Below are 72,089 nucleotides of genomic sequence, written 5' to 3' on the forward strand. Positions count from 1 at the left end.
AGAGTGCAGATAATCAGGGGCCTTCCCGAATGTTGGAGTGGTAGGTTCTGTGGCCTTCAGGTCTTTAGCCTCTCCCCATCTGGAGGGGTTTCTCTTTGGGAGAGCCCCTCACCAAGTCCTCGGTGTACTGGCTTTGGCTGGTCCCTAAGGAGTGGGGGCCTGTGTAGACCATGGTGTACTTTGCCACTGTCAGGAGTCTTGAACAGAGGCAGAGGGTGCAGGTAATCAAGGGGATGTTCTGTGGCCTTTGGGTCTTTTGCCTCTCCCTATCCAGAGGGCTCTCACTTCGGGAGAGCCCCTCACCAAGTTCTTGGTGAACTGGCTTTGGCTGGTCCCTAACTAGTGAGGTCCACCTGGCTTCAACCTAGGCAGACCAAGGTGTACATTACCTCTGTCAAGTCTTGTGTTTGGGAGGTTCAGGATTAGAGGCTCTTTCTCTTCGAAGGATTGGACATTTTGTATCCTCCATGCACTTTTTCGTGCGCTGTAATTTCAGTTCACTTGTTTTGTTGGGGATTTGGATAAAGCACCACACTGAGGAGCTTCAAAAGAAAAAAATCTCTTACAAGTTCCCTCTACAGCAATAGTACCTGATCCTGAAACCCGACCTTGAGGTTCCAGGGTCAAAAGCCTAAGGAGGTCATGGGTCAGTTCCTACCACCACAGAATGGATATCTGTTTGACATGTCTTTTCAGCTGTGACCTTTAGTGCCGGCTCACACTAATACGACTTGTCAGGCGACTTGGTCAGCCTGGCAAGTTGCGGTCCGTCGTATCCCATAGTGTAGTACAGGACCGGTTCTAATAGGAGTCCTGTACTACTTCGGGGCGACCTGGAGCGACTTTCATAGACATTCATTTTATTAAGTCCGTGCAAGTCGCGCCGAAGTCGCGGTGCACGGGACTTCACAGGTCGCCCCTGAAGTCGTGCCGCTTCAGTGTGAACCGTCACTTAAAGGGGATGACCACTGGATAGACCTCATGGGGTCATTGTAGGACAAGTCCCCACCCACTGGAACTGGTTTTCTTTCTTCAAATTTCCCAATACAACACACCAAGGAGTGTTCAGAGAGGAGAACTTATTTAAATATATTAAAAAAAATCAGTAGTATTTATTAAATTCAAACAATCAAAGGCTGTAAAAGTTAGACAGGATCTCTGGTGACTAATGACAATCCTCCATTTGGGGTTTCGGCGACGCCTCAAGGGGAAGTCTTCTAGACATGGAAGCCCCATAAAAAGGAAAGCTAAAGAGCACTTCAATGGAATGTTCCCAGCAACAAATACAGGGGTGTCTTTTTAACGAGTGTGTCTTAATTTCTCTACCTAAAGCAGTATTAAACTCAAAACCCAAAATGTAATATATTGCAACCTACCAATAATTAGATGTGGTGGCTGCATTCGTTTTCCCTTTTTTTAAGGACTTTCCCCCTCTGTTTTCACCCGGTGATCTGGCTAGTAACCCACCTCCTGTAAAAGAGTGCCCCCACTCTGGATAAAGTAGCACACGGGGGCACCTCTGGGGGGAGGGGAGTGTTAGAAGTACTAGCAGATTTAAATACACTAACAAACTGAAGCTGCACTCTAGCTCACACTTCAGTTACAGCAGTTTTTTTTTTTTCCTTTTGGGATAAAAGTTTTACATACATAATTAAAAACTGATCATTGTAATCTGTCCCTAACTCCTAAGGAGAGGAAGTCAATACCCCATTAGTGAAGACTGTATGAGTGGGCGGCGACTGTCGGAGGACGTAAGAGAAAGAAGAAAGAAAGCCTATAAGAGGAAACTAATCTAAAAATTGGTAAGCTGCAATATAATAAATGTTAGCTTTTGGGTTTTGAGGTTCTTCTTCTTAAAGGATATGGCCACTTAAAGGCTAAGTTCACCTTTTTTTCTAAATTTCAGCTTCCCTTTGAACCAGCATACCTCTGTTGCAGAAAAGAAAAAGCTTTATCTATACCCTATATAAAAAGGAAGAAGTAGGGAAGTGGGTGGAAATAAAAAAAAAAAAAAAAGAAGAGGTGGCATAGTGATGAAGGAGGAGATGTGGTCCACAGAAGTAAAACAAGCCCTGTTCTGTGATGCAGTAAAGCAGTGCATGATGGGATATGAAGTTTTCTGGATGGTTACAGGAAGTGATGGGCTCAGATGGATTTTTTTAACATTTTGAACCGAGAGATGAAGATTAAACAGTGATTAAGTATAGGTATAGTGATGAAGGAGGTGTGGTCCACAGAAGTAAAACAAGCCCTATTCTGTGATGCAGTAAGGCAGTGCATGATGGGATATGAAGTTTCTGGATGGTTACAGGAAGTGATGGGCTCAGGTGCATTTTTAAAAAAAATTTTAACCAAGTGAAGATTGAAAGCTTGGATGGACTTTGTGAGAGATCAGCACTTTTGGAATGGCTTGGGCCGAAGACATTAGAAAATGCTTCTATTTATTATGAAGTAAGGCAGTGCATGATGGGATATGAGGTTTCCTGGATGGTTACAGGAAGTGATGGGCTCAGGTGCATTTTTTTTAACATTTTGAACCGAGATATGAAGATTGAAAAGTGATGAAGTATAGGTATAGTGATGAAGGAGGAGATGTGGTCCACAGAAGTAAAACAAGCCCTGTTCTGTGATGCAGTAAGGCAGTGCATGATGGGATATGACATTTCCTGGATGGTTACAGGAAGTGATGGGCTCGGGTGCATTTGTTTTTTTTTAAAATGTGAACCAAGTAAAGATTGAAAGCTGCCATGGACTTTGTTGAGGGATCAGCACTTTGGGATGGCTTGGGCCGAAAAGACATTAGAAAAGGCTTCATTTTAATTATGAAATTAGGCAGTGCATGATGGGATATGAAGTTTTCTGGATGGTTAACATGATGCTGCAAGAAGTAATGGGCTCAAATGCATTTTTTTAACACTTTGAACCGAGAGATGAAGATTGAATAGTGATGAAGTATAGGTATAGAGATGAAGGAGGTGTGGTCCACAGAAGTAAAACAAGCCCTATTCTGTGATGCAGTAAGGCAGTGCATGATGGGATATGACGTTTCCTGGATGGTTACAGGAAGTGATGGGCTCAGATGCATTTTTTAAAAAAATTTGAACCAAGCGAAGATTGAAAGCTTCCATGGTCTTTGTTGAGGGATCAGCACTTTGGGATGGCTTGGGCCGAAAAGACATTAGAAAAGGCTTCATTTTATTATGAAATAAGGCAGTGCATGATGGGATATGAACTTTCCTGGATGGTCACATGATGCTACAGGAAGTGATGGGCTCAGATGGATTTTTTTAACATTTTGAACCGAGAGATGAAGATTGAACAGTGATTAAGTATAGGTATAGTGACGAAGGAGGAGATGTGGTCCACAGAAGTAAAACAAGCCCTATTCTGTGATGCAGTAAGGCAGTGCATGATGGGATATGACGTTTTCTGGATGGTTACAGGAAGTCATGGGCTCAGATGGATTTTTTTAACATTTTGAACCGACAGATGAAAATTGAACAGTGATTAACTATAGGTATAGTGATGAAGGAGGAGATGTGGTCCACAGAAGTAAGGCAGTGCATGATGGGATATGACGTTTCATTGATGGTCACATGATGCTACAGGAAGAGAGATGCATTTTTTTAAATTTTGACCAGAGAGGTGCAGATTTAACGCTACCATAGACTTGGTAGGTAAGAGATAAGCACGTTGGGATGGCTTGGGCCAAAAAGACATTAGAAAAGGCTTCTATTATGAAACATTACATTGAACCCGGATAGGTGAACTTGGCCTTTAATATGGGTTGCCTTATTGGGTATGCCCAAACAATAACAAAAACGGTGTTGGACCTAAAAATAATGTTGACCAGTGGAGAAACAAATTGGTCCAAGCTACCACGTGCAACTGGGCACAATACAAGGGGTGCTCCCTATTTTCTATATATCTTTCCATATACACAGGTAGAGAAGAGGTTGAGGTTCTTCTATATGTCTCTGTGAGACTGCTATCTGTTGCACAGTACCAGATGGTTTCCATGTCTTGTATTAAAGTGGCCAATCCTTTTAAGAGAGGAAATTATGGGAAACTAAAATCTTTTCAAAGATGGGGGAAGCCATCTTTAGCCTGGAGAACTTCATGCCTACTGAAAACCCATATTCTGTTAAGACAAAGTCCATAGTAAAAGTGGGTGCCTACCTAAAGTTTGGGTCCACCTAAAGGAGATACTTACTTGGCTATGTCCAAAAATGTTCCATGCTGTCCCCTCCACCCCTACTGGAGCCCAGCCCATTATCCGGTTGCCCACCAGATATTGGTAAGATGCACCATCCAGGGCAGTGGTCTCCAAATTGTGGCCCGCGGGCCAGATGTGGCTCTTTGTTTGCCTTTATCCAGCCTTTTTGGGCACTGTTCTTCCCACTTATACCAATGACGGGCCCCAATCACTGACACCACCAGTGGAGCATAATTTCTCCCACTGACACAAATGATGGGGTACTATTCCTTGCACTGCCATTAGCAATGGAACAGCATTCCTTCCACTGGCATCAAAGATGGGGCACTATTCCACCAGCACCAATGGAGGGGCACAATTCCACCCACTAACACCAACGATGGGGCACTCTTCCTCCCACTGATACCAATGATGGGGCACTATTCCTCCCACTGATACCAATGATGGGGCACTATTCCACTGAAACCAATGGAGGAGCACTATTCCACCAGCACCAATGGAGGGGCACTATTCCACCCAATGACACCAATTCCACCCACTGACACCAATGATGGGGCACTATCCCTCCCACTGATACCAATGATGGGGCACTGTTTATCCCACTGATGGGTCACTATTCCTCCCACTGACATCAATGATGGGGAACTATTCTTCCCACTGACACCAAAGATGGGGCACTATTCCTCCTACTGATACCAATGATGGGGCACTATTCCACCCACTGATACCAATGATGGGGAACTGTTCCACCCTTTGACACCAATAATGGGGCACTGTTCCTCCCACTGACACCAATAATGGGGCACTGTTTCTCCCACTGATGGGCCACTATTCCTCCCACTGATACCAATGATGGGGCACTATTCTTCCCACTGACACCAATGATGGGGCATTATTCCTCCCACTGATACCAAAGATGGGGCACCATTCCTCCCACTGATACCAAAGATGGGGCACCATTCCTCCCACTAACACCAATGATAGGGTACTACTTCTCGTCCTTTTTACTGTAGGCACTATGTAATTTATTTTACTCCTACTGACCAGGAAGCCCAAGGGATTGTTAACTCCCACTGACCACAGTCCGGAGGACGGTAAATTGACCCTTTGTTTAGAAAGTTTGGAGACCCCTGAGCTATGGTGTTGGTAAATGAAACAGAGGCTAGACTCTAGGATTTCTGCCTGGCACCTCTATAAGCAAAGACTCCTCCCCCTCCCAATCTGTACGCAAGAGGAACCACTCTCCTACAGGGATCTAGAACATAAAAGAGGACAGTCCTTTTTATTGGGAAAATCTGTGCCCTCAGAGGATGAATGAATGATGAATTAGGTCTATTCGGTGATGGCAATGGTGGACAAAACGCAGTCGGGCGCCCTGTTTACGTTATAGTTTTCCGGTGGGTCTGTACGTGCTTGAACAGGGCATCTTTCCTCAGGAAGCACTTTCCGCACTCTGAGCAGGTGTAGGCTTTCTCCCCCCCATGTATCTGTTCATGCTTTATAAGGTTGGAGGCCCCACTGAAGCATTTCCCACAGACCGAGCATGAGTAGGGTTTCTCGCCTGTGTGAATGCGCCGGTGGATAACCATGTGTGAGTTGGTGATGAAGCCTTTGCCACAGTCAGGGCAGGTGTATGGCTTTTCGCCTGCGTGAATACGGCGGTGTATGTCCAGGTGGGATTTGCTGGGGAAGCACTTGCCGCACTCTGGGCAGCCATAAGGCTTATCGCCCGTGTGGGTCCTCTGGTGGCGGTCAAGGTGGGACTGGCTGACAAAGTCCTTCCCGCAGTCTTGGCAAGTGTAGGTCTTTTCCCCGGTGTGGCTTCTCAGATGGACGAGAAGCTGGGGCCCGCTAATGAATGATTCCCCACACTCCGGGCAGGTGTTGGGCTTCTCCCCAGTGTGGATCCTCTGGTGGTAGATCAGGTTGGCCTGGCTCTTCAGCTCCTTGCCACACACTAAGCATGTGAACGGTGTGTCCTTGGTGTGGACGCTCTGGTGGGCACGGAGGCTGGAGCTGGTAGGAAAGCCCCTACCGCACTCTGGGCAAGGGAATGGGCGCTCCCCCGTATGGCTCCGTTCATGGACGGTCAGGTGGGACTTCTTGACGAAACACTTCCCACACTGGTCACAGGCGAATGGTTTGTCACCCGTGTGGCGCTTCTTGTGCTCTCGCAGGCTGGGCTTGCTGGAAAAGTACTTCCCACACTCCGAACACGGGTGCGGCTTTTCCCTCGTGTGGACCCGCTGGTGCTTAATTAGGGTTGAGTTGCTGGCAAAGGCCTTCCCACACTGCTTGCAAGCAAAGCGCTTCTCTGCCGTGTGAGCCCTCTGGTGCTTCACAAACTTCCGGCTGTTGCAGAAGCTCTTTCCACAGATGGGGCAGATGACAGTCATTTCCTCTGTGGCGCACCCCCCAGACCTCTTCAGCCTGCCTGCAACGTGATTTGCTCCCCGTGGAATGCGCTCAATGGTTCCGCTTCTGGTAATATTTGCTCGCTCGTTTAAAAGGGACTCATCCTTAATCTGAACTAATAAAATTTGTGATTGATCTATGGCATTGTCAGACAATTGTCCCTCGTCTGTTGGCTGGGGCTCTGACGTAGCTTTTGTGCGGTGCCTCGAAGTGGTAATGTCTGAGGGTGAGGAGTCTTCCTCGCTGGAGGAAGGGTCTTCCTTTATGATGATTGACAGACTTTCTGAATCATCCATGGATAGGGAATGTTCACTGTCAGAGAGCAGCTCATCACTTGAAAGAGGTTCCTGTTTGATGAAAGCTGATATATCATGCTCACCATCCATAGTGAAGGAAAGGTCACTTTGTGGGAAATGCTCTTCACTTGAGGTTGATTCTTCCTTCACAATATCCGGAGCTTTTTTCTTCTCATCAGTAGAGGCCAAAAGGTCACTTGGTGAAGGATGACCACACGTGAGGGTTTCTTTCCTAACTTTTGCAGGTCTGTTTTGAAAGTTGTCCATGCATTGAGACCTCTCAGGCCGTGAGAGCTGCTTACCACCCACATGTGTAAACGGAGGTTGCTTATGACCTGTGGATGTAGACATACCGGGGTGCCTACTCTCTCATAGAGGTGGAAGCACCGGAATTTGGGATCTCCGTCTTCCCACAAGAGTTCCCTCGATAAATCTGTGGAGGAGAAACAATTTAAAGTTCAGTTATCCAACTGTCAGGATCAGCCACTCTTCCCCACCATGCTTTCCAAATCTACAAATTTCAAAACTTATATTATTGGAACAGACTAACATATAACCTGCTTCAAGCATTACCAGACTTGCTTTGGTACCCACCAGCAACCCGGCTATATCGTTATCTTCAGTAACTGCATTTATTATAGCTGTTCATATCTGCCCCACAAGGCCTCCTCTGTTTTCCAGCCTCAATTTTCAATGGGTCTGACTTTGATCTCTCCTGCTTAGACTATGGAGGAATCAGTGGGAGGCAAATCTCTAAACAGCTACAACCAATGATGGGCTCAACATATTCACCCAAGAGAAACATAGTGAAAATTATGTCTTTTTTAAAGTAAAATTAAATCACAACAATCCGAATCCTACTGGATATCGAGTAAAATCTCAGTATTAGCGGATGATACTAAACTAAGCATGCCAATATCTTCTGGGCAGGATGTGGAAACCTTACAAGCGGACCTGAACAAAATAACGGGGTGGGCAACTACATGGCAGATGAGGTTTAATGTTGAAAAATGTACCTGGGTGCCAGAAACCAAGCTACTCACTAGGGGGGGGGGGGACCTCTGGATGAGTCCAGGATGGAAAAGGACCTGGGGGTACTGGTAGACAAAAGGCTTGGCAGTGGCATGCAATGCCAAGCCGCTGCAAGCAAAGCCAACAGAATACTGGGATGTATAAAAAAGGGGATTCACTGCAGAACTAAAGAGATTATTTTCCCTCTCTACAAGACTCTGGTCCGGCCACATCTGGAGTATGCTGTCCAGTTCTGGGCACCGGTCCTCAGGAAGGATGTGCTGGAACTGGAGAAAGTCCAGAGAAGGGCAACAAAAATAATTAGGGGAATGAAGGACATCAGCTATGAGGAAAGACTACAAGCACTGAACCTATTCACTCTGGAGAAGAGACGCTTGAGGGGGGATATGATATCAATGTACAAATACTGTACTGGCAACCCTAGCATATGGAAAAACCTATTCAGAGAAAGGAGATACAACAAGACACGTGGCCACTCACTAAAACTAGAGGAAAGGCGGTTTAACCTTAAAATACGCAGGGGGTTCTTCACTGTCAGAGCAGTAAGGATGTGGAATTCTCTTCCGCAAACAGTGGTATCAGCAGGGAGCATCGATAGTTTCAAAAAACTATTCGATGGGCACCTTAAAGACCACAACATACAGGGGTATACAATGTACAACATACAGGGGTATACAATGTACAACATACAGGGGTATACAATGTACGGTTAACAGCAAACACACACACACATCATAGGTTGAACTGGATGGACTGATGTCTTTTTTCAACCTCACTAACTATGTAACTATGAGTTCAGGTTTAGATTTTGTCTATCGAGGTGAGATTACAGAATACTGTAGACCAAGGTTTCTTAACCACGGTTCCATGAAACCCTAGGGTTCCTCCAGAGGCTGCTAGGGGTTCCTTGAGCAATTAGTAATTTCTGTCTCTCAGACAAGTAAGAAAGGCCCCACTGGTGACACCAACAGTCTTTTTAGCAATCTGTTAGGGGGTAATTTGTCCCAACGACCACAAGCGTAAAGAGCATTCTTCCCACCGACCATCACACTAGTATGTCATGAGCTGTAGATATAGTCATTTTTAGCAGGGGTTCCCTAAGACAAGAAAGCTATTTCGAGGGTTCCTCTGTGTTGAAAAGACTGAGGAGAAGCAGCTGTAGACTTAGATGGTCATTCTCCTCCTGCATAATCTAAGACCTCCCTGCTGTATGTTCTCCATGTTTTACAGAGTCTCTAAATGCTCCTCAACCGATCATAGGAACTGAGCACCTGGACCTCTGGTCTACGATTACTCATGCCACATTTTTAAAAATGTATAGTCTAGTTAACTGTTTTTGTAAGTGTAGCCCCTTCAGATGCCTCCATTTGGACTTGGTTTATGATTTTGGTTCAAAATGTATGCTTCCAATACCATATTACTTGGTCTTCTGTGGAAGAAAATCTATCATCATCCAATAATGGAAATTGGAAACACTCGGAAAATAATTTCAACCCTACAGAACGAAGGCATGGAAGTTAGAACCTATCACCATAAGGAAGGCATGGAAGTTAGAACCTATCACCATAAGGGAGGCATGGAAGTTAGAACCTATCACCATAAGGAAGGCATGGAAGTTAGAACCTATCACCATAAGGAAGGCATGGGAGTTAGAACCTTTTACCATAAGGAAGGCACGGGAGTTAGAACCTATCACCATAAGGAAGGCACGGGAGTTAGAACCTATCACCATAAGGAAGGCACGGAAGTTAGAACCTATCACCATAAGGAAGGCACGGAAGTTAGAACCTATAACCATAAGGAAGGCACGGGAGTTAGAACCTATCACCATAAGGAAGGCACGGAAGTTAGAACCTATCACCATAAGGAAGGCACGGAAGTTAGAACCTATCACCATAAGGAAGGCACGGAAGTTAGAACCTATCACCATAAGGAAGGCACGGAAGTTAGAACCTATCACCATAACGAAGGCACGGAAGTTAGAACCTATCACCATAACGAAGGCACGGAAGTTAGAACCTATCACCATAACGAAGGCACGGAAGTTAGAACCTATCACCATAACGAAGGCACGGAAGTTAGAACCTATCACCATAACGAAGGCACGGAAGTTAGAACCTATCACCATAACGAAGGCACGGAAGTTAGAACCTATCACCATAACGAAGGCACGGAAGTTAGAACCTATCACCATAACGAAGGCACAGAAGTTAGAACCTATCACCATAACGAAGGCACGGAAGTTAGAACCTATCACCATAACGAAGGCACGGAAGTTAGAACCTATCACCATAACGAAGGCATGGAAGTTAGAACCTATCACCATAACTGTCCTGCCCCAACCAAGTTCCATATAAACCGTGGATCAATGTGCATGTTGCTGCCAACCATGAACCTAGAGACATTTGTGGAATCTAGTCATAACATTCTCAAAATGAAGGCCTTCAAGAACCTTTGTCCCTTCACCCATCCAAGGTAAAGAGATAATCTTTGTAACCCATACCTACCAATACTTACCATCCCTGTGCTCCCTTGTAGGCTTGTTCTCTGGCCAGAGAGTGAAAAACTCTTGGTTTATGCTTACAAATATCTACTGACCTTCCTGTGCCCCCACGTGACATTGCCCAGGCCTGGTGATTGGCTGATCAGGCACCAAGCACTGCATCGTACGGGGAAGGGGAGGTCACACGCTCCTCTATGTAGAGTACTTCTCATTGTTTCAGCAGTCAAGGGGTTGACTGAAGGGCTATTGATGGAGCCTTTTACAGGTGACAGATGTACATTAAAATACATAATGCTCCATGCCCTTTCTCACCTCTGGCACCCTTTGAGATCAAACCTCATCCTTCCTCCAGGTATGAGCCCCCTGGTATCCAGAATCAGTGTTGGGTAGGCTCACCGATAACATTTAGTAGCTCTTCCCCGCTGAAAGAGTGACCAGAACATTTCTCTCACGTTGAGATACTCTAAGGATATGTCTATCAAGAAGACTGACCGGAGTTCCTCCATGACTCCAAGAAGAAGAAGAAGCTCCATCTACCACACAATCCAGAAGTCACATCTCAGCTTTATGTTTTACTAATAGAGATAAGAGTGATGTCATGTGACCTCCCAGAATCCTCCTCTCCTCTCCGGTCAGGTCTGTGTTTTATTAATAGAGATAAGAGTGATGTCATGTGACCTCCCAGAATCCTCCTCACCTCTCCAGTCAGCTCTGTGTTTTATTAATAGAGATAAGAGTAATGTCATGTGATCTCCCAGAATCCTCCTCTCCTCTCCGGTCAGCTCTGTGTTTTATTAAAGCGGAGTTCCACCCAAAATTTATACTTACCTCCATCTTCTCGCTCCCGGTCACCTGAAAAACAAATGGAAAATCGCAATTTTTTTTTTTCACTTACCTTTTAGAGAAAATATACTTACCTTACTTCTTTCTTCCTCCCCTCGGCGGCCACGGCGATTCGTCACTTCCTGGCTTTTGCAATGATTCCTGGGAGCTGAACGTCATCGCTCCCAGGGATCATTGCGCCTGCACCGGCCCCGACGTCAGTTCCGGGGCGTGCGCGTCATTCCCTTCTAAGCAGCTTCTGGGCATGCCCAGAAGCTGTGGAGGGATGACGCGCGCGACCCGGAAGTGACGTCGGGGCCGGTGCAGTGCATCGTGGGACCGAAGAAGGAGGAAGAGGACCGAAGAGGACACGGAAGAGGATCGCGCTGGCTTCAAGCTGCCCACACCTGAGATGGCAGCGCTGGAGAAGACAATTTCAAGGTAAGTATTTCTCCTGAAAGGTAAGTGCAACCCGGGACAGATCAGAGGCTAGCCATTGTGGAATGTGCTAGCCCTGACTGTCCCGGGGGTATTTTTATAAAAAAATGTATAACTAGGGTGGAACTCCGCTTTAATAGAGATAAGAGTGATGTCATGTGACCTCCCAGAATCCTCCTCACCTCTCCGGTCAGGTCTGTGTTTTATTAATAGAGATAAGAGTGATGTCATGTGACCTCCCAGAATCCTCCTCACCTCTCCGGTCAGGTCTGTGTTTTATTAATAGAGATAAGAGTGATGTCATGTGACCCCCCCAGAATCCTCCTCTCCTCTCCGGTCAGCTCTGTGTTTTATTAATAGAGATAAGAGTGATGTCATGTGACCTCCCAGAATCCTCCTCACCTCTCTGGTCAGCTCTGTGTTTTATTAATAGAGATAATAGTGATGTCATGTGATCTCCCAGAATCCTCCTCACCTCTCCGGTCAGCTCTGTGTTTTATTAATAGAGATAAGAGTGATGTCATGTGATCTCCCAGAATCCTCCTCTCCTCTCCGGTCAGCTCTGTGTTTTATTAATAGAGATAAGAGTGATGTCATGTGACCTCCCAGAATCCTCCTCACCTCTCCGGTCAGGTCTGTGTTTTATTAATAGAGATAAGAGTGATGTCATGTGACCTCACAGAATCCTCCTCACCTCTCCGGTCAGCTCTATGTTTTATTAATAGAGATAAGAGTGATGTCATGTGATCTCCCAGAATCCTCCTCACCTCTCCGGTCAGCTCTGTGTTTTATTAATAGAGATAAGAGTGATGTCATGTGACCTCCCAGAATCCTCCTCACCTCTCTGGTCAGCTCTGTGTTTTATTAATAGAGATAATAGTGATGTCATGTGATCTCCCAGAATCCTCCTCACCTCTCCGGTCAGCTCTGTGTTTTATTAATAGAGATAAGAGTGATGTCATGTGATCTCCCAGAATCCTCCTCTCCTCTCCGGTCAGCTCTGTGTTTTATTAATAGAGATAAGAGTGATGTCATGTGACCTCCCAGAATCCTCCTCACCTCTCCGGTCAGGTCTGTGTTTTATTAATAGAGATAAGAGTGATGTCATGTGACCTCACAGAATCCTCCTCACCTCTCCGGTCAGCTCTATGTTTTATTAATAGAGATAAGAGTGATGTCATGTGATCTCCCAGAATCCTCCTCACCTCTCCGGTCAGCTCTGTGTTTTATTAATAGAGATAAGAGTGATGTCATGTGACCTCCCAGAATCCTCCTCACCTCTCCGGTCAGGTCTGTGTTTTATTAATAGAGATAAGAGTGATGTCATGTGACCTCCCAGAATCCTCCTCACCTCGTCAGGTCTTTGACCTATCACGGTTGGAGCTGACCACCCGGGCGGTTTGCGTTCGTGGTGGAAATTTACAAACGTATAAAGAAAAGCGCGCCGCAGCTCACTGCGTTATTTAGTCTCTGGAAGATCCAGGGTTATTTCAATGGTGGACAATGCACATGATCTGAGAGGGAAAGTTACGATGCCTCTCGATGGTGAAATCTTACGAACACCAGAACTGCCCCGCCAGGCTCCTCGCATAGACGGTCGCATTTCTCATTTTAAACTTGGGTACGTCTCTGCTCCAGCGTCCTTCCGTCAGCACATAGTCTGGGAGGGTGTCAATCTGCGGTCACATTCGGCAATTTCAGATACCATTTCCCCGTCGTAGCAAGTTAGTCGCGACCCAACCCCAACGACAGCCTGAGGAAACCCTTTTGCCCCCAAAGGACCACCCCTCATCCCCATCATATAGGACAGAAAACTCACCTACTGGCTCAACTGGCTGTGCACCCTTTATTTCCCTCCCCCGGGGGCGGCTCCCAGCACACACGCTGCCGCAGCGGCCGATTTTCTGCCACTTCCGGATTTATGCCCTTGACCAACATGGCCACCGCGGGAGCGGAAGTGAGTAGAGCGGCTTCCGGCGTGTGGAACGCAAACCGGAAGTGTGGCTGTCGGAAGGATTCCCGAGGTGAGGAGGTGCGATCACGTGACAGGCAGCGTCTCATGAATATTCAGGAGGCTCCACATTTCTGGGAGGGTCTGCTAATAAATAACATCCTGCTTCATTATTCAGGAGGTGGGAGGAGTTAGACAAAGGGATACCACCCCCCATCCCTTTAAACCAGGACACACATCACACAACCACTTCTGGACTGGAAGATTTACCCCCCTTTATGACCAGTAATAATAGTTCATTAATAAATAATTAAAAAAATGTAAAAAAAAAAAAATCTAATTTCTTCATCAATTTAGGCCAATTTATATCCTGCTATATCTGCTAAATACTAAAAAAAAAAAAAAAAAAAAATTAAAAATCAAAATTTTTCATCCTTTTGTATTTTGTATTCTTTTTTTATATTTTATATAATTTTTGTATTTTTGTGTTTTGTAAAAAAAAAAAAAAAAAAATTAAAAATCAAAATTGTTTATCCTTTTGTATTTTGTATTTTTTATTATATTTTATATAATTTTTGTATTTTGTAAAAAAATAAATAAATTTAAAAATCAAAATTTTTCATCCTTTCGTATTTTGTATTTTTTCGTAAAAAAAAAAATTTTAAAATTCAAAATTTTTCATCCTTTTGTATTTTGTATTTTTTTATTATATTTTATATAATTTTTGTATTTTTGTATTTTGTAAAAAAAAAAAAAAAAATTAAAAATCAAAATTTTTCATCCTTTTGTATTTTGTATTTTTTTATTATATTTTATATAATTTTTGTATTTTTGTATTTTGTAAAAAAAAAACAAAAAAAAATTAAAAATCAAAATTTTTCATCCTTTCATATTTTGTATTTTTTCGTAAAAAAAAAAAAAAAATGTTAAAAATCAAAATTTTTCATCCTTTTGTATTTTGTATTTTTTTATTATATTTTATATAATTTTTGTATTTTTGTATTTTGTAAAAAAATAAATATATTTAAAAATCAAAATTTTTCATCCTTTTATATTTTGTAATTTTTTTATATTTTATATTTTTTTGTATTTTATTTGTATTTCGTACAATTTGTATTCTGCTACATAGTTTTGGTAAAAGAAAAATCCCAATAAGCGTATATTGATTGGTTTGCGCAAAAGTTACAAACTAGGGGAAAGATTTTTATGTCATTTTTATTTATTTATTTTTTTACTAGTGATGGCGGCAATCAGCAATTTTCAGCGGGACTGCGTTACTTTAACGGTCAATTGCGCGGTCGTGCGACGCTGTACCCAAATAAAATTGATGTCCTTTTTTCCCCCACAAATAGAGATTTCTTTTGGTGGTATTTGATCACCTCTGCAATATTTTTTTTGTGCACTATAAACAAAAAAAGAGCGACAATTCTGAAAAAAAAAAAAATTCACTTTCTGCTATATAACATTCCAAAAAAAAAAATGTTAACATCAAAATTTTTCATCCTTTTGTATTCTGTATTTTTTTATATATTTTTTTTTGTATTTTAATTGTATTTTGTACAATTTGTATTCTGCTATATAGTTTTGGTAAAATAAAAAATCCCAATAAGCGTATATTGATTGGTTTGTGCAAAAGTTACAAACTAGGGGAAAGATTTGTCATTTTTATTTATTTATTTTTTGCTAGTAATGGCGGGAATCAGCAATTTTTAGCAGCACTGCGTTACTTTAACGGTCAATTGCGCGGTCGTGCGACGCTGTACTCAAATTAAATTGATGTCCTTCCCCCCCCCCCCCCTACAAATAGAGATTTTTTTGGTGGTATTTGATCACCTCTGCGATATTTTTTTTTGTGCACTATAAATGATAAAAAGAACGACAATTCTGGAAAAAAAAAAAAAAATTTGAAATTTGAATCTCAGAATTCTGACTTTAAAACTCAGAATTCTGTTGTTTAATCTCAGAATTTTGTTTAATAAATTTTAGCATGGTCCAAACTTGTAATCTCAGAATTCTGACTTTGAAACTCAGAATTCTGTAAAAAAAAAAAAAAAAAAACATTTTTTTTTCAAATTCAGAAATCTTTTACATTTTTTTATGATGGCCCCAGGGCTCTTCCATAATATAACATTCCAAAAAAATAAAAAAAAATAAATTAAAAATCAAAAATTTTCATCCTTTTGTATTCTGTATTTTTTTTAATATTTTTTGTATTTTAATTGTATTTTGTACAATTTGTATTCTGCTACATAGTTTTGGCAAAAAAAAAAAAAAAATCCCAAAATTTTTATGATGGCCCCCGGGCTCTTCCATAATATAACATTCCAAAAAATAAAAATTAAAATTAAAAATCATAATTTTTAATCCTTTTGTATTTTTTTTAATATTTTATATATTTTTTATATTTTAATTGTATTTTGTACAGTTTGTATTCTGCTACATAGTTTTGGCAAAAAAAAAAAATCCCAACATTTTTATGATGGCCCCAGGGCTCTTCCAATATATATCATTCCAAAAAAATGTAAAAAAAAATTAAAAATCATAATTTTTAATCCTTTTGTATTTTTTTTTTATATTTTATATTTTTTTGTATTTTAATTGTATTTTGTGCAATTTGTATTCTGCTACATAGTTTTGGCAAAAAAAAAAAAAAATTCCCAAAATTTTTAGGATGGCCCCAGGGCTCTTCCATAATATAACATTCCAAAAAAATTAAAATTAAAAATCATAATTTTTAATCCTTTTGTATTTTTTTTAATATTCTATATTTTTTTTATATTTTAATTGTATTTTGTACAGTTTGTATTCTGCTACATAGTTTTGGCAAAAAAAAAAAATCCCAAAATTTTTATGATGGCCCCAGGGCTCTTCCATAATATAACATTCCAAAAAAATAAAAAAAATATTAAAAATCATAATTTTTAATCCTTTTGTATTTTTTTTATATTTTATATTTTTTTGTATTTTAATTGTATTTTGTACAATTTGTATTCTGCTACATAGTTTTGGCAAAAAAAAAAAAATCCCCAAATTTTTATGATGGCCCCAGGGCTCTTCCATAATATAACATTCCAAAAAAATAAAAATTAAAATTAAAAATCATAATTTTCAATCCTTTTGTATTTTTTTTAATATTTTATATTTTTTTGTATTTTAATTGTATTTTGTACAATTTGTATTCTGCTACATAGTTTTGGCAAAAAAAAAAAATCCCAAAATTTTTATGATGGCCCCAGGGCTCTTCCATTATATAACATTCCAAAAAAATGTAAAAAAAAAATTAAAAATCATAATTTTTAATCCTTTTGTATTTTTTTTTATATTTTATATTTTTTTTGTATTTTAATTGTATTTTGTACAATTTGTATTCTGCTACATAGTTTTGGTAAAAAAAAAAAAAAATCCCAATAAGCGTATTTTGATTGGTTTGCCCAAAAGTTATCACATCTACTAACTAGGGGAAAAGATTTATGTCATTTTTATTTATTTATTTATTTTTTTAATTTTTATTGGAATTTTAATTTAACAATTTCAACAATAACATTTACAATTATTTGTTACTTCTGATTCAGTGCTTGGTACATGTAACAACAGTTAAGAAAATTAAGAAAATTATGAGAATTACAGGAGTACCAGGTAACAGTTAAATGAGAAAAAACAATTAAAAGATATATATATAAAAAATATGTATAATATATATATAAAAAAAGAAAAAAAATATATATATACATATATATAAAAATATGTAATTTTTATTTATTTATTTTTACTAGTTATGGCGGCGATCTGCGATTTTTAGCAGGACTGCGACATTGCGGCGGACAGATCGGACCCCTAACTGACCTTTTTGACACTTTTGGGGGGACCAGTGACATTACTACAGTAATCAGTGCTAAAAATATGCACTGTTACTGTACTAATGACACTGGCAGGGAAGGGGTTAACACTGTGGGTGATCAAAGGGGTTACTTCTCTTTTAATTGAAGATGGTAATAACTGTCAGTTCCGGTGGTGACCACAAGATGGCAGGATGAACCAAACAAGCGTGTGGAACGCAAACGAGCAAAAGGAAGTGGAACGCAGAGGCAGGAAGTGAGGTTTCACCCTGGGACAGGAAGTTCCGGGTGAGACAGGAAGTAAAGCAGAAGACATATTTGTTACTGGCGGCAGGTAATGTTATTTAATATAGCTTCTCATTTCACATCTGTAGCTGCTTATTTCACAGGTGGAGCAGACCCTGGTTCTCTGGGACCGAGAGACCCAATGCAGGAGGAGGTGGGGAACATGGGGGTCAGCTGGCAGGTCACATGAAACAGCCAGGGCAGAATTTGGGCTGCTGAAACCTTTTAATCTGGGTGTCAGGGTATCACAGAGTTTTCCAGCTTTTCCTATTTTCCAGCGATGGCTTCTAAGCACATTCCTGTAAATGTCAAAGAGTCCTGATTGTCAGGACTAATTAAACGTTCGTTGAAACGCCTTCTTTAATGAAGGCTGACTCCTAGAACAAAAGAAAGCTATGATGCACGTCCAACGAGTGATCATTTTTAAAATATTACCGTAGATGTAACTGGGTTGAAAAAAAAAAAAAGAAGACCGTTATTACGTTCCCTTTAAATGATTGCTCCTCCCCAAAAATCTAATTTCAGTTATGGGAGGAGCATGGGGGTACAGGTGATGTCTGGTTAGCTGAGCCATCTCCTATCACGAATTCCAAGTTTTTCTTAACAGCAAGATCTCCCTGACAGTGTTCTTCTCCTCCTGGTGGTTTGGGTGTCCCTCCTCGTACATTCCAAATAATAAGAGAGAATGAGTTAAAAATCCAGAGAGGATGATGGAAGTCCCTCATTAAGGGTGCAGACAGGGTTCAGATCCCAAGAAACGCAGAGATCCCACCAATAGAGTCCCCAAGTGATAGAAGAAACTCAAGGTTTACCTATCTAGCATTCACCTGTACCTCCGAACCCAAAGCATTGGTGCTTTCTTGAACAAGGTGGACCTCAACCTCCATGAGGAAACATCTGGGAAGTAGTTGGGCAGCATAGTATCCCACCGATGTGATGGAAAGTGGGACCATGACATGGTTTAGGTCAGGGTTTCTCAACCAGGGTTCCTCCTCGTACATTCTCAATAATAAAAGAGAATGAGTTACAAATCCAGAGAGGATGATGGAAGTCCCTCTTTATGGGTGCAGACAGGGTTCGGAATCCCAAGAAACGCAGAGATCCCACCAATAGAGTCCCCAAGTGATAGAAGAAACTCAAGGTTTACCTATCTAGCACTCACCTGGACCTCCGAACCCAAAGCATTGGTGCTCTCTTGAACAAGGTGGACCTCAACCTCCATGGGGAAACATCTGGGAAGTAGTTGAGACACCATAGTATCCCACTGATGAGAAGGAAAATGGGATTATGACATGGTTTAGGTCAGGGGTTTCTCAACCACGGTTCCTCCAGAGGTTGCTAGGGGTTTCTTGATATAAGTTTCCACTGACACTATTATTCTTTTTAGCTCTCTGTAAGGGGGTATTTCTTCCCAATGACCACCAGTGTAAGGAGCATTCTTCCCACTGACCATCACACTAATGTATCATGAATTGTAGGTATAGTAATTTTTGTCAGGGGTTCCCTGATGTCAGAAAGTTATTTCAAGGGTTCCTCTGTGTTGAAAAGGTTGAGAAAGGCTGGTTTAGGTCAGTGGTCCTCAACCCTGGTCCTCAGGGCCCACTAACAGGCCAGGTTTGCAAGATAACTGAAATACATCCCAGGTGATATAATTTGCTGCTCAGTGATTGCAGTACTCTAGTCTGCATCTCCCCAAGGTAATACTTAAAATCTGGCCTGTTAGTGGGCCCTGAGGACCGGAGTTGAGGACCACTGGTTTAGGGGATTAGGCCTCTTTCACACTTGTACAACCTGAAAGTTGCGGGACTTTGCCATGCGACTTTGACGCGCTTTGAAGCAATGCTTGTGTAATCTTGAGGTCTGTGGACCTCAAGTGGCATCAAAGTCAGACCAAAGTAGTGTGAGGGTAGGGATCGACTGATATCGGTTTTTCGTTGCCGATACCAATATTTTGACCATTGCATATCGGTATAAGCCAATATGGGCCGATATTTTGAACATATAAAATTTTGCAAAATAAACACAATTTACGAAACAAATCTGTTACTGAACCCTTTGGTGGGTGGCTGGCTGGCACCCTGTGGTGGGTTGCTGGCTGGCTGGCACCCTGGGGTGGGTGGCTGGCTGGCACCCTGTGGTGAGTGGCTGGTTGGCACCCTTTGGTGGGTGGCCGGCTGGCACCCTGTGGTGGGTGACTGGCTGGCACCCTGTGGTGAGTGGCTGGTTGGCACCCTTTGGTGGGTGGCTGGCTGGCACCCTGTGGGGTGGGTGGCTGGCTGGCACCCTATGTGGGTGGGTGGCTGGCTGGCACCCTGTGGTGAGTGGCTGGTTGGCACCCTTTGGTGGGTGGCCGGCTGGCACCCTGTGTGGTGTGTGGCTGGCTGGCACCATGTGGTGGGTGGCTGGCTGGCACCTTGTGGTGAGTGGCTGGTTGGCACCCTTTGGTGGGTGGGTGGCTGGCTGGCACCCTGTGTGGTGGGTGGCTGGCTGGCACCCTATGTGGTGGGTGGCTGGCTGGTACAGGGCCTGTGGCTGGCTAGCTGGTACAGGCAGGGCCTGTGGCTGGCTAGTTGGTACAGGCAGGGCCTGTTGCTGACTGGCTGGTACAGGCCTGTGGGTGGCTGGCACCGGGCAGCTGTGGGTGGTTGTTGTGGCTGCGGCGGCTGTGTTAAACACACTGTGTGCACTGTACACTTACTGTCTGAGACTCCCCGACTCAAGACGAGGCTGAGGGAGGTGGCTTAAGAAGGAAGAAGCTGTCCCAGTACGTGGAGGCGCGTGGCGCAACATTCGCAATGACATCACTATAATATCGGCAATATCAGTAACCTCAGGGGCCGATTCCGATATATCAGGGAAAGTGCATAGCAGCCCTTGATATATCGGCTCGATCCCTGGTGCAGGGACTACTTTGAAGTCACACAAATGTGAACAGTACTCATTGAAGATCATGGGGTACGACTTGCCATGCGACTTTGCAGTCCTAAGTCACAGGACAAGTTGCACAAGTGTGAAAGGTGCCTTAGGTTGAAAGCATCTCATTTCAAGAAAACTTGATCTCCCGAAGATTGACCTACCCCCAACCCTTAGGTATTGCCATGAGCTTTGAGTAACAGCTTAAGAGCTAAGCGAGGTCCCGCCACAGGGTTTCAAGACTAGCTACCTTGTTGTCAGAGGCCGATTTGATTTGGCTGAGTGCCAAGCACCCCTGAAGGTGAGAACAGGGAGTCCTAGGCTCAGAAGAAGCACGGGTGACGTATAGGTAGATCTGCTGGAAGCTGCTTGCAGCACAGCGGAATTGGATAGCTGTCACCAGGTCTGTCAGGACAAGTGGCAGGACCTCTGCAGCCTCAGGTGTGTAGCGGAACCAGGGTAGCAACCACAGGCAAGGTGGCACCCGAGGAAGAAGCAGGAATAGGCTGGCAGGACCAGACTTAAGAGGCATAGTCAGGATAGGAACCAGGGTAGCAACCACAGGCAAGGTGGCACCCGAGGAAGAAGCAGGAATAGGCTGGCAGGACCAGACTTAAGAGGCATAGTCAGGATAGGAACCAGGGTAGCAAACACAGGCAAGGTGGCACCCGAGGAAGAAGCAGGAATAGGCTGGCAGGACCAGACTTAAGAGGCATAGTCAGAATAGGAACCAGGGTAGCGACCACAGGCAAGGTGGCACCCGAGGAAGAAGCAGGAATAGGCTGGCAGGACCAGACTTAAGAGGCATAGTCAGGATATGAACCAGGGTAACGACCACAGGCAAGGTGGCACCCGAGGAAGAAGCAGGAATAGGCTGGCAGGACCAGACTTAAGAGGCATAATTAGGATAGGATAGGAACCAGGGTAGCGACCACAGGCAAGGTGGCATCCGAGGAAGAAGCAGGAATAGGCTAGCAGGCCCTAGACTTAAGAGGATAGTCAGGATAGGAACCAGGGTAGCGACCACAGGCAAGGTGGCACCCAAGGAAGAAGCAGGAATAGGCTAGCAGGCCCAGACTTAAGAGGCATAGTCAGGATAGGAACCAGGGTAGCGACCACAGGCAAGGTGGCACCCAAGGAAGAAGCAGGAATAGGCTAGCAGGCCCAGATTTAAGAGGCATAGTCAGGATAGGAACCAGGGTAGCGACCACAGGCAAGGTGGCACCCAAGGAAGAAGCAGGAATAGGCTGGCAGGACCAGACTTAAGAGGCATAGTCAGGATAGGAACCAGGGTAGTGACCACAGGCAAGGTGGCACCCAAGGAAGAAGCAGGAATAGACTAGCAGGACCAGACTTAAGAGGCATAGTCAGGATAGGAGCCAGAGTCATACACAAGAAGGCAAGACAGGGAGTATGCAGAACGGTAGTCAGAAGCAAGCCAGGGTCATACATGAAGAAGCAGAGTTCTCAGATCAAGCTAGGGTCAAAATCAGGAATCAGAGAAGTCCAGAGGCAAGCCGGGTCGGTAACAGGTAGTCCAAAGAATACAGAAAACAGAGGAGCAAGGATTACTGGTAGCTGAAGATCATCCAGCAAAGTCTAAGTGCAGCCACTGACCTTATATAGGGCGTTTAGCACCAGTTCTGGCCGAAGGTGTGCATGAACGTGCACCAGCGCAAACGTTCGTTTGCTTGCGCACACTTCTGCGCAAATGAGCACGACCATGTAACGTATTGGCAACTATGCCAGGTCTTTGCCTAAGCACCTGCACATCTTCATTCTTCTGTCTCCTTTAGAGCACATGCTCATGTTTATTCTAAATATCACCGTGACACTTGGATAAGGTGAGGAATCCAGTCTGAGAACATCTCTAAATACGTTTGCCACCCCGATGGATCAAAGTACCACTTAAGGCCATTTAGGCATCTTATGTATATGTCTCCTTTAGCTGAAACAAGCAAACTGACAACAGTTTGAAGGGTTTATTTCTCCCAAATGGTCTGGGAACACCTCGGAATTCTCCAGAAAGAGCTGAAGTCCAATGGAAGCCTACCCCACCCATCTGCTAAAACAATAACGAAGTTCTGCCATTGACCATGAAAAAAAAGTAAATCGATATTCCTGTTTTACTACTTAGCAGAAAACATAGCATATACGGTATATGTGTACCAATATGGCTGCATCCATGTAAATAGAGCTTTTCAATTTGTGACCAAAATTAAGACGAGGATCCTTGAGAAAAGAACACAGGAGCTTTGGAGGAAAAATATGGATTACGAGGTTTACAAATGATATACGTCCTAATATTTTGTTTTCTAATAAAAATTTGTTTCCATTGTTTTTTTTTTCTTAGATAGATCTCTACAGATCACTTGACCCAATCAGTAACAATGGATGAAGACTGGGGTCACATGACCGAGAAAATTTTAAACTTAACCCTAGAAATCATCTACCTGCTGACCGGAGAGGTGAGGAGGTTTCTGGGAGGTCACATGACATCACTCTTATTTCTATTAATAAAACACAGACCTGACCGGAGAGGTGAGGAGGATTCTGGGAGGTCACATGACATCACGCTTATCTCTATTAATAAAACATAGACCTGACAGAGAGGTGAGGAGGATTCTGGGAGTTCACATGACATCACTCTTATCTCTATTAATAAAACACAGACCCGACCGGAGAGGTGAGGAGGATTCTGGGAGGTCACATGACATCACTCTTATCTCTATTAATAAAACACAGACCCGACCGGAGAGGTGAGGAGGATTCTGGGAGGTCACATGACATCACTCTTATCTCTATTAATAAAACACAGACCTGACCGGAGAGGTGAGGAGGATTCTGGGAAGTCACATGACATCACGCTTATCTCTATTAATAAAACACAGAGCTGACCAGAGAGGTGAGGAGGATTCTGGGAGGTCACATGACATCACTCTTATTTCTAATAATAAAACATAGACCTGACAGAGAGGTGAGGAGGATTCTGGGAGGTCACATGACATCACTCTTATCTCTATTAATAAAACACAGAGCTGACCGGGGAGGTGAGGAGGATTCTGGGAGGTCACATGACATCACTCTTATCTCTAATAATAAAACAGACCTGAGCAGAGAGGATTTTGGGAGATCACATGACATCGCTCTTATCTCTATTAATAAAATACAGACCTTACTGGAGAGGTGAGGAGGATTCTGGGAGGTCACATGACATCACTTTTGCTTCTATTAATAAAACACAGACCCAAGCAGAGAGGTGTGGCTTCTGGGAGATCACATGACATCACTCTTATCTCTATTAATAAAACACAGAGCTTACCGGAGAGGTGAGGAGGATTCTGGTGACAGTTTATGTATTATGCTAATTTTTTACCAGGATTATGAGGTAGTGAAGAAGGCCGCTCGGAAACATATAACACACAGAGAAGGTCAGCATTTGTCTAAAGGATTTAACAGAAGCCGCACCCCAACCATATCTCTGCCTTCATCCATGATACCTGAAAAAAACAACAACAAGAAGATTCTGGAAGTCACCAACAAGATCATTGAGCTGCTGACAGGAGAGGTGAGTGGTGTCCCGGGAATTCTGGGACATTATCCAGTAACAGACAAGGGATGTGTCTGGATGGTGACTGTATCATTGTGTGTGTCAGGTTCCTATAAGGTGTCAGGATGTCACTGTCTATTTCTCCATGGAGGAGTGGGAGTATATAGAAGGACACAAGGATCTCTACAAGGACGCCATGATGGAGAACCGGCCGCCCCTCACATCACCGGGTAAGAGGAGACTTTATTGTATAGGAGACACTTAGATCCCCCTAGATACAATGTATTCAGTCAGTGTGTGTTTTTCTTACACAGAGAAGAACCTCGACAAAAAGCTTGAGAGAGTCCCCAGCAATTTGACGTGCCAGCCACCCCACTCATCACCAGGTAAGAGGAGACTTCATTATAAAGGAGACACCTATTACTGGGTACAGAATGAAACTTAGGCCTCACCTTTAGTAACATGGGATGCATTTAAAGCTTTTATTAGAGGTGCATAATATATTCATATTTCCGCACTTAAGCAGTATTCAGCTGCCTCTTTGGAGAGAGGCTGGAGGCTAAAGCAGCTCGGTTGGTTCGAGACGTTCGAGACGTGTCGGGTACTCCTATTACTTCTCCTGGTCAGATTAGTGCCTGGTTTATGCAATACCATAGGGACCTTTATGCCTCCCACGTGCAGTATGGGGCCCTTGAGTTAGAGGCTTTTTTCGACACCATCTCCTTTTCCACCATAGAGCCCTACGTACGGAACACCTTGACTCTGCTATTTCACTGGAAGAGGTTCAGGAAGCTGTAGGGCGGTTGCAGGGTGGGAAGACTCCCAGGTCCGATGGACTAACCACCGAGGTTTATTCTCTGCATGCTGAACTCTTAACTCCCAGGCTTACCAACCTGTATTCTGTGTATTTCTCTGAACTCTCTCCCGGATTCTTTGGCAGAGGAGATTATTGTGTTGGTGACTAAACCTCTAGTGTGCTGTCAGGTTAGTGCAGGTAAATTTATTTGTGTGACTCATGGTAAGCTGAGTCTGAATCTGGGTCAGGGTTTACTGCAGATCTGGCTGGATCACTCACAGAGGCAGATCTGTGGTGCCTTCCCTTGGTTCTGGAAGTTTGAAGAAACTTCTAGAAGTTAGTGGGCAGAAGCCAGGAGGGTTGATCTGCATATTAAGGGGAACTTGGCCATTCCCCCAGCAAAGGGTCTGGCAGAGTGGATGAAGGGGTACCGAAAAACGGAACGGTGGGCCTCTTGGTCCACACTCACTTATTGACCTTTTTAAGATTTTTAAGATGATGATTCTTCCAAAACATACATGCTTTTTGGAACTGCCGATTTGGAACTCTTTCTTCCGGGAGATTGACTGCTGTATTACTTAGTTTATATGGCATGGGTCCCCTCCCAAATTAGCAAAACCTCTTCTGCAGGTTCCGTCACATTGTGGGGGTCTAGCTCTGCCAAACTTCCAGGTATCTATCCGGCGACCATTCTAGTTACTGCCCGCTGGTGTTATTTTGGATCCCGGTCAAATGCGTTGGTCTGCCTGGAGGCTACCTTTCTGGGCTTCCTGCCGGAATTTCTTAACTTGGTGTATAGAGGCCCTAGGGCCTATGCTGTACTTTCTGTCCCTACAAAAACGACTCTTATGGTATGGGGGGCAGCTAGGCGCAGGTTCCTTCCAATGAATAATGGTCCCCTGTACAGCCCCTATGGGGTAATCCTAACCTCACCCCTATGGGCTAAGCCAGCTCTCTCTCTTGACCTTTCCCCAACTCTCATGGAAATTTGATCTACCAGGTTGGATGCTCTTTCCATACCTTCAATTACGTCACACTGCCAGATCACAGATTTGTCAGATACTGGTCCTCCAAACCGACCTGATTGAAGAATTGCTTTCTCAGCCAGATTTATGCAAACTTCTTTCTGCTCTCTCTGCTGCTCTTTTATGCAGGTGGAGCGATTATGGGAACTCTGGAAGCGGTTGTTCCAGCTCTGGAGCGAGCGGATGAGGAGGATTGTTTGGAAGTTTGCCCTAAATTGGTGTTTTCCTCCAGGGACAAGCTGAAACAGACATTTCTTCATAGGGTCTATTATACCCCAGTACGGCTAGCATAGGATTTTTCCAGGGCGTACCCCTATCTGCTCACTCCATCAGGGCACCTATATGCACATGTTGTGGGAATGTCCTGTGGTGCATAGATTTTGGGTAGATGTCTTTGACCCGATTAATGTTCGTGTTCGATTAATGTTCGTGTGTGTAATTTTGCCGCAGCACCCCAGGGTGCCGCAGCACCCTGGTTGAAAAACCCTGAGTTAACCTTGAAATACGACAAGGTCTGGCTCCCTCGGACTGACCAGCAGTCTTGAGTTTTTGCTCTTTGCCCCTTTATTCTTAACCCTTTTCTTGTGTTGATCTTCCCTATCTTGCTTAATTTTAACCTCTCACATCCCCCCCCTTTTTTTCATTTTCCCTGTTCCCCTCCTGGCTTAATTCTTTTATTTGTGATATGATATTGGGGTTAAAGGCCTCTTCCTTCAGGGGCTTTACGCCACTGGGTTTGTTGGGATTTTAAACATTTCCTGAGGTTGTACCGATAGCCTTTCCACATGCTTGAATGTGCTGGATGTTTCAGTTATGCATCATTTATGTGCTGACCTGTACCATGTCAACTTGTTGTTTCTTGTTTTTGGTATGTTTTATACCCTTCTGTTGTCCTTTTTTACTTATTAAATTCAGCTTGATAAGATAAAGTAGACACCTAGATCTCCCTAGATTCAATGTATTCAGTCAGTGTGTGTGTTTCCTACACAGAGAAGGACACCGACAAAAAGCTTCAGAGAGTACCCAGCAATTTGGCGGGCCAGCCGTCCCACACATCACCAGGTAAGATGAGACTTTATTATAAAGGAGACACCTACACTCACTGGCTACTTTATTAGGTACAGGCTTGCTAAAACAAATTGCTAATCAGCTAATCATATGGCAGCAACTCAATGCATTTAGGCATCTAGATGCGGGGAGGACAACTTGCTGAAGTTCCCCATCAGAATGGGGAAGAAAGGAGATTTAAGTGACTTAACTTTGCATGGTTGTTAGTGCCAACTCATATGGGCTGGTATGAGTATTTCAAAAACTGCTAATCTACTGGGATTTTCTCGCACAACCATCTCTCGGGTTTACACAGAATGGTCTGAAAAAGAGAAAATATCCAGGGAGCGGCAGTTGTGTGGAGGAAAATCCTTTGTTCTAGATCAGGGATATGCAAACTGTGGCCCTCCAGCTGTTGCAAAACTACAAATCCCATCATGCCTCTGCCTCTGGGTGTCATGCTTGTGGCTGCCAGTCTTGCTATGCCTCATGGGACTTATAGTTCTGCAACATCTGGAGGGCCACAGTTTGCATATCCCTGTTCTAGATGATAGAAAAGCAACAGTAACTCACGTAAGCACTCGTTACAACCAAGGTATGCAGAATACCATCTTTGAACGCACAACACATCCAACCTTGAAGCTACAGCAGCAGAAGACCACACAGGGTGCCACCACTGTCAGCTAAGAAAAGGAAAACGAGGCTACAGTTCACACAGGCTCACCAAAATTTGACAATAGAAGATTGGAAAAACGTTGCCTGGTCTGATGAGTCTCGATTTCATATGGTAGCGTCAGAATTTGGTGTAAACAACACGAAAGCATGGATCCATCCTGCCTTGTATCAACGGTTTAGGCTGGTGGTGGTGGTGTGCTTGGTGCACTTTGGGCCCCTTAGTACCAATTGAGCAACATTTAAATGCCAAATACCTGAGTATTGTTGGCAATGTCCATTCCTTTATGGCTACAGTGCCCCCATCTTCTGATTGGCTCCTTCCAGCAGGGTAATGCACAATTTCACAAAGCTCAAATCTTCTCACCACTGGTTTCTTCACCATGACAATGAGGTCACTGTACTCCAATGGCCTCCACACTCACCACATCTCAATCCAATAGAGCACCTTTGGGATGTGGTGGAACGGGAGATTGGCATCATGGATGTGCAGCCGACAAATCTGCAGCAACTAACGTGATGCTATCATGTCAATATGGAGCAAAATCTCTTAGCAATGTTTCCAACACCTTGCTAAAATCTATGCTACGAAGGATGAAGGCAAAAGGCGGTCCAATCTGGTACTAGCAAGGTGTACCTAATAAAGTCGCCAGTGAATGCAGATCCCTCTAGTAACAATGTATTTAGTCAGTGTGTGTGTTTCCTACACAGAGAAAAAAATTCAGAGAGTCCCCAGCATTGTAGCAAGCCAGCCGCTACTCACATCACCAGGTAAGAGGAGACTTTATTATAAAGGAGACACCTAGATCCCCCTAGAAACAATGTATTTAGTCAGTGTGTGTTTGCTACACAGAGAAGAACACCACCAAAAAGCTTCATAAAGTTCCCAACAATTTGGCGAGCCAGCCGGGTAAGAGGAGACTTTATTATAAAAGAGACACCTAGATCCCCTTAGAAACATTGCATTTAGTCAGTGTGTGTGTGTGTTTCCTACACAGAGAAGAACACCAATAAAAGGCTTCAGAGAGTCCCCAGCAATTTGGCGAGCCAGCCGGCCCTCATATCACCAGGTAAGAGGGGAGTTTATCATAAAGGATAGAGCAGTACAGAGGGTCCACCTAGATCCCCCATCATCTTATACAAACATTGAAACAATGTGTTCAGTCGGTGTGTGTGTGTTTCCTTCACAGAGAAGAACACCGACAAAAACCTTCAAAGAGCCCCCAGCAATTTGGCGAGCCAGCCGGCCCTCACATCTCCGGGTAAGATGAGACTTTATTTTAAAGGAGAGAGCAGTACGGAGGATCCACCTAGATCCCCATCATCTGATAAACACATAGAAACAATGTATTCAACAGTGTGTGTTTCCTACACAGAGAAGAACACCGACAAAAAGCTTCATAGATTCCCCAGCAATTTGGCGAGCCAGCCGCCCCACTCATCACCAGGTAAGAGGAGACTTTATCATAAAGAGTAGAGCAGTAGAGAGGGACCACCTAGATCCCCCATCATCTGATAAACACATAGAAACCATGTATTCAATCAGTGTGTGTGTTTCCTACACAGAGAAGAACACAGACAAAAAACTTCAAAGAGCCTTTAGCAATTTGGCGAGCCAGCCGGCCTTCACATCACTAGGTAAGAGGAGACTCTTTTATAAAGGATAGGGCAGTATGGAGGGTCAACCTAGATCCCCCCATCATCTGATAAACACATAGAAACAATGTATTTAGTCAGTGTTTGTGTTTCCTACACAGAGAAGAACACAGACAAAAAACTTCAAAGAGCCTTTAGCAATTTAGCGAGCCAACGGGCCTTCACATCACTGGGTAAGAGGAGACTTTATTGTAGAGGAGAGAGCAGTGCGGAGGGTCAACCTAGGTCCCCCATCATCTGATAAACACATAGAAACAATGTATTTAGTCAGTGTTTGTGTTTCCTACACAGAGAAGAACACAAACAAAAAACTTCCAAGAGCCCTCAGCAATTTGGCGAGCCAGCCGGCCTTCACATCACTGGGTAAGAGGAGACTCTTTTATAAAGGATAGGGCAGTATGGAGGGTCAACCTAGGTCCCCCATCATCTGATAAACACATAGAAACAATGTATTTAGTCAGTGGGTGTGTTTCCTACACAGAGAAGAACACAAACAAAAAACTTCAAAGAGCCCTCAGCAATTTGGCGAGCCAGCCGGCCTTCACATCACCGGGTAAGAGGAGACTTTATTGTAAAGGAGAGAGCAGTACGGAGGCTCCACCCAGATCCCCCATCATCTGATAAACACATAGAAACAATGTATTCAGTGTGTGTGTGTTTCCTACAGATGGATCCAGTAATAGGAACCCACCAGAGAGATGTGCCCGTCCCCGTCCTCTGTATTTCCAGGATTCCTCAAAGGACGACCTCAGTCCCAGTCCAATATATTCCCAAGACTCCTTACAGGAAGATCGTAGCTCCAGTCCTCTGTGCTCGCAGGATTCCACACAGGAAGACCACAACACCCCGAACCATTTTTCGGTAGGTGGGACTGATGGCTTCATTAAATAGTAAATCTACACACTGTAGAGTAGATTATTGATGTTTATTGATGTTTATAAAATCCTATTCTCCTGCTGTGCCCGGAAAGACATTAACTGTTGGCTTTTGTGTGTCACCTAGCTTGAAAACCTGGGAAATATTAAAGTTGAAGAGATAGACGAAGAAGAAGAGATGCTTATAAGAAATTATTGGCGACATAAGGCAGAGCAAGGTCCCGTAGAGATTGGAGCAGGTGGGTAATGGAGAGCTTAGGTAGCCATGTAGTACAAATATGTTTTGTTGTATGTTGTGGTTGTCCCATCCTTGTGGTCCCAACCATAGCCGGCTGTTTACTTTCTACATTTTTATTAATCTGCCCCTTGCTATCACCCCAAAAATGTTCGGACATTGGGAATTCTTTATTTTACATGTTTTTAGTCATTGACAAAGAAATGATCAGTCTATAGTTTTAATGGTCGGTTTATTTTAACATCGAGAGACAGAAAAACAACAAAAATATCCAAAAAAACGCATTTTTAAAAGTTATAAATTGATTTGCATTTAATGAGTGAAAAAAGTATTTGACCCCTTCACAAAACACGACTTAGTACTTGGTGGCAAAACCCTTGTTGGCAATCACAATTGACAATATAAAATTAAAATAAATTATTAAAAATACATTTTTTTGATCTTTTGCTATAAACAAAATAAATTGTTTACTTCCGCCCTGGACCGGAAGTGACGCCATGACGTCGCTCTGGTCGCTAGGTCCTCCAAGGCCATAGAGTGGATCATAGGCGGCAAATTTAACCATTTTTACAGCATACCTGTTTAGAGTTACAGGGGAGGTTTGCAGCGATACCTCACGTGTGATAGGGATAGGGGCGCTTACATTTTTTTTTTTTTTTTATCTTTTGCTTTTAAAGGTAGAGATTTGGGGGGGGGTTTTTTACCCCAGATCTCTCCATAAAGAGGACCTGTCATCCTTATTTCTATTACAAGGGATGTTTACATTTCTTGTAATAGGAAAAAAAATGATAAGAAAAAAAAAAAAATGAAAGGGACAACGTAAAAATAAAATAAATAGAAAAAAATTAAAGGGACAGTGTAAAAATAAAATAAATAGAAAAAAATGAAAGGGACAGTATAAAAAAAATAAAAAAAATTATAAATAAAATAAATAGAAAAAAAATTATAAATAAAATAAATAGAAAAAAATGAAAGGGACAGTATAAAAAAAATAAAAAAATTTAAAGCGACGTGTTTGCACGCAGAAGCGAACTCGAAAGTAGGTCGCGTCTGCATATGTAAACGATGTTCAAACCACACACGTGAGGTATTGCTGCCAACATTGGAACAAGAGCAATGATTCTAGTGCTGGACCACCTGTGTAACTCTAAACAAGTAACCCGTAAACCTGTAAAAATGTTTAAAGCGTCGCCTATGGAGATTTTTAAGTACCGTAATTTGTCGCCTTTCTACAAGTGTGCACAGTTTTAAAGCAAGACATGTTAGGTATCTATTTACTGGGCGTAATATCATCTTTCAGGTTTTACAAAAGAAATTGGGGTAAATATTATGTTTTTTTTTTTTTTTTTAATTCGATAGAATTTTTGAATCAATTTTTTCCCAAATAAATTGTGTTTAAAAAAAACGCTGCGCAAATACTGTGTGATATAAAAAATTTCAAAGATTGCCATTTTATTCCTAAGGGTCTCTGCTAAAAAAAAAAATATATATATATATATATATATATATATATATATATATATATATATATATATATAAAAAACTGCTGCGCAAATACTGTGTGATATAAAAAAATTTCAAAGATCGCCATTTTATTCCTAAGGGTCTCTGCTAAAAAAAAAAAAAATATATATATATATATATATATATATATATATATATATATATATAAATTCTAGTGCTGGACCTCCTGTGTAACTCTAAACAGGTAACCTGAAAACCTGTAAAAATGTTTAAAGCGTCGCCTATTTTTAAGTACCGTAATTTGTCGCCACTCTACAAGTGTGCGCAGTTTTAAAGCGAGACATGTTAGGTATCTATTTACTGGGCGTAACATCATCTTTCAGGTTTTACAAAAGAAATTGGGGTAAATATTATGGTGTTTTTTTTTTTTCATTCGATTTAATTTAATTTTTGAATGAATTTTTTTCCCAAATAAATTGCGTTTTAAAAAAAACGCTGCACAAATACTGTGTGATATAAAAAATTTCAAAGATCGCCATTTTATTCCTAAGGGTCTCTGCTAAAAAAAAAATATATATATATATATAAAACCGCTGCGCAAATACTGTGTGATATGAAAAATTTCAAAGATCGCCATTTTATTCCTAAGGGTCTCTGCTAAAAAAAAAAAATATATATATATATATATATATATAAATTCTAGTGCTGGACCCCCTGTGTAACTCTAAACAGGTGACCCGTAAACCTGTAAAAAAATTTTAAAGCGTCGCCTATTTTTAAGTACCGTAATTTGTCGCCACTCTACAAGTGTGCGCAGTTTTAAAGCGAGACATGTTAGGTATCTATTTACTGGGCGTAACATCATCTTTCAGGTTTTACAAAAGAAATTGGGGTAAATATTATGGTGTTTTTTTTTTTTTAATTCGATTTAATTAAATTTTTGAATTAATTTTTTTCCCAAATAAATTGCGTTTTAAAAAAAACGCTGCACAAATACTGTGTGATATAAAAAATTTCAAAGATCGCCATTTTATTCCTAAGGGTCTCTGCTAAAAAATAAAAAAAAAAATATATATATATATATATATATATATATATATATAAATAAATATATATATATATATATATATATATATATATATAAAAAAACTGCCGCGCAAATACTGTGTGATATAAAAAAATTTCAAAGATCGCCATTTTATTCCTAAGGGTCTCTGCTAAAAAAAAAATATATATATATATATATATATATATAAATTCTAGTGCTGGACCCCCTGTGTAACTCTAAACAGGTGACCCGTAAACCTGTAAAAAATTTTAAAGCGTCGCCTATTTTTAAGTACCGTAATTTGTCGCCACTCTACAAGTGTGCGCAGTTTTAAAGCGAGACATGTTAGGTATCTATTTACTGGGCGTAACATCATCTTTCAGGTTTTACAAAAGAAATTGGGGTAAATATTATGGTGTTTTTTTTTTTTTAATTCGATTTAATTAAATTTTTGAATTAATTTTTTTCCCAAATAAATTGCGTTTTAAAAAAAACGCTGCACAAATACTGTGTGATATAAAAAATTTCAAAGATCGCCATTTTATTCCTAAGGGTCTCTGCTAAAAAATAAAAAAAAAAATATATATATATATATATATATATATATATATATATATATAAATAAATATATATATATATATATATATATATATATATATATATATATAAAAAAACTGCCGCGCAAATACTGTGTGATATAAAAAAATTTCAAAGATCGCCATTTTATTCCTAAGGGTCTCTGCTAAAAAAAAAATATATATATATATATAAAAAAAAACGCTGCGCCAATACTGTGTGATATAAAACATCTCATAGATTGCCATTTTATTCCTAAGGGTCTCTGCTAAAAAAAAAAAAAAAAAAATATATATATATATATATATATATATATATATATATAAAACCGCTGCGCAAATACTGTGTGAAATAAAAAATTTCAAAGATTGCCATTTTATTCCTAAGGGTCTCTGCTAAGAAAAAAAAAATATATATATATATATATATATATAAAATGTTTGGGGTTATAGGTAATTTTCTACCAAAAAATACTGGTCTTCAGTGTGAATGGTTGGTAGATGTTGGTTGACGTGTCCTGTCTGCAAGAGTGACTCATGATTGGGATATTTATGTTATAGAAAATTTGGTAAGCGGTACACAAGGACAGTCTAATTTTACCATGTAAGCATGATGGTTTGATCCACCAATTAAACCAGTGAGTCTCTTTAAAAAAACAAGCAGGTCTTCTGAATATACTTTTTTTTTTTTGCCCTGGCAGACGGTCACATGAGGAAAATGTCAGAGGAACATTTACTATTATCCGCAGACTGTCATGTAAAAGATGAAGAGTTTTCACAGGATTCTCTAGAAGAACTCCCTGATACCCCAGATAACTTTGGAGGACTTCACAGTAGATCCCCAGATCTCTCTCACCCTGGGGAAGCCTCCCCCGCTAATTTGGATAATGTGGGTATGGGTCAGAGAAGCAGCAAAATGTTTCCCTGTTCCATGTGCGGCAAATGGTTTACAACGTATGGAGGTCTTCTCATGCACCAGAGACTTCACACTGGGATCAAGCCTTTCTCCTGTTCCTTCTGTGGGAAAAGCTTCACGCAAAAAGGCATTCTGGTCAACCACGAGAAGATCCACCGAGGGATAAAGCCATTCCCTTGCTCGGTGTGTGGGAAGTGTTTCGCGAAGAAGTCCGACGTGGTGAGGCATCTGAGAGTCCACACAGGAGAGAAACCTTTCCCATGTGCCCGTTGTGGGAGGTGTTTCTCCCAAAAGTCCTCTCTCCTCAATCACCTTCGGTTGTACATCTGCGAGAAGCCATATCCGTGCTTTATATGCGGGAAAAGGTTCTCCCAGAGATCGGACCTTGGTAGACATCAGGAGATTCACCGAAGGAAGAAGACATCTCCATGGTCAGAATGATAGAAGCTCTGGAGCCCTACATTTTTCTTTCAGAACAAGGACGAGGGATTGTCGTCTAATGCAAAATGTTGGCCATTGTAGCAAGGACCTAGGCTATTTTTATGCCCCGAAATCAGGAGATGTTTTTCGGACAACTCAAAATTTTGTAAAAAGTTAGGGAACTCTCCATTATCTATATAGGAAGCTTATGTCACATTTAAATATAACAATGATTCACATGATAGAGAAAGGAGCAGAAAAAAGTACGAGTCAATACCCGTTTTTAAACATCAAACAGCAGTAAGTTTTTTTAACTTTGGGGTTTTTTAGAGTGAGAAAGGTCAGAAACGCTCAGGGTTTTTATTGTTGCTGGTGTCCTCATTAGTAAGCTTGCCTGTTGTGGTGAGTGCATGGGAGTTGAAGGGCAAAAAACCCTGACAGAAGTATCATGTCTTCCCCGGTCCATCAAAAAAAAAAAAATCTTGGTTTGAGTTGGATTTCTGGGAAACCCTTGGGGAAATCTTCCTTTCTTCCAAAAGCCCAACCCCACTTCACCAGTGTTTCTTGACCTTAGTGAGATAAACCCTTCCATGCTTCAACAAGGAGAAGATCGTCTCTTGTGGTGAGTGCATGGGAAGTGAAGGGTAAAAAACCCAAGCAGAGGTATCATGTCTTCCCTGGTCCATCAAAAAAAAAAAATATATATCTTTGTTTGAGTTGGAGTTCTGGGAAACCCTTGAGGAAATCTTCCTTTCTTCGAAAAGCCCAACCCCACTACACCAGTGTTTCTTGACCTTACTGAGATAAACCCTTCCATGCTTCAAGAAGGAGAAGATCATCTCTTGTGGTGAGTGCATGGGAAGTGAAGGGTAAAAAACCCAAGCAGAGGTATCATGTCCTTCCTGGTCCATCATAAAAAAAAATGTCTTGGTTTTAGTTGGGATTTCTGGGGAAAAAAAAAATATATATATCTTGATTTGAGTTGGAGTTCTGGGAAACCCTTGAGGAAATCTTCCTTTCTTCGAAAAGCCCAACCCCACTACACCAGTGTTTCTTGACCTTAGTGAGATAAACCCTTCCATGTATTCAACAATGACAACATCATCTCTTGTGGTGAGTGCATGGGAAGTGAAGGGTAAAAAAAAACCAACAAGAGGTATCATGCCCTTCCTGGTCCATCAAAAGAAAAATGTCTTGGTTTTAGTTGGGATTTCTGGGAAAAAAAATATATATATCTTGATTTGAGTTGGATTTCTGGGAAACCCTTGGGGAAAACCTCCTTTCTTTGAAAAGCCCAACCCCACTACACCAGTGTTTCTTGACCTTAGTGAGATAAACCCTTCCATGCTTCAACAATGAGAAGATCGTCTCTTGTAGTGAGTGCATGGGAAGTGAAGGAAAAAAAACCCAACAGAGGTATCATGTCTTCCCTGGTCCATCAAAAAAATATCTTGGTTTGAGTTGGATTTCTGGGAAACCCTTGGGGAAATCTTCCTTTCTTCGAAAAGCCCAACCCCACTATACCAGTGTTTCTCGACCTTAGTGAGATAAACCCTTCCATGCTTCAACAAGGAGAAGATCATCTCTTGTGGTGAGTGCATGGGAAGTGAAGGGTAATAAAAAACCCAACAAGAGGTATCATGCCCTTCCTGGTCCATCAAAAGAAAAATGTCTTGGTTTTATTTGGGATTTCTGGGAAAAAAATATATATATCTTGATTTGAGTTGGATTTCTGGAAAACCCTTGAGGAAATCTTCGTTTTTTTTCGAAAAGCCCAACCCCATTACACCAGTGTTTCTTGACCTTAGTGAGGCAAACCCTTCCATGCTTCAACAATGAGATGATCGTCTCTTGTGGTGAGTGCATGGGAAGTGAAGGGTAAAAAACCCCAACAGAGGTATCATGTCTTCCCTATTCCGTCAAAAAAAATATCTTGGTTTAAGTTGCAATTTCGGGGAAACCCTTGAGGAAGTCGCCCAAAGCAAGACAAACCATTCCATGCTTCAACAATGAGATGATTATCTCTTTTGGTGAGTGCATGGGAGTTGAAGGGCAAAAATGTCTTCCCCGGTCCATCAAAAAAACCCAAAAATATCTTGGTTTGAGTTGGATTTCTGGGAAACCCTTGGGGAAATCTACCTTTCTTCCAAAAGCCCAACCCCAATACACCAGTGTTTCTCGACCTTAGTGAGACAAACCCTTCCATGCTTCAACAATGAGATGATTATCTCTTTTGGTGAGTGCATGGGAGTTGAAGGGCAAAAATGTCTTCCCCGGTCCATCAAAAAAACCCAAAAATATCTTGGTTTGAGTTGGATTTCTGGGAAACCCTTGGAGAAATCTTCTTTTCTTCCAAAAGCCCAAGCCCACTGCACCAGTGTTTTTTTTTTCGACCTTAGTGAGATAAACTCTTCCATGTTTCAACAATGAGATGATTATCTCTTTTGGTGAGTGCATGGGAGTTGAAGGGCAAAAATGTCTTCCCCCGATCCATCAAAAAAAAACAAAAATATCTTGGTTATAGTTGGATTTCTGGGAAAACCCTTGGAGAAATCTTCCTTTCTTCCAAAAGCCCAACCCCACTACACCGGTGTTTCTCGACTTTAGTGAGACAAACCCTTCCATAATTTAACAATGAGAAGATCGTCTCTTGTGGTGAGTGTATGGGAAGTGAAGGGTAAAAAACCCAAGCCGAGGTATCATGTCTTCCCTGGTCCATCAAAAAAAATATCTTGGTTTAAGTTGCAATTTCGGGGGAAACCCTTGAGGAAATCTTCCTTTCTTCCAAAGCAAGACAAACCCTTCCATGCTTCAACAATGAGATGATTATCTCTTTTGGTGAGTGCATGGGAGTTGAAGGGCAAAAATGTCTTCCCCGGTCCATCAAAAAAAAAAAAAAATATCTTGGTTTGAGTTGGATTTCTGGGAAACCCTTGAGGAAATCTTCCTTTCTTCAAAAAGCCCAACCCCACTACACCAGTGTTTCTTGACCTTAGTGAGATAAACCCTTCCATGCTTCAACAATGAGATGATCGTCTCTTGTGTTGAGTGTATGGGAAGTGAAGGGTAAAAAAAACACCAACAGAGGTATCATGTCTTCCCCGGTCCATCAAAAAAAATATCTTGGTTTGAGTTGAAGTTTCTGGGAAACCCTTGAGAAAGTCGTCCTTTCTTCCAAAGCAAGACAAACCCTTCCATGCTTCAACAATGAGATGATCATCTCTTGTGGTGAGTGCATGGGAGTTGAAGGGCAAAAATGTCTTCCCCGGTCCATAAAAAAAAACCAAAAATATCTTGGTTTGAGTTGGATTTCTGGGAAACCCTTGGAGAAATCTTCCTTTCTTCCAAAAGCCCAACCCCACTACACCAGTGTTTTTTTCTCGACCTTAGTGAGATAAACCCTTCCATGCTTCAACAATGAAATGATCATCTCTTGTAGTGAGTGCATGGGAAGTGAAGAAAAAAAAAAAAAACCCAACAGAGGTATCATGTCTTCCCTGGTCCATCAAAAAAATATCTTGGTTTGAGTTGCAGTTTCTGGGAAACCCTTGAGGAAATCTTCCTTTCTTCCAAAGCAAGACAAACCCTTCCATGCTTCAACAATGAGATGATTATCTCTTTTGGTGAGTGCATGGGAGTTGAAGGGCAAAAATGTCTTCCCCGGTCCATCAAAAAAAACCAAAAATATCTTGGTTTGAGTTGGATTTCTGGGAAACCCTTGGAGAAATCTTCCTTTCTTCCAAAAGCCCAACCCCACTACACCAGTGTTTCTTGACCTTAGTGAGGCAAACCCTTCCATGCTTCAACAATGAGAAGATCGTCTCTTGTGGTGAGTGCATGGGAAGTGAAGGGTAAAAAACCCCAACAGAGGTATCATGTCTTCCCTGGTCCAACAAAAAAAAATATCTTGGTTTAAGTTGCAATTTCGGGGGAAACCCTTGACCCCCCCAGGAGAGACCCTCAATCATCGGTGTTAGTGAGATAGTAGCCATCAGGGAAAAATAGCTGCCCAAACAAATCATTGGTGTCAGTGGGATAGAAAACCCCAGGAAAAAATAGCCCTTCAAATCAATGGTGCCAGTGGGAAAGTTGGCCCCTGGGGAGAATAGCTCCCTAAATCATTGAGGTCAGTGGGATAGTCAACCCCCCTCCCAAAAAAAATCCATGAAATCATTAATTTCAGTGGCATAGTCCCCCCCCCCCCCCCCCCCCCGGGAATACTAGCCCCTCCAATCATTGGTGCCAGTGGAATAGTGGCCACCACCAAAGTATAACTCCCTAAGTCATTGGTGTCAGTGGGATAATGAACCCCAGAAGAAAATCCTTCAAATCTTTGGTCCCTGGGGAGCATAGCCCCTCAAATCACTTGTGTCAGAGGAATAGTGGCCACCAGGGAAGACAAGCTCCCTAAATCATTTGGGTCAGTGGGATATTGAACCCCAGAAAAAAAATCCCTGAAATCATTAATTTCATTGGCATAGTTGCCCCCCCGGGAAAAATAGCCCATCAAATCATTGGTACCAGTGGAATAGTGGCCACCATGGAAGTATAGCTCACTAAGTCATTGGTGTCAGTGGGATAATGAACCCCAGAAGAAAATCCTTCAAATCTTTGGTCTCTGGGGAGCATAGCCCCTCAAATCACTTGTGTCAGAGGAATAGTGGCCACTAGGGAAGACAAGCTCCCTAAATCATTGGGTTCAGTGGGATAGTGAACCCCAGAAAAAAAAATCTTTTAAATCTTTGGTGTCAATAGTATAGCTGGTCCCTGGGGAGAATGGCTCCTCAAATCACTGGTGTCAGTGGAATAGTGGCCACCAGGGGAGAATGGCTCCTCAAATCACTGGCGTCAGTGGAGTAGTGGCCACCAGGGAAGAATAGCCTCCTAAGTCATTGGGATCAGTGGGATAGGGAACCCTAGAAAAAAATCACTTCATATCATTGGTTTCAGTGGCAAAGTTGCCCCCTGGGGAGAATAGCCCCTCAATTCATTGGTGTCAATGGAAAAGTGGGTCCCATGAGAGAATCTCCTCAGTGGGTCCCAAATCATTGGTGTCAATGGAAAAGTGGGCCCCATGAGAGAATCTCCTCAGTGGGTCCCAAATCATTGGTGTCAATGGAAAAGTGGGCCCCATGAGAGAATCTCCTCAGTGGGTCCCAAATCGTTGGGATTGGTCCTCAAATCGTTGGTGTCAGTGGGGATACCTTTGGCTAGGAGCCCGCAGAGGAAGACCTACGATCCCGTACACTGTCCACCATTGCCTCTTCCAATGACACAGTAGTGCCGAAACTCTTTCACATCTGTTGGCTACAGATCACTCCACCCATGGAGAAATTTCAGCCTGGGTACTTTAGTTTACAAAAAGTAGTAGTACCTTGCTTTTTACCAAACAGAAAGCTGCGGCCTGGCAGTTGAAGACCATAGGTATGGACCATGCCCTTTCTTGTACCAAGCAGTTAGAATACCTGATTAACCCCAAACCTCTACTGGGTAATCTAGAGGACACTAAGAGACACTGGCATGGCCAGCGGGACACTAATGCTTATCATAAAGCTAAGGGACATAGGCCATTACAGCAGCACATGGTCAAAGCCAGATAGAAGCTTGGTATGGAATTGTAGTGGTACCATAGATATTTTTCTAACTGGAGAGTAACCTGCATTATCTGTCTTGGGTTGACAGGAACTTTGGTAGTTATGGCTAAAAAAGATTTGATGATAAGATATAGATGACCTGCTGAGAGGCTTCTTCAAGCAGTTGGATCTACAATGGTCAGGGACCACTGGCCTTATATATGGGATGAGAATTCATACACTGGAAAAGCTGTAATGTGTTCTGTATGTCAGAGACTGTCAATAAAGTATAATCGGATTGTTTGGTTTATTGTATGCTATTGCTGTTACTTGTCTCCTTTTTAGTGCAACCTCTTCGCAGTGAAAGTAGTCGGAAGCTGGGATGTAGGGGTAGCACTTCTTGATGTCGGAGAGGGCTGGCCTTGTTAGTGAAGGACTCCAGGACAGAGGAGAGGAGGCCATGTTCCCGGAGTCCAGTCAGAGACAATTGGTCAGGATGAAAATGTACTCACTGGAGGAACAGTAGCACATTTTGTCAGCTGCTCTTTGGTATAATCAGCTTCACAGCCGGTCCCCACCTGGCCTGGCGATCTTCTTCTCCATTTAAATCATGCTCAGTCTCCGAACCAGGTCCCAGTTCCTGGTGATCCTTGTCCCATAGAGTCTTTTTTGTTCTTAGTGACCCCCTGCACCCCAGTGCTCCCAGAAATTCTTGTACTCATGTCTTCCTGTGGCCCAAGCACCCCAGTGTTCCCAGCAGGGCTGCAACTAACGATTAATTTGTCTGTCGACTAATCTATCGATTATATTTACGATTAGTCGACTAATCTAACGATTATTTTTATTTTATTTTTTTTTTGCTTAATTTAGTGTTTTTTTGATTAGCTAATTAATCCTGTAATTAATACAGACCCCTCAGTAAGCCCCCCTCTTAGTACAGACCCCTCAGTAAGCCCCCCTCCCAGTACAGACCCCTCAGTAAGCTCTCTCTCAGTACAGACCCCTCAGTAAGCCCCCTCCCAGTACAGACCCCACAGTAAGCCCTCCCACCTAGTACAGACCACTTAGTAAGCCCTTCTCCCAGTACAGACCCCTCAGTAAGCCCTCCCACCTAGTACAAACCCCTCAGTAAGCCCCCCTCCCAGTACAGACCCCTCAGTAAGCCCCCTTCCAGCACAGACCCCTCAGTAAGCCCTCTCTCAGTACAGACCCCTCAGTAAGCCCCCTCCCAGTACAGACCCCACAGTAAGCCCTCCCACCTAGTACAGATCACTTAGTAAGCCCTTCTCCCAGTACAGACCCCTCGGTAAGCCCTCCCACCTAGTACAGACCACTTAGTAAGCCCCCCTCCCAGTACAGACCCCACAGTAAGCCCCCCCACCTAGTACAGACCACTTAGTAAGCCCCCTCCCAGTACAGACCCCTCAGTAAGCCCTCCCACCTAGTACAGACCACTTAGTAAGCCCCCCTCCCAGTACAGACCCCACAGTAAGCCCCCTCCCAGTACAGACCCCACAGTAAGCCCTCCCACCTAGTACAGACCACTTAGTAAGCCCCTCTCCCAGTACAGACCCCTCAGTAAGCCCTCCCACCTAGTACAGACCATTACAAGCCACCCCTCCCAGTACAGACCCCTCAGTAAGCCCTCCCACCTAGTACAGACCACTTAGTAAGCCCTTCTCCCAGTACAGACCCCTCAGTAAGCCCTCCCACCTAGTACAGACCACTTAGTAAGCCCCCCTCCTAGTACAGACCCCACAGTAAGCCCCCCCACCTAGTACAGGCCACTTAGTAAGCCCTCCTCCCAGTACAGACCACTTAGTAAGCCCCCCCTCCCAGTGCAGACCCCTCAGTAAGCCCTCCCACCTAGTACAGACCATTACAAACCGCCACAGTACAGTACAAGCCGCCATCTTGGTTTCAAACTTCAACCACAACTTTATTAATACGAACAAAAGCAAACCTGAAAAAAAATGTAAACTTTTTTTTCACTTGGTTTTTAAAACAAATGAGGCTGTCCATTTTATAGCAGGGAATGGAAAATGTGAATACCAGAAAGTGGAAGCAACCATTGCTATGCGGAACTCAATTGTGGGGGTTTGAGTTTCTGGCCGGAAGGGTTTGGAAGGGACACATCCGGTGTAGCGCCGCACATGTGACATCTCTGAGTACCTGGGTGATCGGGGAGGATGGCAAAGCTGTGGCGGAGTACGGGGGTGCTGGAGACGGTCAGCGCTCACCCTGAACAGCTCCTCAGGTATTAATGGTCCTCTTGTCTCCGACATCGGTGTGGACGGAGCCCGGGGGGGGGATTTCACCCGGCCGGCAATGCTTAAAGCGGTGCTGCCAGGGGGGCGTGTGACATCACGTGTTGACGCGTCAACGCCTTTCATGCACGTCGACGATTTTTCGTAGTCGACGCGTCGTTGCAGCCCTAGTTCCCAGAGACTCTTATACTCCTGCCTTCCTGTGATCTCAACTCCCCAACGCTCCCATAGACTCTTGTATTCCTTCCATCCTGTGATCCCAGCACCCCAGTGCTCCCAGAAACTATTGCACTCCTGTCTTCCTGTGATCCCAGCACCCTAGTGCTCCCAGAAACTATTGTACTCCTGTCTTCCTGTAATCCCAGCACCCCAGTGCTCCCAGAGACTCTTGTACTCCTGTCTTCCTGTGATCCCAGCACCCCAGTGCTCCCAGAAACTCTTGTACTCCTGTCTTCCTGTGATCCCAGCACCCCAGTGCTCCCAGAAACTCTTGTACTCCTGTCTTCCTGTAATCCCAGCACCCCAGTGCTCCCAGAAACTCTTGTACTCCTGTCTTCCTGTGATCCCAGCACCCCAGTGCTCCCAGAAACTCTTGTACTCCTGTCTTCCTGTAATCCCAGCACCCCAGTGCTCCCAGAAACTATTGTACTCCTGTCTTCCTGTGATCCCAGCACCCCAGTGCTCCCAGAGACTCTTACACTCCTGTCTTCTTGTAAACCCAGCACCCCAGTGCTCCCAGAGACTCTTGCACTTCTGTCTTCCTGTAATCCCAGCACCCCAGTGCTCCCAGAAACACTTGCATCACTGCCTTTATATAATCCCAGCACCCCAGTGCTCCCAGAAACACTTGCATCACTGCCTTTATATAATCCCAGCACCCCAGTGCTCCCAGAGACTCTTATACTCCTGCATTTATGTGGTCTCAACCACCCCCCCCCCCAACGCTCTCATGGACTCTTGTACCCCTTCCCTCCTGTGATCCCAGCACCCCATTGCTCCCAGAGACTCTTGCACTCCTGTCTTCCTGTGACCCCAGTGCTCCCAGAAACGAATGTACTACCATCTTCCTGTAATCCCAGCACCCCAGTGCTCCCAAAGACTCTTGTACTCTTGTCTTCCTGTGATCCCAGCACCCTAGTGCTCCCACAGACTTATGCACGTCTGTCTTTCTGTAATCCCAGCACCCCAGTGCTCCCAGAAACTCCTGTCTTCCTGTGATCCCAGTGCTCCCAGAAACTCTTGCACCACTGTCTCTATATCATCTCAGAACCCCAGTGCTCCCAGAGACTCTTATACTCCTGCCTTCCTGTGATCTTAAACCCCCCCCCCCTCCCCCAGTGCTCCCAGAAAGTCTTGCACTCCTGTCTGATCCCAGTTCCACAGTGTTTCTAGGAGATCCTATACCACTGCCTTCATATGATCCCAGCACCCCAGTTCTCCCTGAAACTTCTACTACTGTCTTCCTGTGATCCCAGCTCCCCAGTGCTCCCAGAGACTCTTACACTATATAATCCCAGCACCCCAGTGCTCCCAAAGACTCTTACTCTCCTGCCTTCCTGTGATCCCAGCTCCCCAGTGCTCCCAGAGACTCTTACACTATATAATCCCAGCACCCCAGTGCTCCCAAAGACTCTTACTCTCCTGCCTTCCTGTGATCCTAGCTCCCCAGTGCTCCCAGAGACTATTACACTATATAATCCCAGCACCCCAGTGCTCCCAAAGACTCTTACTCTCCTGACTTCCTGTGATCCCTGCTCCCCAGTGCTCCTAAAGACTCTGACACTCTTGCCTTCCTGTTATGGTTGGCGCAAAGAATGGACCTCTAAATCATAGGAGGTCAACTGGCTCTTTTAGGATTCTCAGGGATCTATCCTCTGATCATTCGATCCTAATTCAGATATCATACTTGGTTACTTTTTCTGGCTTGAAAGCAAGAATACTAATGAAGAAGCTATATTTGAATGATGAGAGAAGACTTGTTTTGTTGGCCTAAGAACATCTATTCTGGACATTTAAAGACTTGGATGAGATGATGAAACAAAAATATAAATTTTTGGGAATGATGGGGTGAAAATTGTCCACTGAAGGCTTGTTTCGTTGAAGGAAACCTGCTTGTAGGCAGGCTTTCTGAAAGAGTATGATTTTAGTTAGTGGCTGGCCCAGGTGGGGAGGGAAAGAGTTAATGCGCGTGCTGCTGTTCCCGGGCTTTGCGGATCCAGCCTACCCACCGGTGATATAGTTCAATCTTTGTTTATTGAAAAAGAAAGAGAGCAAAACATTTTCGATTTACAGAGCAGAGAACAAGAATATAAGGAACAAACAGATAAGTCAATCATAGTATACATTAGTAATCAGCAACAGAAGCAGGTCTCACAGTAAAACCTCCAGGCCCGTAGGGACCCAAGCGAAGAGGAGTGGTAAATGGGAACTCACAAATTGCACTGTATCACATGCCTGACGAAGGGGTCCTGTGCGGCTCCAAAACGTTGCACTATATTTTTCTGATGTGATCTTATTTGGAATAAAGTTTTTGGACTGCTTTTGCAAGATCCTTGGTGTGCTGGTGAATATGTATCTACTTGTAGATGAGAACTCATCATATCTTAGGAGGGTACATGTCATCTGTGGCAAAGAAACAAGTAACAACAGTGGTAGAAAACTCACTACAGCGGGTATCAAAAAAGAGAGGTAGTCAAGGATTGAGGCCAGAGGTCTATAACAAGGCACTATGCCGGGTAATGTTGAGGAGTAATATGTGGAAACGTAGGAAAGACAACAATCATAGTCAATGACATATCTGTAGGGACAGAGATAAAAAGCAAGGGACTGCAGAAGCAGAAAGAGAGGCGAAGAAAGACCAGTAAATAGAAGTAGGAGAGAGAGATCAGAAGGGGCTGCGTACATCCCACTATGTTCCATCGGCACCAGGCAACACTGGAGCATCGGTCCAGGACTTGAAGGCATCCGAACATCGGAACATGTCCCAGGACATCCACGTGGTGGAGAACCGTTACTCCTTGCCCCCCTCCCGTGCCAACAAATTCTCCATGTCTCTAATTTTATCCAACTCCAGGGTCCACTCCAGCCTAGAAGGTATATGGGTGGTTTTCCAATGTCTGGGGATCACAGCCCTGACAGCTGCCAAGAAGAACCTGAGAGCATCCTTCTTAATTGATCGGAAGGAACCAGGCACCAGGGACAATAAGGCCAGTTCCGGTGTGGCTGAGATCGTGGTCGCCCGCAGCTGGCAGTACAGAGCAATGACGTCGGTCCATAACCACCCATCGGTGATTTAAATAAGGGAGAAAGCTGGATTCAGGGAAGTCTCAAATCACATTGGGCAGAGCATGTTGTGATTTCTGTGGAGGAGGACTGCTGCACTTGGCAGTCTTTTGGAGGCACCAAGGATCTGGAGATCAACCAGCACTTGGAGGACACCAATATGGACTACTACCTTGCAGAGGAATGCCTGGGCAGCCAATCAGTTGTAGTTAGGGTCAGGATATGGACATTGTTCATGCTGAACTGTATTGCAAGTAAGGTTGCATCAACTGTTCTGAAGTTATTAATTGGGGTGCATGTGGGTCTTGGCATATTCAAAAGACCTTGGGTCAGTAAAGCACATAGGGGGTATGAAGCAAAGCCACTGTAAGACGTCTCCTTGGCAAGTCAACCAAGAGGAGAATTGCAGCTGCTATGGGTAATCAAGGACTAGAAAGAGTTATATGCAGCCATCCGCAAAGCCTGGTATCGATGACGGTCCTCCAGTAGCGAGGGGGGTCAATGTCAGGCTCCCTAATGGTTGGTTTTCAGTAGCAACTGGAACCGAACCTGCATTATGGAGATCATGACCTGATCACAGGGTACGAGAGTGAAGGAGTTAACCAGTGCACGCATGGTAAGAGCATTTACGTCAAAAGGTACCCCCACGTGCAGGGTGATTTTGCCCCCCCCCCATGATTCCAGAGTCACCAACCAGCAACAATGAGTGTTATAATCTAGGGTTGCATGTCTAGTCATGCTGTTGGCCATATTCTGCTTGTAGAAAGGAATTCTTGGGAATAATTTTTGGTTGTCCTCGTGAACCTCAAAAGTCCTCCATTTTGTTTCTCTCGCTTGTAGAAAGGAGCCAAGAAAACAATCAAGTGCGATTCCCTCAAGCTTCACAGGAGTTTCATTTCCATCAAGATAATAATTCTTCCCATACTGCTAAGCCTGTAAAGGACTGGTTTTCATCTCATCATAATAATGGTATTGACTGATCAGGCAACAGCCAGGACCTAAACCCTATTGAAAACCTTTGGTCAGGGCTAAAGCACGGTGCTGGGAAATAAAGACCAAGGAACTAATAAGAGCTCAAAGAATCTTTAAAGTGGAACTTTAGTCTGAAAGTTAAGTCCTGCTAGATCACTTCAGGCTGGCCCCTTTACAGGTAAAACATTAAAAATAATTGCCGATACTGGTTAAAATCCAGTAATACAATGTCTCACCCCACGCTACACATGCTCAGTTGCTCTCCATTTTTAGGCACTGATAAATTTGTAGAGGCCGATCTGCTAACAGCCTTAAGGCTCCGTTCACACCTAAGTGATCTGCAGCGACAGCTGCTCTTTTCTTTTAGCTTTTTTTTTTTTTAGCACAGTGGCCTCCATCATCCGTAAATGGAAGAAGTTGTGAACCACCGGGACTCTACCTAGAACGGGACGCCCAGCCATGCTGCCACCACCATGCTTCACTGTAGGGATGGTATTGGCCAGGTGATGAGCGTTCCCTGGTTTCCTCCAGACATGACGCTTGATATTCAAGCCAAATAGTTCAATCTTTGTTTCAACAGACCAGAGAATTTTGTTTTTCATAGTCAGAGTCCTTCAGGTGCCTTTTGAAAAACTGTTACATACAGGTCTGAGTGGTGAAATGCTGCAGAGATGGTTGTTCTCCTGGAAGGTTCTCCTCTCTCCACAGAGAAAAGCTGTTGCTCTGTCAGAGTGACCATCGGGTTCTTGGTCACCTCCCTGACTAAGGTCCTTCTCCCCGATAGCTCAGCTTGACTGGGCGGCCCCCTCTGGGAATAGTCCTGGTGGTTCCAAACTTCTTATATTTACGGATGATGGGGGCCACTGTGCTAATTGGGACCTTCAATGCTGCAGAAATCTTTCGGTACCTTTCCCCATATCTGTTCCTCGATACCATCCTGTCTCGAAGGTCTACAGACAATTCCTTGGACTTCATGGCTTGGTATGTGCTCTGACATGCACTGTTAACTGTGGGACCTTACATAGACAGGTGTGGGCCTTTCCAAATCATGTCCAATCAACTGAATTTACCACAGGTGGACTCCAATCAAATTGTAGAAACATCTCAAGGATGATCAGTGGAAACAGGATGCACCTGAGCTCAATTTTGAGTGTCATGGCAAAGACTGTGATACTTACGTATGTACATTAAATTTTTTCCTTTTTTATTAAATTTGCAAAGATTTCAAACAAACTTCTTTCACGTTGTCATTATGGGGTATTGTTTTTTGAATTTTGAGGAAAATAATGCATTTAATCCATTTTGGAATAAAGCCCCGTACACACGCAACGATTATCGGCCGACCGATCGTCCGTCTTTTGTCCAGAGTTGTTATGTTGGTTGGAATGTGCCTAGACTGCACACGAATGTTCTCGCCCAACAAAATTCTACTTCAGAAGTGATGTCATGTGTTGAATTGCTTTCTTTGCTTTCTTTCTTCACTGAGCATGCCCAGTCTTGCTCATCAGATTTTTCCCTGTCGAAATCTGTACTGACTGCACGAAAATTGGCCGTTATGTTGACGGCCAACAAAAATTTTATAGTCTGCACACCAGATTTTTTCCGGCCGAAAAGTCAGAGTTGGTTGTCGGAAGCATCATACTAACAAGCCGAGAATCGGCAGATCGGTCGTCGGACGAAAATTCCCTGCCAATTTTCGACGCGTGTGTATGGGGCTTAAGGCTGTAACATAACAAAATGTGGAAAAAGTGAATTGCCGTTAATACTTTCCCGATGCACTGTATGCGAGGCCTAGTCATTACTGCTCACCTCCACCATCACGAGCTCTCAAACGCTGAGCTCAGAGCTACTGCATCAGGGGAGAAAACGAGCATGTGAGGAGGTGTGACTCAGAAAAGCTCATTCTTGTGATGGTGGAGGTGAGCAGTAAGGGCTAGGCCTCACTTAGCAACATCCGTCAAGTATTCCAGTCAGGCTTCATGAGGTACGTAAATGGCCTAAACCTACATCAAGGGCAATTATTCAACTTCAGTCAGAGCCACACAAATTGTTTTTATCTACAGACGTCCCTTATCTGCATGGACAGTTTTTTTTTCCGTAAAGGTATCCCAACCCTTTAACCACTTTACCGCTGCTCACTAGAGCTCTACTGCGGCAAAGTGGTCCGTTATCGTCTGGCCACGTAGACCTACATCGCCAGACACTCCCCTTTCTCGGAGGCGCACGCGCGCCGCCGGAGGCTCGCTCCCGCTGTATTCAGTCACAGCGGGAGTCGGGCCAGGGAAAGGGGAGAGGCGGTGATCACTGCTGCTCTTCCCCGATCGTCGGGGAATCGAGTCTGGAGATCCGCCCGCTTGTGTAAACAAAGCGGGCGGATCTCCTAAGTGACAGACAGGGTCAGATTGCAGGATTCAGCATAGCTGAACCTGCGATCTGTCCCTGTGTCCCTCAGTCACCTCCCCCCACACATGTCAGTAAGCACCAGGCATACATTAACCCCTCCCTCTCCAATAAAATTAACCCCTTCCCTGCCAGTGTCATTTTTACAGTAACAGTGCATATGTATAGCACTGATTACTGTAGTAATGTCACTGGTAACCCCAAAAGTGTACAAAATGTCAGTCAAGGGTCCGATCTGTCCGCCGCAATGTCGCAGTCCCGCAAAAAAAAAAATCGCAGATCGCCGCCATTACTCGTTAAAAAAAACAACAAAAATGACAAAAACCTTTCCCTTAGTTAGTAAACGCAATAACTTTTGAGCAAACCAATCAAAATGCGCTTATTGCGATTTTTTTTTTCAAAAAATATGTAGCAGAAAACAAATTGGCCTAAAATGTTAAAAAATTTTGATTTTTACATTTTTTTGGGGGAATTTCATATAAAAAAATGTGAAAAATATTGTTATTTTTGCAAAATTGACGCTTTTTTTTGTTTATAGCGCATGATCAAAAAGTCGCACAGGTGATCAAATACCACCAAAAGAAAGCTCTGTTTATGGGAAAAAAAAGAACGTCAAATTCGTTTAGGTACAGCGTCGCATGACCGCGCAATTGTCCGTTAAAGTCACGCAGTGCCGAATCGCAAAATAGGCCCTGGTCAGGAAGGGGGTAAAATCTTCCGGGGCTTAAGTGGTTAAAGAGGAGCTCCAGGCACCTATAAAAAAAATAAAAGTCAGCAGCTACAAAAAGTGTAGCTGCTGACTTTTAAAAAACAGCCACTCACCTGACCCACGTTCCAGCGGTGAGCTCACCCCAGTCGTCTTCATCCGTTGTCCTCCCTCGGCAGCCAGTGCTGTATTTTGGCCTAGGCCAACAAGGCCCAGGCCTAGGGCGGCACTTTGCAGGGGGGCAGCAAAAAAGCCGCCCCCCCACCTTAGACTCTATTGGCTACTGGTTGCTAGAGCTGCCTCTCTCACCCCCCTCGCAACTCCCTCTCTCTCTCTCTCTAACCCCCCCTCTCTCTCTCACCCCCTCTGTCTCTCACCCCCCTCTCTCTTTCTCTCTCACCCCTCTCTCTCTCTCTCTCTCTCTCACACCCCCTCCTCTCTCTCTTACTTACTCACCCCCCCTCTCTCTCTCTCTCACTCACCCCCTTCTCTCTCTCATCCCCCATCTCTCTCTCTTTCACCCCTCCCCTCTCTCTCTCTCTCTCTCTCACCCTTGCCCTCACCTCTCTCTCACCCCTCCCCTCTCTCTCTCTCACCCCTCTATCTATCTCACTCCCTCTCTCTTTCTCTCTCACCCCCTCTCTCTTTCTCTCTCACCCCCTCTATCTCTCACCCCTCTCTCTCTCCCTCTCCCTCTCTCTCATCCCCCTCTCTCTCTCTCACCCCCCTCTCTCTCTCTCACCCCCTCTTCTCTCTCTCTTTCTCTCTGTCATCTCCCCTCTCTCTCTCACCCCCCCTCTCTCCCATCCCCCCTTCTCTCCCATCCCCCTTCACCCACCCCCTCTCTCTCTCACCCTCTTCTCTCTCTCTCCCTCCCTCACCCACCCCCCCTCTCTCTCTCCCCCACCCCCCCTCGCGAGATCTCAGGGGTTCATGCAGGGACTTGCAGTCCTTCAATTTTGGAGGGAGTCACATCCATTAAAAAGGAAGGAGTGGGGCAAATTTACATAAGGGGGGGCGCCCAATTTTAGTCTTGCCTAGGGCAGCACAAAACCAAAATACACCACTGTCGGCGGCGCCGGCATCTTTACTATGGGAATCCGGCTGCCCACTGCGCATACGCGAGTCGCGCAACGCATCCTGGATTTGTGAATGCAGGCTTCTGGGACTTGTCAGTGTCCCAGAAGACTGCAGGGGGAGGGAGGGAGGAGAACGTCCGCTGGCGGGAGCAGGTACCTCTCAAAATCAGGTACTTGCTCCCCTCGCTCCTCAAAAGTGCCAATTGTGCAAGAGGAGCAGGGGACGAGTCCACTTTAATTCTATAGAAAATTTATGGAGGGAGCTAAAACTTCGAGTTGCCAAGAGACAGCCAAGGAACCTTAAGGATTTAGAGAAGATCTGTAAAGAAGAGTGGACCAAAATCCCTCCTGAGATGTGTGCAAACCTGGGAACCAACTACAAGAAATGTCTGACCTCTGTGCTTGCCAACAAGGGTTTCTCCACCAACTACTAAGTCATGTTTTGCTTGGGGGATCAAATACTTATTTCACTCACTGAACTGCAACTCAATTTATAATATTTGTATAATGTGTTTTTTCTGGATTTTTGGTTGATTTTCCGTCTCTATCATTTAAAATACACCTATGATAAAAATTATAGATCCTTCATTTATGTGTAAACTTACAAAATCTGCAGGGGATCAAATAACTATTTTCCCCACTGTATATATATAGATTATTTATTTTTAGTTTTGCTGCCGTGGAGATATAGTAGGAATGTAACATCCAATCATTTTTTCAGATTTAGTATGTATTTTCATGTGGGTCAGCAAATACTTAGGGCTTTAGTTCTCATGCTGTGTTATGGAAGTACTACTGGCTGCCAGTAACACCAATGGCTTCATTCTTACTTCCTGCATCTTCACCTTTTACCCTGGAACCTCCTGCCTGTCCCTGCAACCAGACATCTGTTTTCCAGTGGACTTCCTGTCCTCAAAAGTGGTAGCAGCCATTTTGTTGTGGTCCAATTTACTCCAAAGAGAGAGGCTTGATGCTAAAAAGTGGACACTCTGGACTCTGTTTTAAGCCTCAGCCCCTTTCGTTTCATCAGGATATCAAGAGGGAGAGACAACATGGGCCAGAACTTCAGAAGCGGCTAAGAGGCAACCTTGAACACTAGAGGTTCAGGTTTCTGAGGGCATTAAGGGACTGGCGGCCATATTTTTGTAGTAAAAAAAAAAAAAAAAATCGGAAAGTTGCCCAGGACTTTAACTCCCAGAATCCTTTGCTGTAGCCATTCTACTTCCCATTCTGTGAAAAATCTGCAAGAGCCGAGCTTCTGTACTGAGATTCTCTGGGAAAAGGTAATAATGATTGTTACTATTAGTAATATTGTTTGTAGCGTTAATGATATCATTGTGTTGTAAAGGCTACACTTACACTATATTGTCAAAAGTATTGGGACGCCTGCCTTTAGACGCACATGAACTTTAATGGCATCCCAGTCTTAAGGCCCGTGCACACGATAAGAAAATCTGAAGGGAAATTTCGTCCGACGACCGATCTGCCGATTTTCGGATTGTTAGTAAGGTGCTTTTCGACAGTCGACTCCGACTTTTCGGCCGAAAAAATCCTGATGTACAGGCTATAAAATGTTTATCGTCCGTCAACACAACCTCCGATTTTCGTCTTATTAGTACAAATTTTAGACGGAAAAAAATATTGAGAGCAAGACTAGGCATTCTCAGAGACGAAAGAACACATACAAAAAAATCCAAAACATGACATCACTTCTGAAGTAGAATTCTGTCGTACGGGAAAATTCGTAGTAAAATAACCTCTTCACTTTCCACGTGCCACAAAAAACGGACAACAGATCGTTAGATAATTTGATCGTGTGTACGGGGCTTTAGTCCGTAGAGTTCAATATTGAGTTGGTCCACCCTTTGCAGCTCTAACGGCTTCAACTCTTCTGGGAAGGCCGTCCACAAGGTTTAGGAGTGTGTCTATGGGGTTGTTGGATCATTCTTCCAGAAGTGCATTTGGGAGGCCAGGCACTAATGTTGGACTCGCAGTCTCCACTCTAAATCATCCCAAAGGTGTTCTATCGGGTTGAGGTCAGGTCAGTCAAGTTCCTCCACCCCAAACTCGTTCATCTATGTCTTTATGGACCTTGCTTTGTGCACTGGTGTGCAGTCATGTTGGAACAGGAAGGGGGTCACCCCCAAACTCTTCTCACAAAGTTGGGGGGATGAAATTGTCCAAAAAGTCTTGGTATGCTGACGCCTTAAGAGTTCCCTTCACTGGAACTAAGGGGCCAAGCCCAACCCCTGAAAAAAAACCTCACACCATAATCCCCCCTCCACCAAATGATTTGGACCAGTGCACAAAGCAAGGTCCATAAAGACATTTTGGACAATTTCACGCTCCCAACTTTGTGGGAAGAGTTCGGTGATGGCCCCTTCCTGTTCCAACATGACTGCACACCAGTGCACAAAGCAAGGTCCATAAAGATCAGAGATGAGCTCGGGCATGTTCGAGTTCGTACGTGCCCGATCCCGCCAGGAAGCCGACACTGCACTCCGCTAGTCACAGGTAGTGATATTTCCCGATCTGTGCAGCTGCTGATTGGGAAATGTTTTACTGCCTGTGATTAGTGGAGTGCAGTGTTGACTCCCTAGCGGGATCGGCCACGTGCAAACTCAAACACGCCCAAGCCCATCTCTAACTGGAACTAAGGTGCCAAGCCCAACCTCTGAAAAACAACCCCACACCATAATCCCCCCTCCACCAAATGATTTGGACACAGTGCACCAAGCAAGGTCCATAAAGCCATTTTGGACAATTTTATGCTCCCAACTTTGTGGGAAGAGTTTGGGGGTGGTCCCTTCCTGTTCCAACATGACTGCGCACCAGTGCACAAAGCAAGGTCCATAAAGACATGGATGAGAGAGTTTGGGGTGGAGGAACCTGACTGGCCTGCACAGAGTCCTGACCACAACCCAAATAGAACACCTTTAGGATGAATTAGAGTGCAGACTGCAATCCAGGCCTTCTCACCCAACATCAGTGTCTGACCTCACAAATGCTCTTCTGGAAGAATAGTCAAACATTCCCATAGACACACTCCTAAACCTTGTGGAAGGCCTTCCCAGAAGAGTTGAAGCTGTTCTAGCTGCAAAGGGTCGGCCAACTCAGTATTGAACCCTACGGACTAAGACTGGGATGCCAATTAATGTTCATGTGTGTGTAAAGACAGGGGTCTCAATACTTTTGACATAGTGTAATTGCAATTTAGAAATTTAACAATAAGCAGTCCGTAGAGCTGAGCAAATCTCCTGCTGAATGGCTGAAGTCACTTTTTTTATATTGAAAAGTCTGTTTATTGCGCCCAAACAGTTGTAGAAAAATTACAAATGCATAAAAGTCCATTATGTACGTAAATATATTCAGGGATGAATACTCAGTAAAACCTTGGATTGCGAGTAACTTGGTCTGCAGATGTTTCATAAGATGAGCAAAATGTAAAGAAAAATTTTAACTTGAAAAATGAGCGATTGAGTAGCGTCACGTCACAACTGAGTATAAAAGATAAGAGAGGCGCCTCTAAGTGTAGCAATATGGTTACATTTCATAAAGGTTCAACATTTAGCAACTCATGATTGATGATTACCTACTTCAGCTCTGGAAGATTTGGCCCCCTTCATGACCAGGCCATTTTTTTTTTGCGATACAGCACTGCGTTACTTTAACTGACCATTGCGCGGTCGCGCGACAAGGTATCAGCAGGCATCCGGGGTGAATCTGTCCACATAGACTGTCCTCCGCACAGCCGGCTCTCACCGCTGTCATTCTGGAATCGTGACCGGGAAGACTACCCTGTAGTAGAGTGATCTGAAAGTAAGGCTTGAAGCGCTCATGGAGCGCAGCGTGGAAGGGATGACGTCGATGGCGGTGCGGAAGATGGTCCATTACTCAGTGATGGCAAACCTTGGCACCCCAGATGTTTTGGAACCACATTTCCCATAATGCTCGTGCACTCTGAAGTGAAGGTGAGCATCATGGGAAATGTAGTTCCAAAACATCTGGGGTGCCAAGGTTTGCCATCACTGACATAGACCATCTTCCGCACCGTCAATGTCAGTGATGGCAACCCTTGGCACCCCAGATTTTTTCGAACTATATTTCCCATAATGCTTGTTCACTCTGCAGTGAAGGTGAGAATCATGGGAGATGTATTTACAAAACATCTGGGGTGCCAAGGTTTGCCATCACTGACATAGACCATCTTCCGCACCGCCAACGTGGACAGTTTTCCCCAAGATGCCTGTAGATGAGCCCGTTTTACCCCCTTAATGACCTGGCCATTGTTTGCGATTCGGCACTGCGTTACTTTAACAGACAATTACGGATTCTGTCGTGCGACGCCGTACCCAAATAAAATTGATGTCCTTTTTTCCCCCCACAAATAGAGCTTTATTTTGGTGGTATTTGATCACCTGTGCGATTTAAAATGTTTGCGCTATAAACAAAAAAAGAGCAACAATCCGGATCCGGCTTTGTTCGGGACTCCAACCAGCCGGCGGATGTATCGGCTGGTTGCTTGGGTCTCCCGGTGGGATGGGAGACCCGGGTAGAGCGGCAGGAGGGAGGGACGTCCCCTCCCGCTCGCTGGGATGCGAGTTTGCTGAGACACATCGGTGGTTATCTCCAAATAGCTGACCACCGGCTCTGAAAAAATGGTACCGGGGTGGTGCCTCTAGCTGCATACCACCCCCCGTACAACCCCTCCTTCAATTCGAGGTACAGGTACGTCGGTTTGCGGGAAGAGGTTGATTGGTTTCTCTGCAGAATTGTGACAAATTTTGCCCTCTCCAGCTTTAGTAAATAAACACCGTAAGGCCCGTACACACGATAAGAAAATTGGGAAGTAAAATTTAGTACGACTAAGGATCTGCTGATTTTCAGATGGTTGGTACGGCGCTTTCGAAAAGCCGATTACGAATTTTGGGATGACAAAAACTGAAGGTGCGGGCTATAAACATTTATTTATCGTACGTGAACACAACATCCGATTTTCGTTTAACCACTTGACGACCGCCTACCGCAGATATACTGCAGCAGGCCGGCTCGGCTGCGCGAACCAACGTATGGGTACGTTGGTTCGTGGGGGCACGCCTACCCCCATTAGGAAGCAGGGGAAGCTGATCCAAGGGATCGGCAACTGCGATTGCCGCCGGGCACCTGCGATCGCTCCCCGTGGAGAGAGAACGACAGTCTGCTGTTGTAAACACGGCAGACCGTTGTTCTCTCTGGAATGAATACAGTGCTCCTGTGATCCTCCTATACAGGATCACAGGTCTTCTGTGTTGATTCCACAAGTCCCTCCCCCCATACAGTATGCGCGACAAAATGTGCAAATGTGCACCAAAATGCGCGAATGATGAGTTTCCATTTATTTCTATGAGAATAAAAATGCACCAAAACGCTCAAATCTGCCCCGATTCGACCTACAAAAAAAGCTCCAGAACTTTTTTGAGCTTCAGGCGTTTGGCTTCAGGCGACTTGGAGTGGAGATGTGAACCATCTCCATAGAGAATAATTGATTTTTTTTTTTCTCCTCCAGGGTTTTGGAGCTTCAAGGTGTGAATGGGGGCCTCTATATATAAAACAATTGCAAAACAATTGTGTAGCGCTAATAACAAACAAAGTGAAGAAATTATTTGAGTGACAATGAATAGTGAACCATCACAAATAACCGTGTAAATTATAAAACATGTATATTATGCATCAAAGTCCAAAAACGTGAGTCCCAGAATGGATGATGAGTAGAGAGCTATTATCCAAAGATGGAATCCCAACAGATGGTGAGGCAGGAGGGACAGACACCCGTGAAAGATGATGAGAAATGGCTGCTTACCAAAAGGTATGGGCCCCCAAATAAATGGACAGGCCACAAGAAGCTCTATGGCAGACCAGCATTCAATCTTGCCTCCGCATACACAGGGATAGGGTAACAAACTCATAGACCAGTGATCAATCTTGGCTCCAAACTCCAACCGTGTATGATACCATACGTATAGGAAGGAAAAATTAGGAAATTCATAGCGTAATCCAGTTTAGTTAAAAAGGCATTTAATAGAATTGCACTTAGATTGCACATTAGAAAACACAGGCAAAGCATTAAAATCGCGGCGTCCCGCTAGGATACAAAGTGGCCGGCGTTCCAAGGGGCGTGGTCAGCGTGGTGTCCGGTACCGCCCTACCGGTTTCGTCATATGTGACGTCGTCCAGGGCGTGGGGGCCTCTACTCTAGCTCCTGCTGGATCTAGGCTCTAATCCCCTTGTGGAGGCCGCCATTTGTGGATGGTCATTCTATGGTTACACAACCTGGTCACATTGCTGTAATCTTTATATGGACTATAAACTGAAGGACTTAATGTGCTTCTGCCTGTCTTATTATTTTATGCATTCCCTATTGACCATTGTTTTTTTTGTTTTTTTTTCACCACAGAGGTTTTCCTACCATTAATATCAGCTTTTGCGCTTCCCTATTCACGTCACAACTGAGCCGATGGTTCTTCTCTCTCTTTCTCACTGTGGCATTGTGGGTAATCGTCTCCCGGTCTCAGTCAGCGTGCCTCACCAGTAATGGCCCCCATCAAGAAAAAAAAGGTGGGAAAGGAAGGTGGTAGAAAGAAGAAGGAGATGATTACAGTGGAAGTTAAAAAGAAAATCATCGAGAAGCATGAACTAGGTATGCGAGTGGCCGACATCGCAAGATTTTATAACAAGTCTACGTCGACGATTTGCACAATATTAAGGAAGAAAGAAGAAATAAAGGGGCTGGATGCAGCAAAAGGAGTCACGAGAGTATCAAAGCAACGGCCTCGTGTTCTGGAAGATGTAGAAAAGTTGCTTCTCGTCTGGATAAACGAGAAGCGACTAGCAGGTGATAACGTGTCCGAGAACATTATCTGCGAGAAGGCAAAGGCCTTGTACACCGACCTTGTAAGTAAATTTCCAGGTACGTCGCAAGAAAACGAAGAAGGCTTCAAGGCGAGCAGGGGATGGTTTGATAACTTTAAGAGGAGAAGTGGCATCCATAGTATTGTAAAACACAGAGAGGCTGCGAGTTTTGACGCTAAGGCAGCTGAGGCGTTCGCTGCCGATTTTCAAAAGCTCATGGTCTCCGAGTGTTACCTACCGCAGCAAGTTTTTAACTGCGATGAGACGGGACTTTTTTGGAAAAAGATGCCAAAGAGGACCTACATTACAGCAGAAGAGAATGCAATGCCCGGTCACAAGCCCATGAAAGACCGTCTCACCCTCTTGTTTTGTGCTAATGCAAGCGGGGATTTCAAAATCAAGCCCCTGCTCGTGTATCATTCCGAGAATCCACGAGCCTTCAAGAAATACAAAGTGCAGAAGAGCAAGTTAAACGTTATGTGGAGGTCCAACAGCAAGGCTTGGGTCACTTGTATCTTGTTTGTTGAGTGGATCAACGAGGTCTTCGGTCCTACAGTGAAGAAATATCTGTTAGAAAAGAATCTGCCACTCAAAGTCTTGCTTCTAATGGATAATGCTCCTGCTCATCCTCCAGGCCTTCAGGACGAATTACTGGAGGAATTCGAGTTCATTAAGGTCAAGTTCCTTCCTCCCAATATCACTCCACTACTTCAGCCCATGGATCAGCAGGTCATTTCCAACTTTAAGAAGCTTTACACCAAAGAACTCTTCCAGCTATGCTTTGAGGGCACCAAAGGAACAAATCTTAGCCTCCGAGAGTTTTGGAAAAATCATTTCCATATCGTGGACTGCCTTAATATCATTGATAAAGCCTGGAATGGGGTCACCAAGAGAACCCTCAATTCTGCTTGGAGAAAACTGTGGTCTGATTGTGTTGTTGGACATGACTTTGAGGGGTTTGCTCAGGAACAGGAACCGTCAGTTGTCGATGAAATTGTGTCCTTGGGGAGGACTATGGGACTGGAGGTGAATGAGGATGACATTGAAGAATTGGTGGCGGAACATAGCCAGGAGCTGACCACCGACGAACTGATAGATCAGCAACAGCAGGAGGTTATGGAGGAGATCTCATCTGAAGAGGAGGATAAAAAGGCAGAAGAATCCTTCACTTCAAATGAGATTAGGGAGATGTGTAAAATGTGGGAAACAGTGCAAAGTTTTGTAGAAAAGCACCATCCGAATAAGGCTGTAGCAGAGCGAACGATAAATCTGTTTAATGACAATGCAATGTCACATTTCCGCCAAACACTCAAAAAGAAGAAGAGAAAAAAGCAAGTGTTATTGGATAGGCTCCCTAATTAAAGTTACAAAAAATGAAAAAGATTCCAGTGAGCCAACAGATAGCAGTGATCCCCTTAGTGATAGATGTCCAACACCATGGGTGTCCAACCTTTTGGCTTCTCTGGGCCACATCGAGTGTACAGAAATTCTCTCGGGCCGAATATAAAATATATACTATTAGTTAATGTATATAAGTAATAAAACGCAGCCGCGCCTTTCCCGTGCTGCCGCCCCCCCCAGCACTAATTTAACACAACTAGTGGATGATCCCCTCCGAGGCTGCCTCTGTGGTCATGCCCCTGACTCGACTTCCTTTCTCCCCAGCAAAAATAAATAAATTGTCAGGGGGCAGTGGGCCGCATTGCCTGCGGTTCTGGGCCGCATGCGCCCCCCGGGCCGCAGGTTGGACATGCCTGTCCTACACAATAACCACCCTCCTTCTCTCCTCTTTCTCGTCTTCCTCACACCAGCCACTATTCATTCCAAAGGCAAAGTGCGGGTTCATGTTTTATTTTTACATTAAACTTTATACTGTATGTTGTATTGCTGTAATCGTTTTTATATGAATAAATGGTTGCGGAAGGAATCATTGAAGAAGTTTCCATTATTTCCTATGGGGAAATTCGCTTTGATTTACGAGTGCTTTGGATTACAAGCACGTTTCCGGAACAAATTATGCTCGCATTCCAAGGTTTTCCTGTAACAGTATACGGTTAGGAGTGGTCATATTTCCAAGACAGACAGGGGATATAAAACCAAAATTATAGTGCAGTATTCCCCCTTCGAGGATCCTACTGAGGACGTCCTGCCTACGGACGTAACGCGTATAGGGGGTAGAGCCACACCATTGATGTTATTAGTTATTGATTGCTGGCAATACATATATATAAGAGGAACATTCCAATCTTTGTCTGTCAAAGTACGCATAAGAACTTGCAATTTAGTTTTCACTGTGAAAGGGCTTTGGCCCAGTTTGGTATGTAATAGATGGGAATATGAAGGAGAGATCAACCCTATAAGGCCCTATTAGTGGGTACTTAGATATTCTAATTTCTAAATTGTGATGGTGTTGCAGAAATATGTAATAGAAGGAGCGAGGTAGACCATACTTCTCTTGTAATTTCGTAAATGAGTGCATGACACCTTCATAGTACACATCCCATAAGGTAACGATACCATCAGGTCTCAAGGTTGGTATATGATTGGTCCACAAAAGCTACTGAGGTCCTAAGACCTATCAGATGGTGGCTCAGGTGTTTAGCATGCCAGCAGCAATACAACAATTAAATATGTTTTAGATGGTGCTTATCTTTAAATGTGTTTTATCTATTCAGGGACTCCATGATGGAGATGGATGGAAGCCACGTGACCGAAAGAATATTAAAGCTCACTCTGGAGATCATCCACCTGCTAACTGGAGAGGTGAGGAGGATTCTGGGAGGTCACATGACATCACTCTTAACTCTATTAATAAAACACAGACCTGACCGGAGAGGTGAGGAGGATTCTGGGAGGTCACATTACATCGCTCTTATGTGTATTAATAAAACACAAAGCTGACTGGAGAGGTGAGGAGGATTCTGGGAGGTCACATGACAACATTCTTATCTCTATTAATAAAACACAGAGCTGACCGGAGAGGTGAGGAGGATTCTGGGAGGTCACATGACATCACTCTTATCTCTATTAATAAAACACAAAGCTGACCGGAGAGGTGAGGAGGATTCTTGGAGGTCCCATGACATCACTCTTATCTCTATTAATAAAACACAGACCTGACCGGAGAGGTGAGGAGGATTCTGGGAGGTCACATGACATCACTCTTATCTCTATTAATAAAACACAGAGCTGACTGGAGAGGTGAGGAGGATTCTGGGAGGTCACATGACATCACTCTTATCTCTATTCATAAAACACAGAGCTGACCGGAGAGGTGAGGAGGATTCTGGGAGGTCACAGTCTATATATACTGATTTTGGTGTCTCAATGTACAGGACTACACTGTAGTGAAGAAGACATCTGGAGAGTATTTCACTATGAACAATCGTTCACGTCTCGTGAACAGGAGGTTAAAACTCAACAACAAAAAAATCTTAGAAGTCACCAGCAAAATCAATGAACTGCTGATGAGAGAGGTGAGAGCTGTTGGGAATTATGGGACATTTTTCAGAAGTATGTCTTGATAATGACTTAATATTTTCTCCATATGCCCACAGGAGGACATCATTTGGGTTTGGGCACAATGGAGATGGATGGATGGGGGCCAAATCCTTCCTTGTCCGCTCCTTCTAACAGGACATCCACATAGCATATGATGTTCTCAAGAGGCAATCTGTAGATGGAACATAATGTTCCAGTTCCTATTAGCGTTTGCTTCTTGGCTGATGGACATCTGGCCATGGAGTGGCTAAGTCTAGGCAGTGATGGCAAAGCTTGGCACTCCAGATGTTTTGGAACTACATTTCCCATAATGCTCATGTACTCTGCAGTGTAGTGGAGCATCATGGGAAATGTAGTTCCAAAACATCTGGAGTGCCATCACTGGCCTAGGACATTATCTCTGTACACCACACCAGAGTTCCAGAGTGGGAAAGACTTTTTGATAATTTAACCACTTAAGCCCCGGAAGATTTTACCCCCTTCCTGACCAGGGCCTATTTTGCGATTCAGCACCGCATGACTTTAACGGACAATTGCGCGGTCGTGTGACGCTGTACCTAAACGAATTTGGCGTCCTTTTTTTCCCACAAACAGAGCTTTCTTTTGGTGGTATTTGATCACCTGTGCGATTTTTTGATCATGCGCTATAAACAAAAAAGAGCGACAATTTTGCAAAAATAACAATATTTTTCACATTTTTTTATATGAAATTCCCAAAATAAAAAATTTAAAAATCAAAATTTTTTAACATTTTAGGCCAATTTGTGTTATGCTACATATTTTTGGTAAAAAAGATCGCAAAAAGCGTATTTTGTTTTGTTTGCGCAAAAGTTATTGCGTTTACTAACTAAGGGAAAGATTTTTGTCATTTTTGTTGTTTTTTTTTTTTTAACGCGTAATGACGGCGATCTGTGATTTTTTTTTTTTGCGGGACTGCGACATTGCGGCGGACAGATCGGACCCTTGACTGACATTTTTGACACTTTTGGGGTTACCAGTGACATTACTGCAGTAATCAGTGCTATACATATGCACTGTTACTGTAAAATTACACTGGCAGTGAAGGGGTTAACTTTTTTTGAGAGGGAGGGGTTGTGTGTGTCCCTAGGGGCGTGATTCTAACTGTGATTGGCTGTGGCTTGAGGTGTAGGAACAGTTATCAACAGTCCTACATAGTAGAACCGTATGATCACCATTCTTACACAGGGAAGAATGACAGACGGCTTTGTTTACATCAGCCGCCTGCCTTTCTGCCGCTCTAACAGACGATCGCGAGTGCCCGGCGGACATCGGGTCCGCCGGGTACACGCGCGGGGGGGGGTCCGTGACCACGCGGGAGCGCACCTCCGGCGGCGCGCGCTCGCTCCCTAGAGCCTCACAGGCTAGCGACGTACCCCTACGTCACTTTGCCTGTGAGGGGCTGACCGCCGCAGTATATGCGGTGGTTAATAGTGGACATCTGGCGGTTGATGTTTGGCCTTGCAAAATCATTTTTCCTTGCCTCTTCTTCTAAGGTTCAAAGATCTTTTTTCTGATGATGCCTTCCGAGGGAGCCGTCAGTTAGAAGGTTTCCAATGGAGCTGAAACCTTAATCAGCCTTAGAAAAAGTGTTTTTTATGGAACGTGCAACTATAGGCTGCCCTTGTCATTATCAGGGAGGTTTCCCTTCTGTTCCTGTCGAAGAGACATAACTGCAAGTGAGTGGAAATCTCCCCATAAAGTGAAGAAATCCCAACTTTGAGAGTTGTCACCAGAAAATGGTGCTACTTTTGGAGAATACCTCTTCAACTTATGGGCCAGTAAAAACAACATTTTGGATTTACCCCCAACATCTTTCCTTCTGAAAGGGGTGTAACTGTAGGGGTGGTAGGGGTGGCAGGGGTTGCTGTTGCGACCCGGCCCCATGCTCTAGAGCAGGGATTCTCAAACTACGGCCCTCCAGCTGTTGCAGAATTACACATCCCATGAGGCATTGTAAAACTCTGACGATGGGAGTAAAGGCCCCGGGATCAGTGGGAAGGGCCCTGGGTTTTGAGGGAAGGGCCCCGGCCGGGCGTCAAGCTGGCCCTTCATGGTTTCTTGCTCCGGGGCTCTGAAAGTTCTAGTTACGCCTATGCCTTGTGACCTTGGTCACCAGGAAAAATTAAGAAGGTAGGCTTCCATACTGTCAAAATTTTACAGAGATTCTATCCCATCCCCAATCTATCCAAAACTAGAAAAAAACATTTGAGTCACAGTTCGAATTTTAGGTCAAGTACTTGTTCTCTGTGTAGGACTGGAATCATGTAGAGGGACACAAGGATCCGTACAAGGACATCCAGAAGAAGAATCATCAGACCTTCAGATCAGGTTAGTAAAGTCTTGTAAGCAACTTCAGAAATCTCCCCAACCATCAGCATCACACAACATATTCAGTAAGTGTGTGTGTGTTTCCTACAGATGGTTCCAGTACCAGGAACCCACCAGAGAGATGTCCCCGTCCTCTGTATTCCCAGGATTTCCCACAGGAAGATCACACCATCCCTCACCATCATCAGGTAGATACTGAGGGTCTCCCCAAAGACCACAGTGACTCAACTTGTAAGCGAATCAGTGTGGTTGTTACACACTGCTTCTTCTTGTTCTAGTCAACTTTGCTTTATTTGTAGGTTGAAGACCTGGTTGGTATCAAAGTAGAAATTGTAGAGGGTGAAGACGATTTGTATTGGAGAGGTGAACAGCCATGTTTGGAGACGGAAAGCCCAACATTTATTACCCCAGGTGAGCAGTACCTGCATACTCTTCACTGATTCTCATTTTGTTGTCTGAACCTGATCAATCATAGCCCAACAAACATAAGCTTATTGCCCTTCCCTCAGTAAGTTTCATCTACAACTCTGTCCCAGGCTACATCACCAACCCTAACCTCTCCTCTGCACCACTTCCAAAATCTCCTGCTATCTTGACCCCTCATTAACTCCTCCCATGCTTAACTCTGTCCACAATTTCTAGGTGATCTCTAAAAGTGTATCTCCTCAGGGAAGCCTACCCCCGTCGGGGCCGCTGGTAGCAGCTGGATCTTCCTTCACCACTTGACTACTGCCCACCGCAGATTTACTGCAGCAAGCAGCCGCTCCTGGGCAAAGCGACGTAGCTCTATGTAGCTCGCTCTCAAGAGGCTAGGGGGCGAGCTCCCGCACCCGCTCGTCAGCTGGGGAGCCAGTGTGTGTGTCAGACGGCTCTGATTGCCGCCTGACGCCGTCGATCTTTCCCCGCTGGGAGAAAAGGACGGACGGCTGATGGTAAACACAGCCATCCATCCTATATATGTTATATAGCAGAATTGGTTTTTTTTTTTTAAATTGTCGCTGTTTTTTTGTTTATAGCACAAAAAAATAAAAAAATCGCACAGGTGATCAAATACCACCAAAAGAAAGCTCTATTTGTGGGGGAAAAAAAGGACATCAATTTTGTTTGGGTACAAAATCGTCGACGACCGCGCAATTGTCCGTTAAAGTAACGCAGTGCCGAATCGCAAAATAGGGCCTGGTCATTAAGCAGGAATATCTTCCGGTCCAGAAGTGGTTAATAGTACAGAGGCTGCCAGTCTCCCAAGCACCAGTTCATACATTCTAGCTCCAATGAATCAGTCTAGGGCAGGGGTCTCCAAACTTTCTAAAAAATATTTTTTAGTAGACCGAACTATGGCCACTGGGAGTAGAAAAGGTAATTTTAAAAAAACAATACTCCATCTTTATTGGTGGTGTCGGTTGGAGTAATTGTGCGCTATCTTTGGTGTTATTGGGAGGAATTTTGCACCATTATTAGTGTCATTAGGAGGAATTGTGCCCCTTCATTGGGGTCAGTAGGGGGGGGGGAAATCATGCACCATTGTTGGCCAGTAGATGAAATCATGCCCCAAGGGCCAAATAACAGCAAGCAAGGGGCCGCAGTTTGGAGACCATTGGTCTAGGGGATGGAGGACATGATATTCTCCAAAACAATTAGCACGTAGCAATTAGAGAACAATCTTCTCCTTGAGATCTCTTTGGCATCCAGTTACCTTGCACTGATGCACAACTGCTGGTACCCCATGCAATCTCCAGAACACTACACAGTGTAAGAATATTTAATAATATCTCGCGCTCGTACTTCATTATGTCAGAATATTTATACTGCTCTGAATATAACAGTGTCTATTTATGTCAATAAGCAAAGATCTGTGAGGAAGGAGAATCTTCACTTATTTCCACAAATCAATATGTAGTGAATTATTTTTAATTGATTAAAGCGGAGTTCCGGGCACAAAAAAAGATTTTTTTTTTTTGTGCCCCTCCGCTAGGTATGCCGCACCTGAAAAGGAATTGGATAGTTATTTTTTTTTTTTTGTTTACTCACCTTTTTATTGACGATCGTAAATACTCACCTATGACAGCTTCCTCCTCCAGCGCCGCGGCTCACCCCGTCACTTCCTGCCTCGCGATGATTCCTGGGAGCTAAACGTCATAGCTCCCAGGAATCAATGCGCCGCACCGGCCCCACTCGTCATTTCCGGGCGACGCCGCATTCCCCTGCTAAACAGCTTCTGGGCATGCCCAGAAGCTGTTTAGGAATGCGGCGCCGCGCCGGAAGTGACGAGAGGGGCCGGTGCAGTGCATTCTGGGACACGAAGACGCGGAAGAAGAAAGAGAAGAGGACCGCGCCGGCTTCAGCTGCCCACAACCGAGATGGAAACGCTGTGGAAGAAAATTTCTAAGTAAGTATTTCTTCTAAAAGGTAAGTGCGAACCGGGACAGATCAGAGGCTAGCCATTGTGGAATGTGCTAGCCCTGACTGTCCCGGGGGTATGTTCAACAAAAAAACGTTTCTCTGCCCGGAACTCCGCTTTAATTTCTTTTTAAAAGCATATACCAATCTTAGTGAGTACAGTCTACAGTATGGAATATATAAAAATATTTATTCACCAGACATGTATTCACAATATATGATCAAACAAGAAATGACACAAAAAGATAACTCTACAGAAAATACTAACTTCAAACAATCAATGCAATGTGATGTTAAGCTCAATAATGAAAGTGAAAGCAAAGTGAAAGCAAAACGAAAGCAAGATTACCATTTCTCCAGGTATAGCATAAACCATAGGTAAGTGTTCTATATAAACAGACCACAATTGTCTGCGAATCGCATAGCCGAAAGTCACTTCACTGCAGATGGAGTGAGAATAAGCCATGCAAAACGGAAGACTAAAATCGCAATAATGCGCTAAATCTGATATTAATAAAAATGTATAAAAACAAAAGTCAGCTTTTTAGAGAAAAATCTACTATGGTTTATACGGCTGGGATTGTAATCTTATTACCCTTAAATATGCAGTATAAAACATATAAGGAAGGAAATAAACAATATTGAATAAAATCAAATAAACACAAGGTTATATTTACCACACTTAAGATGGCTGCTAGCTTCAAATGGTCATTACCAGAGTCCTAAGATGGATGCCTTTCTCAAGATGGTGGTAAGTGAGGGAGGAGTTTCGTTTGGCATCCCTCAAAGTTTCAGATTAATGATGGAGCAAGATGGAGTATGTCTGGATGAGTATATCGAGGGATGTAGTAGTGTGTGTGATGTATGTGTATTGTATGTTGGGCAATGTAATGTGTCCTATCTGGGTTCTTCCTTTTATATGGTATGAACAAAGGACTATTAAAATTACCATAAGTTAAACCCAGAGGGAGGAACACTATCCCCATTGGTTGGGATATTCTATACCTTAACTGGTGAGGTCATAGTCACACCTCTCCTAATAGTTAACCCAATACTTGTATAACAAAATTAAAGGATGATTTCTCTATGTCCAAGACTAACTATAAAACACAACATAAAACTTTGTCCATACTCTCACTACATACATAAATGTCCATCTAATCTCCATCATTCACCCTGGCAAGTAATGCCATTTCAATAATTATATTTTTAATACAATATAATATTTCTATATTGGAAATATCTAAATTACCCCAAGACTGCATTTGGTATTTCGTCCAAAGAGGGCAGTATTATACCGTTCATTAGATTTTGTATTTAACAATAATTAGAATATATCCTTATCTGATGATCTTATTGACCTCTTGCTAGTGAAAGTCCATTAATTATTTGATCATGCCATATGTTGTCAGACATAGCGTCTAGGATTGGAAGATCTATTACTTAGTGTATTCTAAAGCAACGCCTATATAAACACTCCTACTACATGCCTTAAAATGAAGTAATTTAAGTGGAATTACTTTTACCTAAGTGAGATTTGTTATTTAGCAAGAATATAAACCCAACATATGGTAGACAAACAATTTCTAAATATATATGTATATGCCTTACATAATATAATGACATAATTATTGCTAATATCTTCTCACCCATAATAATGTATCTTTAAAAACGTATATAGTTCATTTTAAATATCTGCTAGAGTATACTGGGGTATTGTCCATTGTTAAATACTTACAGACAGACTGGCATTACCATTATGTCTTTATCTGAAGAGATGTCTATGTACACCTTATTTACGATCTTAAAAGAAATACAAAGACCTCTGTTGAAATTCTACTCTCTCTCTTGTAAGAGACATTTTGCAAATGAACATATATGAACTTTCTTTTCACCTTAAACAAAATGGAAGCTGTACTGTTCAGAATCTTATACGCATAAGATGGAATATACATGGCTTTTTAAATCCATTTTTTTTTCTAATTTTTAATCATCCCAATACACCTGACAACAGTCACAGATATCTATTTAGGGTCTTTACTCACAGGTCTCCAGGACAGCTACTACCATCCAGCTTCCTCTGGGCATGGTCTGCTGAGTGAGACAGTCTGTCTCCATGCCAGATCCCTAGTGGTGAGGTTCTGCAATCAGATCTAGCAAAGTCCATCTAGGCGCTCAGCCCTGACACCACTAAGGCCTCTAGAAAAGCTGTACAGTCCATGGGCTGCCTAAGGGTCTGGAACCCTTCTGAGAAGAAGGAACCCAGCTTTTCAGTGCTTCATGCTATTTATCAATATTCCAGCCCCCTTTCTGGACACTCCTCTCCAGGGATTGGCTGGAATGTGATAAATATTGAGGCTGTTAATTTTGAAGCCCCCCGCGCTTAGCTCTGGAAGGTTCTTTAGCCCAGAGGCAAGAGGAAGCAATCAAACTCCCAGCTTGTGAAACCCTAAACAGACCAGGTCAAACGATCACTGCTCCCTTGATTGCAGAAGCCAAAAACTGAATTTACCTGGCATCGTATGCTAGGAGGGTGCTAGACTAACATCTAAACTTTTACTTTCTCTGTTAACTCATTACCCCAAAGTTATTACCTTTTTGTATCAATTGCCCCCCTTTTAGATTGTAAGCTTGAAGGTGGGGTGCAGAGGCAATAATTCACAGATGCAATGGAAAACTTGTATTGAAGTGATACAGCAACAATTGACAACAAACCTGGTGGGACGGCTACCCAACTGGGCACATTCACAGTTTCAATAACGTGAAGAAGTAAGTTCCAGCTAAACCAACAGCATCTGTTGAGAGGGGACAGAATGCGGCCTGGTAGTCACATGCCCAATAGGAAAGTTATCCTGAGACATGGGACTGTACGCTTTCCCTCCTTGTCAGGACCCTTTCCCTATCGCTAGTACTGTCCCTCACAGACAGGGTACCTTTCCCTACTCTACCCACCCTCATAAACTGCGCCAAACCCTGGGTCCTAAATAGACTCTGCCACACCCAAGATGGCCACTAGAGTCACATGGGTGACCAGCACCCAATTGGATTGCTGCCCAAGTGACTCAAAAAACCATAGAGAAACCCTGTTCCCCATGACTTCCTCTCCCTCTACATTGCTGCTGTGGTTGAGGGCCCCATGCAGTGGAGACAGCAGACTGCACCTGCCTATAAGCTCTCACAAGCAGGGCCCTCATAATCCTCTTGTCCTGAATTGTATTGTAACTGTACTGTCTCTTTTTATATTGTTAAGTGCTGGCCAAACATATTTAAATAAAACAAAAAAGTCAGGTTTTAAGGTTAAGAATATTTTTTTACGCCCCCCCCTCCACAGATGGGCGCTACAGCCGGATGGCCCCAGACCTTTCAGAAGATGTGGAGACTGTGAAACCTTCTCAAGGAGACAAGTCTGTTATGCCGAGTTCGAAACGAATCATCGCACGCACACGAGGAAAGCCAAACCCCAAAATCTACCCGTGCTCCGAATGCGGCACATGTTTCACCCACATGTCCAACCGAATCCGCCACATGAAGATCCACAAGGGGCTAAAGCCTTTCGGCTGCTCCGAGTGCGGGAAGTGTTTCTCCCGCAAGTCGCACCTCGCCGGGCACCAGAAAACTCATACGGGAGAGAAACCCTTCCCCTGCCCGCTGTGTGGGAAGCTCTTCAAGCACAAGTCGCACCTGGTCATACACAACCGAACCCACACGGGGGAAAAACCTTTTATGTGCGGGGACTGCGGAAAAAGTTTTGGGCAGCAAGCCAACCTCCTCTGTCATCAGAGAGTTCACACCGATGGGAAGACCTGATCGTTTTCTGAGGGAGCTTAAAGGATCAGTCCACATTAGGGGCTTGTCCACTCTGCCCATAGAGAACTCAAGCCCTCTCTTGATCAATAAATGATAATGATGCCCAATTCCTGCAGGGTGCAGGTGTTCATGTCCTGACTCACACCTCACAGTTTTCCTTTTTCCCTTATGTTGGCATTCCTAAGCATTTAAAATATTTAACTGATCATGAATCTTTTTTTTTTATTTTTTATCAAAAAAAGGGTTTTATTGAGAAAACAAAAGAAAAAGATAGGAACATACATGAAAAAGACAGTCATAAACATATAAAAAAGGTTTGCACCCATCGCAGGGGTCATGATCATGAATCTTTTTAAGCCAGCAACATAAAATGATAAATGGTGAAGTTTCAACACATGTATTTAGACGATCTCCCCACTGATGTTCCTCAAAGCTTTGAAATGGCAACCAGCATGTAGGTGGTGGGCAGTAGGGATAGACTGATTTGGTTTTATTCAGGGCCGATACCTATACCAATACCGATATTTTGGTCACAACGTATCGGTATCGGCCGATATGGGCCGATATTTTGTACATTTAAAGTTTTGAAAAATAAAGACAATTTTTGACACAAATCTGGTACTGTACATGTTAATTTTTGTTTAATGGCTGGCTTGCTGGCACCCTGTGGTGGGTGGCTGGCTGGCTCCCTATGGTGGGTGGCTGGCTGGCTCCCTATGGTGGGTGGCGGGCTGGCTGGCACCCTCTGGTGGGTGGCTGGCTGTCTGGCATCCTGTGGTGGATGGCAGGCTGCCTGGCACCCTGTGGTGGGTGGCTGGTTGTCTGGCACCCTGTGGTGGGTGGCTGGCTGTCTGGCATCCTGTGGTGGATGGCAGGCTGTCTGGCACCCTGTGGTGGGTGACTGGCTGTCTGGAACCCTGTGGTGGGTGGCTGGCTGTATGGCACCCTGAGGTGGGTGGCTGGCTGGTATCCTGTGGTGGGTGGCTGGCTGTCTGGCATGCTGTGGTGGGTGGGTGGCTGGCTGTATGGCACCCTGTGGTGGGTGGCTGGCACCCTGTGGTGGGTGGCTGGCTGGCACGCTGTGGTGGGTGGGTGGCTAGCACTGTGGCTGGCTGGCTGGTACAGGGCCTGTGAGTGGCTGGCTGGCTCACTGGTACAGTGCCTGTGGCTGGCTGGTACAGGGCCTGTGGGTGGCTGGCTGGCACCGGGCTGCTGTGGGTGGGTGTATGGCTGTGATACATTTCAGCGAGACTAGTCCCGACTCCAGACGAGGCTGTCCAAGGCGAGAGAGGCGGCCTAAGAAGGCAGAATGATGTCACGAAAATATCGGTAATATCGGCCAGTTCCAGGGTCGATACCGATATATCGGGAAAAGTTGATATCGGCCCTCCCAATAATCGGTCAATCCCTAGTGTGCAGCGGCAGTAATTCACACAGTCGGGTGCAAAGTAAAACTTGTATTGAAGTAAGGTAACAACAGTTCACAACAAAACCGGTAAGAAGGCTACCCAGCCATGTACACTCACGGTTTCCAACAACATACAGAGGAAGGTTCCAGCCAGACTGACAGCATCTGCTGAGAGGGAGCAGAATGCGGCCTGGCTATCTCGTGCCCAAACAGGAATGTGTCCAGAAGATGTGACCCTATGTTTTTCCTCCTTGTGGAGAACCTTTCCCTAGCACTAGTACTGTCCCTCACAGGCTGGGTACCTGTCCCTCCTCTACCAACTCACAAAAAGCATGCCAAATCTGGGAGCCAGGGCCCTAAAAAGGCTTTGCTGTCCCAAGATGGCCACCAGAGACAGCATCCAACCAGATTGCTTCCCCAGTGACCCATGAAACCATAGACGAGCCATGTTCCTCCTGACTTCCTCTCCAACTG

General features: G+C 43.9%; 3 protein-coding genes and 1 long non-coding RNA gene across 6 annotated transcripts; 3 read left to right on the forward strand and 1 right to left on the reverse strand.

The window, feature by feature from the left end:
* Positions 1–5,552: 5,552 nt before the first annotated feature.
* On the reverse strand, positions 5,553–13,617 carry LOC309562688 (uncharacterized protein). The gene is made up of 2 exons (XM_082266970.1): positions 13,542–13,617; positions 5,553–7,360 (listed from the first exon to the last, which is right to left on the reverse strand). The coding sequence occupies exon 2, from the start codon at positions 7,276–7,278 to the stop codon at positions 5,596–5,598; it is 1,683 nt and encodes a 560-aa protein (XP_082123096.1). The 5' UTR covers positions 7,279–7,360; positions 13,542–13,617; the 3' UTR covers positions 5,553–5,595.
* A 4,186-nt stretch (positions 13,618–17,803) lies between these two features.
* Positions 17,804–24,271, forward strand: LOC309563030. Of its 3 annotated transcripts, none has more exons than XR_014225691.1 (3): positions 17,804–17,843; positions 23,065–23,175; positions 24,087–24,271. It is a non-coding gene; the product is annotated as an uncharacterized lncRNA (long non-coding RNA). The 3 variants fall into 3 exon arrangements; XR_014225692.1 differs by having other exon boundaries at positions 17,807–17,843; positions 23,061–23,175; XR_014225693.1 differs by lacking the exon at positions 17,804–17,843 and adding an exon at positions 17,847–17,948 and having other exon boundaries at positions 23,061–23,175.
* Positions 24,272–24,453: 182 nt separating this feature from the next.
* On the forward strand, positions 24,454–35,250 carry LOC309564384 (uncharacterized protein; the record flags this gene model as incomplete). The annotated part of the gene is made up of 9 exons (XM_082269011.1): positions 24,454–24,487; positions 24,572–24,643; positions 28,651–28,707; positions 28,796–28,867; positions 28,988–29,059; positions 29,935–30,006; positions 30,121–30,314; positions 30,456–30,567; positions 34,352–35,250. The coding sequence occupies 9 exons, from the start codon at positions 24,454–24,456 to the stop codon at positions 35,005–35,007; spliced, it is 1,341 nt and encodes a 446-aa protein (XP_082125137.1). The 3' UTR covers positions 35,008–35,250.
* A 17,184-nt stretch (positions 35,251–52,434) lies between these two features.
* LOC309564385 (tigger transposable element-derived protein 1-like) lies at positions 52,435–59,515 on the forward strand (the record flags this gene model as incomplete). The annotated part of the gene is made up of 2 exons (XM_082269012.1): positions 52,435–52,548; positions 57,699–59,515. Exon 2 carries the CDS (start codon positions 57,836–57,838, stop codon positions 59,513–59,515), a length of 1,680 nt encoding a protein of 559 aa, XP_082125138.1. The 5' UTR covers positions 52,435–52,548; positions 57,699–57,835.
* Positions 59,516–72,089: the final 12,574 nt, after the last annotated feature.

This window comes from Pelophylax lessonae (genome assembly GCF_965119305.1).
Source record: "Pelophylax lessonae genome assembly, chromosome: 9".
In the NCBI taxonomy this organism is placed as follows: domain Eukaryota; kingdom Metazoa; phylum Chordata; class Amphibia; order Anura; family Ranidae; genus Pelophylax; species Pelophylax lessonae.

Excerpts from the sequence above, each read along its gene's own strand:
- LOC309562688 (XM_082266970.1), bottom strand. The coding sequence starts at position 7,278 with ATGTCTACATCCACAGGTCATAAGCAACCTCCGTTTACACATGTGGGT.